At 42.8% G+C, this 68,928-nt stretch overlaps 10 protein-coding genes and 1 non-coding gene across 12 annotated transcripts in view; 4 read left to right on the top strand and 7 right to left on the bottom strand.

The window, feature by feature from the left end:
- Window positions 1–6,243, top strand: part of LOC8064334 (1-phosphatidylinositol-3-phosphate 5-kinase FAB1A) — a 7,377-nt gene extending 1,134 nt beyond the window's left edge. The window contains exons 3-12 of the mRNA XM_021465887.1: window positions 270–989; window positions 1,095–1,239; window positions 1,347–1,694; window positions 1,849–2,772; window positions 2,893–3,227; window positions 3,336–3,462; window positions 3,551–3,721; window positions 3,805–5,190; window positions 5,271–5,531; window positions 5,619–6,243. Coding sequence (XP_021321562.1) covers window positions 270–989; window positions 1,095–1,239; window positions 1,347–1,694; window positions 1,849–2,772; window positions 2,893–3,227; window positions 3,336–3,462; window positions 3,551–3,721; window positions 3,805–5,190; window positions 5,271–5,531; window positions 5,619–5,972 — 4,771 coding nt within the window. The 3' untranslated portion in view covers window positions 5,973–6,243. The remainder of the gene's footprint in view (window positions 1–269; window positions 990–1,094; window positions 1,240–1,346; window positions 1,695–1,848; window positions 2,773–2,892; window positions 3,228–3,335; window positions 3,463–3,550; window positions 3,722–3,804; window positions 5,191–5,270; window positions 5,532–5,618) is intronic.
- Window positions 8,245–9,322, bottom strand: LOC8064333. The gene has a single exon (XM_021465888.1). It carries the CDS (start codon window positions 9,317–9,319, stop codon window positions 8,324–8,326), a length of 996 nt encoding a protein of 331 aa, XP_021321563.1. The 5' UTR covers window positions 9,320–9,322; the 3' UTR covers window positions 8,245–8,323.
- Window positions 19,273–19,345, top strand: TRNAR-UCU. Its single transcript has one exon. It is a non-coding gene; the product is annotated as a tRNA-Arg (tRNA).
- On the bottom strand, window positions 19,731–23,250 carry LOC8064332 (UDP-galactose transporter 1). Its single transcript, XM_002443656.2, has 4 exons — window positions 22,704–23,250; window positions 21,012–21,261; window positions 20,689–20,896; window positions 19,731–20,568 (listed from the first exon to the last, which is right to left on the bottom strand). The coding sequence occupies exons 1-4, from the start codon at window positions 22,812–22,814 to the stop codon at window positions 20,106–20,108; spliced, it is 1,032 nt and encodes a 343-aa protein (XP_002443701.1). The 5' UTR covers window positions 22,815–23,250; the 3' UTR covers window positions 19,731–20,105.
- On the bottom strand, window positions 24,153–28,156 carry LOC8068510 (PHD finger protein EHD3). Its single transcript, XM_021465278.1, has 6 exons — window positions 27,787–28,156; window positions 27,253–27,447; window positions 26,822–27,133; window positions 25,738–25,827; window positions 25,561–25,605; window positions 24,153–25,468 (listed from the first exon to the last, which is right to left on the bottom strand). Exons 1-6 carry the CDS (start codon window positions 27,940–27,942, stop codon window positions 24,611–24,613), a joined length of 1,656 nt encoding a protein of 551 aa, XP_021320953.1. The 5' UTR covers window positions 27,943–28,156; the 3' UTR covers window positions 24,153–24,610.
- Window positions 31,511–34,647, bottom strand: LOC110436782 (F-box protein At5g39450-like). Its single transcript, XM_021464273.1, has 2 exons — window positions 32,843–34,647; window positions 31,511–31,929 (listed from the first exon to the last, which is right to left on the bottom strand). The coding sequence occupies exons 1-2, from the start codon at window positions 34,525–34,527 to the stop codon at window positions 31,926–31,928; spliced, it is 1,689 nt and encodes a 562-aa protein (XP_021319948.1). The 5' UTR covers window positions 34,528–34,647; the 3' UTR covers window positions 31,511–31,925.
- Window positions 36,245–39,419, top strand: LOC8064331 (SWR1 complex subunit 2). 2 transcript variants are annotated; one of them, XM_002444821.2, is made up of 11 exons: window positions 36,245–36,389; window positions 36,473–36,542; window positions 36,756–36,827; window positions 36,997–37,040; window positions 37,137–37,395; window positions 37,569–37,644; window positions 37,756–37,875; window positions 37,980–38,048; window positions 38,199–38,241; window positions 38,681–38,746; window positions 38,899–39,419. In XM_002444821.2, exons 1-11 carry the CDS (start codon window positions 36,322–36,324, stop codon window positions 39,092–39,094), a joined length of 1,083 nt encoding a protein of 360 aa, XP_002444866.1. In that variant the 5' UTR covers window positions 36,245–36,321; the 3' UTR covers window positions 39,095–39,419. The 2 variants fall into 2 exon arrangements, with proteins under 2 accessions (XP_002444866.1, XP_021321550.1); XM_021465875.1 differs by having other exon boundaries at window positions 38,681–38,790; window positions 38,899–39,041.
- LOC8064330 (indole-2-monooxygenase) lies at window positions 40,921–42,983 on the bottom strand. The gene is made up of 3 exons (XM_002443654.2): window positions 42,347–42,983; window positions 41,809–42,240; window positions 40,921–41,703 (listed from the first exon to the last, which is right to left on the bottom strand). Exons 1-3 carry the CDS (start codon window positions 42,902–42,904, stop codon window positions 41,077–41,079), a joined length of 1,617 nt encoding a protein of 538 aa, XP_002443699.1. The 5' UTR covers window positions 42,905–42,983; the 3' UTR covers window positions 40,921–41,076.
- LOC8064329 (probable acetyltransferase NATA1-like) lies at window positions 46,464–47,606 on the bottom strand. Its single transcript, XM_002443653.2, has one exon. It carries the CDS (start codon window positions 47,478–47,480, stop codon window positions 46,776–46,778), a length of 705 nt encoding a protein of 234 aa, XP_002443698.1. The 5' UTR covers window positions 47,481–47,606; the 3' UTR covers window positions 46,464–46,775.
- Window positions 51,993–54,120, bottom strand: LOC8064328 (indole-2-monooxygenase). Its single transcript, XM_002443652.2, has 3 exons — window positions 53,530–54,120; window positions 52,822–53,250; window positions 51,993–52,722 (listed from the first exon to the last, which is right to left on the bottom strand). The coding sequence occupies exons 1-3, from the start codon at window positions 54,058–54,060 to the stop codon at window positions 52,096–52,098; spliced, it is 1,587 nt and encodes a 528-aa protein (XP_002443697.1). The 5' UTR covers window positions 54,061–54,120; the 3' UTR covers window positions 51,993–52,095.
- Window positions 62,277–62,924, top strand: LOC110436858. The gene is made up of 2 exons (XM_021464466.1): window positions 62,277–62,616; window positions 62,732–62,924. Exons 1-2 carry the CDS (start codon window positions 62,294–62,296, stop codon window positions 62,754–62,756), a joined length of 348 nt encoding a protein of 115 aa, XP_021320141.1. The 5' UTR covers window positions 62,277–62,293; the 3' UTR covers window positions 62,757–62,924.

Here is a 68,928-nt window from a genome sequence, read left to right as displayed (position 1 = left end):
TTATATATATACGTCATCTGTTTCTCTTAAGCAAAAGCCCCTTTTCCTGGAAACTAAACCCGTGTTGCATAGCTTGAATCTAAGTCAATTATTCGCCGACGGACACTATATGTGTTGATAACACTGAATAGGGTTCATTTGTTTCTTTGCCTGCCAACAGCTAGCTAAACCTGTACAGCTTTAGTTTCTGATTGACAATCCAGTGTGAAGCGCATAGACATGTATGGAGCCCCCATCCTCATCCTTTTCCTTTTGCCTGACACGAACAGGGAGGATGCACCAGAGGCTAATGGTTACCATCGCAGTCATTGTTTCAAAAAAGACCATCACAGTCCCCATGGTGCGGAGCAGAGTCAGGCTGCGGATGCCGATAATAAGCATATAAATCATCTCTCCACAGACGACAATGCTCCCTCCAGCGCTTCAGGCCACAGACATGGTCGCATTAGCCGCCATGCATCCACGTCTTCTGTTGATGACCGTTCTATCAAGTCCGGTGACGATTCTGATGGGGCTGAGAGTACCAATGGCAGAAGCAGTAATACAGAGATCTCATTTCTAGAAAATGATACCATCTGGATACCACCTCAAGCGGCAGATAAGGAGGATGAGGCCCAGAGTTTTGCTACAAGCATCGCTTATGATGACGACGACGACGATTATAGTGACGGGATAAAGTGGGGCCAGTCAAGTTTCCCATCCCCTGGTAAGCAGCATGACACCGGCACTAGCAATCATAGGGAGGAACGAGAAAAGGCGATGCTAGAAGCTATGAATGGCCAGCTGAAGATACTTGTCAGTCGGTTTCTCGCATCTGCTGGCATTCCTTCTTCGAACGAAGAGGGTAGCGATAGCTGGCTTGAAATTGTCACCTCCCTGTCATGGGAAGCCGCACTACTTATCAAACCAGATGGTAGCATGGGAAAGGAAATGGACCCTGGCTCTTACATCAAAGTCAAATGTGTAGCATCTGGTACTCGCCGGCAAAGGTGCAGCAATAATTTACCTTCAACTGTTTCTCCTTAATAGATAGTATTTCTATTTCTGCTTTAAACTACATCCGTTAATATGTGGTAATGTTGGTTTGGTTGCAGTGAGGTGATCAAGGGGTTAGTCTTCAAGAAGAACACTGCTCATAAGCACATGCCAACAAATTGCCACAATCCTAGGCTTCTACTTCTCAAAGGAGTCCTTGGGCATTCTGATGTCGGTTTGTCATCATTTAGTTCAATGGATCAGGTTAGATGCTACATATTTATATATGTACGCAAATAATAAACCTCGACTTCTTTTTTTTTTCCACAGAAGTATTAATACCGTCTATTTTGTATGCCTCTAACAATCAGGAAAAGGACCTGTTGGAGAGAGCTATTGGTAAAATGATGGAGATATGCAGTCCCAATGTTGTTCTGGTCGAGAAAACTGTTTCACGAAACATTCAAGAACTTCTTCTGAAAGAAGGTGTCACTCTAATTCTTGATATGAAACTCAACCGGCTAGAGAGAATTGCACGCTGTACAGGCTCTCCCATAATATCGTTTTCCGAAGTTTTGGATAAACCGAAGCTGAAGCAATGTGACTACTTTCATATCGAAAAATTTATCGAGGAGCACAACAACGCCAGTGAGGGTGGAAAGAGGCCATCTAAAACATTAATGTTCTTGGAAGGCTTTCCACGTCCACTTGGTTGCACGGTATGTATAGTTCATGCTCATTGTATGCTGGATATAGTCTATTTCATGCGCACTAATACCATTTCATTGAATAAGTAGCAAGTCCCAAAACTGATTGGTATTCCATACCTTTTGGATTAATATTTACAGTTAGAGTGGTTTTTTTCTTTTTCAGATACTGCTAAAAGGAGCAAACAGTGAAGAATTGAAGAAAGTCAAACAAGTAATGCATTTTACGGTCTTTGCAGCATATCACTTGATCCTTGAAACATCTTTCTTTGAAGATCAAAGGGTTTTTCTAAATGATAAAAGTACCCCGAAAGAAACTTCTGTTACTGCTACAGAAGGGACATCACCAACTGCTTATGATGTTGCTGCTCTTAGTGGTGCTATCCCTAGCTTTCCTTCACATGATGACTCTCCAGCACTTAGACTGTTCCATGCCACTTCTAATAGCTATGCTGATGTGAACAAACCTACATCTCCAAGAAATATGGATTCATTCAGTTCAGTATCCAGCAGCTCTGCAAATGACCTTGAACAAGGTGCAAGTATCAGGCTCAATAATACTGAGAGGTTAACATTACCAGTCCAAGGGCCACTAAGGAAATTGTTTGCTGACATGTTAAGTCACCAGAATATTTACTTACCTGTTACATCATTGCAAGAGGCAAATGATAATAGGAAGGAAGTCAGGGCTGAATCCGGTCAAGAGACTGTTAGTAATGGTTTCCATAGGCCAAAGATAGAAGAGCCTGTGGTTTCCATTGAAAATGGGGAGTCCATAAATGATGCCCAGAAACAAGAAATTACTAGAGCAATAATGCCGGGAAGTTCTTCTGTAAGTGATAAAAGTGGAGAATCACCTGTTATGGAAGACAATGAGGCACATACAACAAGTATCGTTATCAAAGAGAAATATGTCGACGACGATCAAGCTGATGATGCACTTGATTCTCACAGCATACTGATTTTGATGTCTAGCCAGTGCACGGAAAAGCAGGTTATCTGTGAACAAAGCCATTTAACCCGTATAAAATACTATGGGAGTTTTGATGTGTCCTTGGGGCGATATTTGCAAGACATTCTGCAGAATCAGGTGACACTATTTCATAACCTTTTAGTGTTTTGTTGTCATGTGAAATATCCGTGTTTTGTGTTTGTATAATACAATTTGACTCGGTTGCTGAAGGCTCAGCTTTTAATGTTTCCCTTGCAGAAACTGAGTTGCTCCTCATGTGGAGAGCCTCCAGAGTCCCACATGTACTCCTACACGCACCGAAATGGAAATTTGACCGTTTTAGTGAAACGTCTGGTGCCCCAACACCATTTGCCTGGTGAATCTGAAGGAAAAATATGGATGTGGACTAGGTGCTCAAGATGTGATCACGAACATGGGTTATCCAAACCAACTCCAAGAGTACTAATATCAGCTGAAGCACGCAACCTCTCATTTGGGAAATTCCTGGAACTCAGTTTTTCTAGCCACTCTGCAGCAAGAAGGTTATCCATATGTGGACATTTGGTCAACAGGGATTGCTTGCGCTTTTTTGGGTAAACTTCCTTCTGCATTAGGCTTTCATAGTTTCATATAACAATTCCATGGAAACTACCTTTTTTGCAGTTTGGTGATGAATATTTCCTCTTTGTTACTAATTTCAGCTTGGGCTCTAAAGTTGCTATGTTCCGGTACTCTTCGGTTGAAATTTACACCACCTGCAAACCACAACCTACTCTCCAGTTCGTCAACCCCATCAGACAGGATTGGTTTGAAGGACAAAGGAGAAATGTATGGTTCATCTCTTGACTGTTTTGTGTTCATTACTTATTTTCATTATTGTACAATGGTGCCTGACGCTTATGCTCCATCTTTCAAGGTTCATGCTAAAGGTATGGTGCTTTTCTCTGGGGTTGCAAGATTTCTACAAAACTTGAAGAATGAACATCCTGATGCAATAAAATTAGCAATCAATTGTGGCCTCGCACTCCCTGTTAAGGACTTCACTGAACTAGAAGAGTTGCTGATAAAAGAAAAGGCCCAGTTTGAGGTGGGTACATGCATTCTATTGTCCTCGGTATTTGTTCTGTTTTTTATTGTTGATTGAATTTTTATATCTGTGTTGTCCTGCAGAGTTCTGTGGGCAAGGCCACTGATCAAAATGGGACACCGTCTTCGTCTGTGCATGAACTATTGAATATAAATTGGTACTATCAGGACCTTCTACTTGAGCTTTACATTTGGGATCGCCGTCTACATCAATTATTCTACTGTAAATCTGTCCAATTAGAAAGTGTTGCTAATTACAAGAATCCTGCTGATACTGTTGATGGGATCTGCGGCGAGAACTCTGGTACTGATAAGAAAATCAGTGATAAAACTACGATAGCTTTGGGGGTAGCCAGTACCACGGAGTCTGCAAGTAATAATCTTGATCATCAATCAGGTGATGCTGCAGCACCCTTGCTTGATGAAAGCCAAGAAGCTGGGCACTCGGAACTTCCTTGCAATGGAGGTAGTAAAGCTGAAGATTCTTCCATTGCTCATGGTCAAATAAAGGTTGATGGCACAATAGAAACTGCAAATGATCCTTGTTTCGAAATATCCAATGATAAGGAGGTCCAGGTCAATGATACAGTAGCAGATCCAATACCCATGAAACAGGAGCCTTGTAGCACTCCCCAACAGTTTAAATATCCGTATTGGGATGAAAGGGAAAGGTGGATTTGGAATTCAATTTCTGAGTCTCAATTGGCTTACAGGAATGACATTCAAATTGGATATTTGGAAAAATTTGAACTCATTAACAATTATTTGCCACATTATCTTCCTCCCTTGTTTGAACAACATGATGAGGCATACTCTCCGCAGTTTGCAGTAGGTCCAGGTAGTAATATTTTGTGCATAATGGAAGATGAGATATCCAGCATAATAGCTCGTGCTCTTGCCATATCTGATGAACGCCACCATTTGATAGATTTAAAATTTGAGAATGGAATGGATTATTCCAAGGGAGAGCATGTTAAAGCAATGGAGAAATCTTATAGTTTTCTGTCTGAAAGTTCTTTCAGCTCATCCCCATGGTCATCTACAGATTCTGAAGCAAGCTTGTCATCTCTGTCTTCATTTTCATCTGATGACTTTTCTGGTTATGATAGCTCATCTTTATTGTCCCCGATGCATCCAGAAATGACTGTGAACGGGAAAGTGACTCTCAAAGGCAAATATTCAGTAACTGTTGTATATGACAATCAATTCTTTGCGCTTCGGAAAAAGTGTTGCCCATCCGAGCTTGAGTATATTACTTCCTTAAGCCGTTGCAAGAAGTGGAATGCTCAAGGTGGAAAGAGCAAGGCCTATTTTGCAAAGACGATGGATGACAGGTTCATCATAAAGCAAATCAAGAAAACAGAGTTCGAGTCATTTATTAAATTTGCCCCTGATTACTTTAAGCATGTTTACCATTCTCTGGACACTGGAAGCCAAACTTGCCTTGCCAAGATATTAGGAATCTATCAGGTAGTTATATCAAGAGGTCAAGCTTAATTTCGATTCATTTTCCTGCTTTTTTTTCATGTGGACTCACTTGGCTGTTTCAGGTTAAGCAAATTAGGCATGGCAAAGAGGTAAAGATTGACTTGATGGTGATGGAAAATCTTCTCTTTGGCCACAATATTTCACGAATTTATGACCTCAAAGGTGCTACTTTTTCGCGGCGTGTCACTGACTCAAATGATCATGATACTGTTTACCTGGACCAAAATTATGTTGAGGACATGGGTTTTTCCCCAATCTATATTGGTGGAAGAACAAAACATCTTTTGCAGCGTGCAATCTGGAATGACACAGCTTTCCTCACTGTAAGTATAAAGCACATCTTTTCCACAACTACTGGCAGTTATGTTTTTCAATGATAACATTTATGAACATAATGATTGTACTTGCAGTCTGCGAATGTCATGGACTATTCTCTACTTGTGGGAGTGGACAAAGAGAAGCATGAACTTGTGTTTGGCATCATTGACTATCTGAGGCAATATACTTGGGACAAACAACTGGAGACATGGGTGAAGACTTCTCTGGTAGTACCCAAGAATGTTTCACCAACTGTAATTTCCCCCAAGGAATACAAAAAAAGGTTTAGGAAGTTCATGGCGAAGTACTTCCTGTCTGTTCCAGACACATGGAGTCCTGATAATTCATCTAAGCCATGCAAATCCCTTGGTCAGAGCAATCACAAGTCAGTGGAACTCCAGAATGGCAATAACCTGCTTCAGCACCCAACAGAAGGGTGTGCCTAATCATGTGCAGGACTTCCTGGCAGTTTTGTTGAAGCCTATCCCATTGTTGTTTGGCTACTTTTCACTTTGTAAAATGGTGTACATATGAGGACCTCACTGTTGATCTATCCAAAAGTTTGCGGTTTTTAGGCAAATTGTTGGGCAAGTGAGGTCCACAGGACGTGTACCTATACAAATGTTCATTGTTAATTTCACAATTATTATAGTGAAATTAAGAATTCATATGATCATTTTTTGGACATACCACTTGTGTGACTGAATTCTTCACTTATGACTTACTGTCCAAGATAGACATTTCCTACCTGTATAGAAATTAGGTCAATTTGAGTATTATGTTGTTTGTGTATCCCCAGTGGACCTGCTGGTGTCTGAAAGCGGTGGGCGCGGTTTAAATGCCTGCCGCCTGATCTTATTCCACACAGCACAATGCAGATTTTGTGTTTGATGGATACTGTCCAGTTTCGGTATGCCCCCTTTCACTTCTTTTTGGTTCTGCACAGTGTACAGACTTCTCAGATCTCCTGGTACATATTGCAGGCTATTTTCTTTGATAAACAGAGTTCAATTGTTACTTAGATTGGGTGAGATCAAGTTACTCAGTTTTTTTTTCTGTATGAATTCTTTTCTGGAATATAATTGCAATACGCATCTGTGCCCCGAAACCATTCTTATATGCATTTATGACTTTTTTTATTTTTCAGATATCTTCCTTGTAGATGAGGTTATGCATCATGATGATGTCCCTACTGTTTGCAGTTGTTCTATGTGTTAATTTATTGCTATACAGTGCTTGGTATGCCTGGACCATTGATAAGGTAAAATTTTGACAACTGAGTACAGACTTCATTGATCGCTCCGGTACTTAATTATATGCTACTTTCCCTTTTTTGAGCCAAAAGACACATTAGTATTGAGGATAATGATCTAGTTAGAGTTTGTATTATAATTTTCACCTGACCAGATAATTGGTAGCAAGAACTTTTCTTCTGTTGGCTCATTAGGTTGACTTAATGTAACCTGACCTTTTCTAATCAATCCGTATTGGATTTTCAGTTCAATGTGAATTCATGATGAGCAGCTTATAATTTGGTCAAGCAATTCTGATTGCTGCTTTAAGAGGTGATCATTGTGTCTGTTTGAGGAAGAGATTGGATTTGGTGGGCTGATGAAGCTCAGCTTTTCCCACCAGAGGCAGAGCCCTAACCCAAAGTATGGAATATGGATTGCCCTGCTGCTTACCATGATATCGCTTGCTTTTGGCCCTGCAAGGCAGCTCAATCAATTTGGCATTGCAACCTTTGCTGGCAGTGGTTCTCTTCATCTGATTGAGGTCCAGAGGATGATTCTGGCTCAAAAGACGTTCACAAAGTGATCATTCTGTTCCAATTCCAGAAGGCTGTTCCTCGTCATTATAAAGACCAAATGGTGACTGGGGTCAGATATCAAAGAGAAGCATCACAAGAAAAGAATCTTACAAAAGCGGTCATAAAGGTACCGTCCCTCCCTTAGATCGTTTGTTCATCTTCTCTGTTCTATTAAAATGACAACCATCCCTCCCTTAGGTCGTTTGTTCATCTTCTCTGTTTTATTAAAAATAACTGGTCTTTTCTGTACCATTCACCATATTCTTGAGCTGGTGGGAAGCGACGATATGGTTCAATGACAACGAAAGCATAAGCCTACCACCAAAAACAAAACGGACAAGCAAAAAAGAATAAGAACAGAAAAGTCCATCTTGTTCCTTTTTGTCTCCTATATATGTCCAACAAGTTGGCCACACCACCACAGTGCTTTTCCAGTTATAGAAAAGAGCAAAGAGTTGGTTTTCCTTTTTCCGAGGTCTGATTGGTGGCACTTGCGGATTCTCCTTTTCGGCATCAGCTCTTATATTATTATCTTATATAAGGCCGTCTAAATCCAAAGCATATATTATGTTAAAAAGAATGCTAGAGATATGTTCTGGTTCTGATTCTGACAATAGGCAGACACAATAGGAAGTGGCCATACCGCCGTTGATTTGGAAGCATACAAAGAGGATGATGATTCTGCTGCTACATGCATGACTTAAGTATGGACACCCTACTAGCTAGAGAGTAAACAGCACTGCACTGCACTTAACCAGAGAAGGAGAGGAGAGGAAAACAAATTAAACAGACAAACAAAAAGCACCTTTTTCTTGGGTTGCCTAGATTTGTTAGCCTCTTGTTGGAGTATCTACTAGGGTGGTGGCATAGAATAGAAGAAGTGGAACTGCCTGCTGAAACCGTTTCTCTGATGAACAACTCATCTTGTGATTGATTGTGAAGTTTAATTTTGTTTCAGCTGATGAGCTAGGGACGGGAGGAGCTAAGCTAGCGATGGCTGCAGAGGTCGGAGAGCATCTTCCTGCCCTCGACGATCTCATCGAAGAAGTCATCGAGCTCAGCGATGACAGCCTCAGCGCCTGATCGCAGCATCCCAACCCAGCCATTGATGATCTCCGCTCTCTGACCAAGGCTGTCTCCGATGTCGTCACAGTAGCCACCGCCCATGGCGACGACCCTGTCGAAGTCCTGCTTGAGGCCGTCAATGGCAGCCCTGGCCTGGCGGAACTCGTACATCATGATCCCACCGCCGCCGCCGCCGCCGCCGATGATGCATCCTTCCATCTCCTGTGCAACGCGCTGTCGCAGGCGTGCGACAGAGGCGACGTAGCCACCCCCCGAGGCGCGGAGCTGCTGGTGGTGGTGGGCGACAGCAGAGCAGCCGGCGGTGAGGTCGGGGAGGCAGGTGACGGTGCCGGAGATGAGGAGGACGAGGAGGAAAGAGGTGGCGTTGCGCAGCGCGTAGAGGACGCCACGGAAGCCGTTGAAGGCATTGAGCTTGAACTCGAGCGGGGAGCGGTCGTCAAGCAAAAGCGAGGCCGGGTCAAGCCTGGCGTCAGCGAGCGCACGGTTGTCCTGGTGGAGCGCGACGGCGTGGCGCCTGGGCGCTGTGATGGCGCGCTGGAGGTGTCGCACGGCGGCGGTGGCATGGGAGTGTGAGCCGCCGGAGCCAGAGCCGCCATAGAGCCAGTCGCGGAGTGCGGGGGCGACGCGTGCGGCGGCGGCGCAGTAGGCGTCGAGCCCCGCGGCGCCCGCGCGCGCGAGCTGGCAGGCTTCCCACAGGCGGGAGGTCTCGTCCATGTACTCGTCGAGCCAGCTCTCGCCGGGAGGCAGGTGGAGGCGCTGCACCAGGTGGAGGAGCTGCGAGTGCAGGGAACGCAGCAGCGCCGCGGCTTGCTGGAGGAAGGCTGCGGAGAGGCACGCGTGTGGGCTGCGGTGCAGCGCGTCCAGACCGTGCGCCATGGAAGAGTAGAAGGCGTTCATGCTGTTGCTGTTGCTGGGTGGGTGGGCGTTGGTGTGCTCTGCTCAATGGTGGTGGCGGTGCATGGACAGATGATGGAGTGTGGACAGGAGGACACTGGTGGTGCGTGCTTTGAGCTGGCCTTGTCTGTGCGATGGGTTGGGTTTTATAGGCAGGCACACGAGATGAAGAAGAGGGAGGAGGTAGTATAGCAGTGGCAGAGCTGGGGTGCTGAGAGCAATGCAGGGGAGGGAGGGAGGGACTATGGTAATGATGGGGTGTCTGTTGCACAGGGGGAACGATGATTTGGATGCTGCTGCTGGAGCAGTCTCTCACTCACTCTCACTCTCACAGTCTGGCTTGGCTTTCTATTCTTCAATCCATGGCTTCCATGTCACTATTTGCTTGCTCCCAGTCAAGAACAAGTGATGGCATGCAGGATGAAGGAGCAGAGCAGCCGTCCGGCATCGGAAAACCCACTCAGGTCTAGTCTACTCGGCTCGGGCTGGCTGCAACTACCTGCAAGGCTGCAATATGCTACTAGGAATTGCTGAGACGACCATGCGTATCGTATCAGAGATGAGCAGTAGCAGTAGGACGGCCTGCAATTCACGGCTGCGCCCTGCAACCCTGCATATACGTATGGTCTCTGAGCTGTGCTGCCTCTCCGCTGTCTGCCCGCCCATGTTGGCTTTAGCTGGAGCCTGTACCATGGCCATGGCCTCCGTACGTATATGACAGTGTACATGGGCTCATTGTTAATTACAACTTCGTTGTTATAAATATAAAACTTATTCGTTATAAGAAAAAAAAAGAGTGACGGTCACACCATCGAATATACACTTGTACATGCATGCACACACCACAAAATAGTACTGTTTGCTAACGAAACAAAGAGACTCGCTAAGTATAAGAAGAAAGACCGATGCCAAATACGGAGCCCGCGCGCATATTTGTGCGTTAGACAGGGAGATATACCAAGTTAGAAAAGATGAGGAATTGATATGTCAAACTATTGGAGAGGATTTTTCTTTACTTTGCTAAAAAAAATTATAGATTACAAGTCATTTACAAAACTGTTGGAGATGTTCAGCAAGAATGTCGCACCCGGAGAGAGGGGGAGAAGGATGAGGACAGGGTTTCAAAGGAGGGCAGGGAGTACGAGAGATTTGTCTTTGCGGAGTGAGGCCACATGCCTGGTCTCTAGGGGGAGAGTATATTCAGGGCCGGAATCCAAGTCCCCATGGCAATTCCAAGGATGGATGGATGGCCTGGAAATGGGCATCAGTTTGAGGCAGCAACCGGAATGATGGGTTTCCTTGTACCCGTACAAATCTCTCTGGCCGCTACAACGTAAACCGCCTTTTGAGGCAGCACAGACGACAGCCTCTCCTCTCACCCGGGCTCCCCATCCCCAAGAACCGTCAACCCAACCAACCCAGCAATCATGCCTCCTCCTATACTAATTACCTCATTGTTGTACAAGTTTCTTCTACATGCAGTATGATGGACAGCATATAGTATGTTAATACCCTACTTATTGTCTAGGCGCTCGTGGGGTTTAGGACAACGAGAGGGTGATTATGTTACTAGGATTTGCATTGATTGGGGAAACCGTACCAATGCAATAAAGTAGCATGTTGTACGTGTTGCCTTATGTTATTGTTTGCCTTTGCCTTGTGCTCTTGGTCCTCTCAATCCCAACCCCGTCCTAAACTAAACTAAACTACTCTCACTAATCGCAAATATAGTAGTATCATGCACAGTGTAAGACTATAATATTTGGAATGCCTTTAGTCCTGCGTTTTTTTCCTTACGGAGTTGAACCGATTTCTATAAAAAAAAAAGATTTATACAATTTTTATGAAATTCTTGGATACAACATCACGTTTAATACCAGGAGTTTCCTTAATTAAGACATCAATATGGTCTTTAATGTTACACTTTGACTAACAATATCAAATAAGAAAATAATTCTTTTAATATAAAGTTATACAGTATAAGGGCACTCACAATGCAGACTCTATCATAGAGTCTAAAGTTATTTATTACCTCGAACAATGTGGACTTAGAGTCTAAATAAGACTTGGAGTCTTATTTTTTCTACCTCTTTCTTCAATAAATATGCCGCCACATCAGTAAAATATCATAAATAATATGTAATTGATTGTCTTGGACTCTGTGATAAAGTCTTACATTGTGAGTGCTCTAAGAATACATTCTATATATGAATATAGACCGACACAATCTTCAATACTACACTTTGAGAAATGATTTCTTTAAATATGTGTTGCTTATAAATAGAAAGGGTATATATTATACCTCCATGAAAGTATGTTCCAAAACACTAATATATACATCATCATGTTGTCGATAGCCACGGGAGCCACTAATTGCCAAAACTTAAAAAAACATGTGGACTTATATTTAGGTTTAGAGAAAAATATAATATATATATATATAATGCTACTTATTACTTCCCTTCTTTTGGGTTTACTTGTCACCAATAATTTAATTAACTGCCCTAGCAATGCAACTATGACTATTTTTCTTAAACAATTATATTTTACATACTTCAAAATAATATATCTAGTATTAGCAGTGAATCATATAATTTGAATATTTTAAGTATCTAAATTTTTATGTAGAAAAAGGAAGCACGGCCAAACATGATATGCATTTAAAACATGGTGACAAGTAAATTCAACACAGTTGAAAAAGTACATATTTTCTCTGTTCTAGATTGTAAGTCGTTTTGGCTATTATAGGTACATCATATATAGCATTTTTACATATATGTACTTAATAACACTATACCTAGATATATATATATATATATATATATATATATATATATATATATATATATATATATATATATATATATATATATATATATATATATATATATATATATATATATATAGATATATATATATATACATAGTAAAAACTATGATTTTAGAAAAAGACAAAATGATTTTAAATTTGAAATGGGGGGAGCATTAGCTAACTCATGCCTAGTAGTAGACTAATAAATTAAGCAAAGTTGATCGACGGATGGATAGTCATGTTTGAATATATATATATGTATTATGTATTGTTACCTGCACACTTAGCAGTCTGATTGAATATAATGCCGAGACTGACTGGACTGGAATACAACAAACTAGAGTCCACTATAGGACATGCATGATGCATGCATATGCGTCGTTGGAATAGCTTCACATAGTATACAATAATAATACTCCTGTGTGGCCGTGCAGCGTGGTTGACCGGTAGCCTCCACCACGCTACTACTCATCATGCCCGGCCGGACCCCGGATGATATGCACATGCATCAATTAGCTAGTTCCTTGCCTTGCATTGCATTGTGTGCATGTCCTCTCTCCTATACATGCATGCATCTCGTGGTAAAGTTTATTCCCTGGCTCTCTCACTCATTGAATTCGTTTCAAGAAATATGCAAATACGCATCTCAATACGAAACTACTTTAAGATATATATAGGTGTGTTTGGTTGTCCTCCAAATCTAACTTTTTGCTTGGATGGATCAAGTTTTGGTTGTTTAGTTGTCTGGCCAGCTCCTGGAGTCAGGCTCTATCTGGCCATCCGTACAACCAGAGCCAAGCCCAAATAGAAATACCAGGTTGATATTTCTTCACCAAGTCAACCAACCAAACAACAACTTATCCTAGCCTAGCTCAGCAGTGCATGCAACCAAGCAAACATGTCTTGGCTTGCTAGGGGCAGGCTTGGGATAACATGGTTTAGATTTGCTAGCTAGACCCAAACACACACGTAGGAGTAATGCTCCAATGCAGAAATGTGTGTGTCTCCATATTAGAGTATACTCCATATATCAAAGCATATATATCGTTGCCTAGCTAGGTTACCAAACTACTATTATCAAGAGTCTAGCTCGTTTAGATTGGAGATAAAAATTTTTTGGCTGTCACATCGGATATGTCACAAAGATATCAGGAGGGTTTTTAAAAACTAATAAAAAATAAATTACATAGTTTGTCCGGAAACTAGAAGACAAATCCATTAAGCATAATTAATCTGTTATTAGCATATGTGGGTTACTGTAGCACTTAAGAGTTAAGACTAATCATAGACTAACTAGGCTTAAAAGATTCGTCTCGTGATTTTCAACCAAACTGTGTAATTAGTTTATTTTTTATTTATATTTAATGTTCCATACATGTGTCTAAAGATTCGATGAGATAGATGGAAAATTTTTAGGTGGGGAACTAAACAGGGTCTAACTATACAGTAGTACGTAGATAGAGCTGGTGTTTCTCATCAGTTAATTAGTTAGGCCTTGTTTAGTTCACTCTGAAAACCAAAAAGTTTTCAAGATTCTCTGTCACATCGAATCTTGTGGCACATGCATTAAACATTAAATATAGATAAAAACAAAAACTAATTACACAGTTTAGCTGTAAATCACGAGACGAAACTTTTGATCCTAATTAGTTCATGATTGAATAATATTTGTCACAAACAAACGAAAGTGCTACAGTATCGAAAACTTTTTACTTTTCGGAACTAAACAAGGTCTTACTTGATGATGCATGCATGCATGGATCGATCTCGGACGACTGACTTGTCAGGACGACGCTTGCGTTGTACGACCAGTCCTGTCTCTCCACTCTACTGTCGTCGTATGCATGCTATTCGATCTGGAACAGCTGGGCATTGATTATTCGTGCAGTACTGGATGGAATACTCACTCCGTCCACGAAAGAGTCAATTTCTAGAGTTGTTCTAAGTCAAACTTTTTAAACTTTGACCAAATTTTTAGAAAAAAATACTAAGATTTATAGTATCAAATTAGTATTATTAGATTCATCATATAATATATTTTCATATAATGTGTATTTTATATTATAGATGTTGTTACTCTTTTTTATAAAATTAGTCAAACTTTAAAAAGTTTGACTGGCACGGATCCTAGGAATTGATTCTTTCAGGGACGGAGGGAATATATATGATGCTGTCACACGGCGGTTTGTTCCATTTTCTCCCAACATTATGGCCATTGCATAACTTCCATGTCGATCGGTCTCTCTCTTTCTCTCTGCTGTTTCAAATTAAAGCAGGTGGTGTTGCTACCACACCGAGAAGGAACTTAAAACATGTGTATGCATGTTGAGTCCAAGTTAGTATGGTTGGTGGATGTATCAAAGCACCATGCACATCCACACACACACACACATCTTGTTGAGTTGGCAGCCTAGCTAATCAAGCAAATATATCAGCAGCTAGGAATGAAGAACACACATGGTATAAAAAAACACGATCGAGTGTAATGATACATATTAGCTAGCTAGGCCTGTGTTCTAGCTAGGTGTGTGTAGGTCGGCTCGGCTGGCTCTTGAGCCTTGACTACACTGAAGGAAAGTTTTGGTGTTGAAGGAAAGTTTTGGAACGCAGTTTTTTGGTGCATACATTTTCAACACCTGCTATCTTCACCGTTCAACATTGCATTGAGATGTGTGCAATCCAAATCAGTAATGTGAAGCAACAGTGGAAAAGTATGAAGTAGTAGTGGGAGAGTAAAAATGCACGAATCTTAAAGCAATTTTGGATGGTGTAGATAGTACATGTTGAGCATGTACACGCTACGTCACATTATTGAAAGTTTTGGTGTACAAGGCTGCAGCTAGCAGCAATGCAAGTGAGTGAGATACCACTCATCTTGCATGCAGTGTAGAGTAGTCCAGCTGCAGTGGCATGGATGATGATGGATGCATGCAACAGGAAAGAGTCGCTCTAGCGCTGTAGCTGGCCATGCATAAGGCTGCATGCACTGCCATGTCGTAGGAGTATCATGGAGTGTGGCTGCAGCTGCTATATGCATGGTAGCTAGGCAACGATATCGATCGATTGCATACATGATAGTAGCTCGATCCCACGGTACCATCCAGTAGTATAATACTATATGGTATAGGACGACGAGACGACGGCGGAGCTGAGTCTTGGCTGTCTGAGTCGTATCGTTGATCGTGTCCAGTGCAGTATATATCCCCTTTGGTTTTGCATTGCTAGGTAGTATCTGACCTAGTTTTGCGGAAAACTCATGATGCGTGCCTCTGAGGAGCTGCTAGACGTACTGTTACCTACTTCGCAATCGATCCATCGATATATAGGTCTATACGACTGCATTCATGAATAATGATGATCCTGCAGTGTCCGTGTCATTCGAGATCGGCTGGCCTGCAATTGCAAACCCACAAAAAACTTTTCACCTCATCCTATCCTATCAATATTTAGACACACATGCATGTAGTTATTAGCAAGGTTGCTGCCATTTGGCCATGCAAAGTTGCTGCAGCAAACAGCTAGCACGGTTGCTGGCATTTGGCAATTACAGTACAAAAGGCTGGAAAGAAAAGAAACCATGCATGCTCTGGGTCGTCATGGGAAATGATGTGGTGGCCATATACGCCCGCCATGCACAGTCAGAGAAGAGGCTGGATACTAGCTCGTTTTCGAACAGCAAGCACAACGTCCATGCGTGCCTGACGAGGAAACAAACTAGCTGACACTGAATCGAATTCAATTAAGTTTGAAAAAAATAAGCAAGCTAGCTAGCTAAGGAATTATTGAAGGAAACAAGACAACAAACAGAGGCCAGCATGGACTGTACTGTACGTATCATCACTTTTTTGACGGCCAATGCAAGTTGTAAAGATCCTTTCTCTCACTCCTCTATACTGTATGAAGAAAGATTAAAGATGCATGAGATGGGAGGAGCGGCGGCACTGCAAAGTTAGCGCGCTTTTTGCAGGATCTAGCTCGTGTAGCTAGCTGCCTGCCTCGCTCGCTCATGCATTTCTTTTGCAAATTGCTTCGATCGATTGCCCAGCTGCGCCAGGAAAGCATAAGCATAGTTGCAATAGGCATATGATATGATACGAGGCAGTCCATCGAATCACTCATCATGCTGTCATATCTGCAGCTAGCCGGCTAGCTCATCGGCAGGCATGGCATCGCCTTTTTCGTGCTGCTTCCATCGATTGCCATGCATGCCATGCTAGCTCATCAGAACGGAAATACTACTGCTAGTACTATCCTATCCTACAACAGAAATCAGAAAATGAGCTGCACCTGCTTTAAGTTGCATGGATAATTGGATTTGTATGGTTTGCCCCTCGGCCCGGCCCGGCCCGAGCGGCCATGCGAGTAAGTCTCGTCTCCTTTCAAACGTCTCCATCCATCCTCTGCTTTCTTTCTTCCAACTCTCGTACTACTCTAGTAATAACTCTATTTTGCTGCATTGCCGCGTCCGGCAGATCATCGATGAGATGCCGCCAAGACTCGACAACCATCATCATCATCATATCGCCACCCCCTGCTTAAATTCAATTCACTCAATAGGGGCGAAACCGCTAGTACGAAATTTGAGTTAGACCTCTACAACTTTTTTTTTCTTTTTAATTAAGGAATATGAAATGTTTCACCCTCCTATGTTCACCTAAGCTACGTGAAAGAAGATATATATATATATATGTTTTCTTTAAAAACCTATAATTTAGGTGGCAGTTCGTGCCCTCACTCCTTGTGTGTAGGTCCGTCCTCGACTGGAGCTTTATTTGACCACGCTTTATTTTAAAACTGTTATTTTTGGCTAATAAGCTAAATCCCTAAAAAAACAAATAGCCGAAAAGTTTAGAGTTTAGGAGTCAGCTTCCATGGAGAACTAGGAGGTGAAGAGAATTCGGCGAAGGCCGCATGACGACCCTCACTGCTGCAAGTTGCTGCCGGCTTGTTCGCTGGTCTGAAAAGTTAAGGTTGAAATTACTATTGGCTGATTTATTGTGAGAGAAAAACACTGCTGGCTGGCAGAAAAAATACGGCTACCTTTGTCCTTAGCCACAGATCAACTTGGCCCCCTCAGCTCGAAGTTGTCGTCGTTGCTTCTTGTTGCAAATGCTTCTTGTGGGTTGTCGCTACCTTGTCCTCCCCCAGTGAGGAAGACAAGGAGGATGTTTAGCCGGTGTTGCGGTGCACGAAGGAGGAGCCCGATAGGCAGAGGATGAACCGGCAGGGCAGATGAGTGGTGTGGAGAGGATGAAAATTGATGGGATGGAGGAATATGGGGGATGAGTTGGTTGTGGCGTGGAGAAGGACCGTGACAAGGAAAAAAGGTAGGAGCAGAGCTTTTTTTATGAGGAGAAGTTCCTTTCATGTTCTATCTAGGAACTAAGTCTGACCATGCAGTTGTAGAAATTGCCTCCGAATTGCAGCATTTCGAGAGGGTGACTTGCTTCTTTTCGTTAGAATCAGCACAAAAGCAGTCCCAAACAGCCCCAAATTGTTCTCCCAATCAATCTCATGCCTATCTTAACAAGGTCCCTTTGGAACACATGCATTTCACATAAATAAATAGTATATCAACTCAAAGGATTATGTCTAATTTTATAGAAAAAAAATACAAAAATCAAGATAAAAGAACCAGCATTCTAAATGGCCCCTCAGTGAATCCAGGCAAGAAAAAAATAAATACAGAACAATGGTGTGGACTTTAGGTACTTTATCAAAGGACTACAACTGAAATGTTATATTCATTCCAATCCAGGCAAGAAAAAAATAAATACAGAACAATGGTGTGGACTTTAGGTACTTTATCAAAGGACTACAACTGAAATGTTATATTCATTCCAGTTTTGTACGATCAAAGTTCTTTAATAAAATGTACTTTCTTCAATCATAGATAAATGGTATTCTCGACATCAATATATAGTTCCCAAAACAAAACAAAACAAAACAAAACAAAACATACAAATTTACTAATATAATTTTTAAATGGATCATATCAACATATAAGAGTGAATTTTGAATGAAAGGTACAAATGGTTAATTGACTACAGGCATCCAAAACCCCCACTTATTAATTATTATGACTAGGGAGAGTACCGTTTTTTTCACCCACAAGTAGGACACTAGATTGACTAAAAAACAATGGAAACGGGCCAGTCCCGAACTCCCAATCAATGGAAAACTAGGCTCGAGTACATTAGGCCGGCTGGTTGGCACATTGGGTTGGGCTTCGTTTGAATTGTTGGAGCACAAGCAGCTCGGCGGTTGCAACGAGTTAAAACTTAAAACTGACAGCACAAAGCCAAGTTGTGTCTTTAGTAGTTTTAGTGGCGGAACAAGTAGTACAGAAGTCGCTGCAGCGTAATCAGCTTTGGCAAAAGTTTGTTTCAATAGGAACATTGTAATCGTAAAGCCATTAGAGTGGTACATGAATTAGCTAGGGTAGCTATTACATTAAAATCTTCTTGTATTTGGGTCGATGAACCCCCTAGCTTTATATTAGAAGGTTTAGTGAATGATGTAACTATTTTTTAAGATCGATAAAGTACGCCGAATGGCTTCCTCAAAAAAAAAAAGAAGAAGTCGCTGCAGCGTTAGTGGTTGTAATTTTTAGTATTGTTTTCTTTTTATTCGTATAATAAAAATCAGCAAAGCTCTTGTCGTCTTTCAAAAAAAAAAGCCAAATTGTGTCACGCAGCATATAAGAGCATCTCTAACTTTTTTTTCTTAAATTTACTCCATAAATCATCACTTAGAAAATTATTTGAATAAAAAAAATACTTTCTATGTCTTTTTACCCTTCAATAACTTCTTTCTATCTTAGTGCTCACTTTAGAGAGGCAACACTGCTCTCCAACTCTGGCCAGTGAGAAATAGGAAAGAGGAAGACAATATCCAAAAACCTATATTTTTATCACCAACAGAGAGATTTTTGGAGTTGCTTTAGCAAAGATCCCATCCAAAAGTTTCTACAACCCTAGCAAGATCTATAGTTAACTTGGCTTTATTGGTTTCTAAGGTAATATGTATTTAGTTAGATTTAAGGGCAAGTCACGTTTTTCATGTACTCTGTCAGAGTCAGATTCAAAATCAACGTAGTAAACCGAATAGTCTTAAAAGTTACACATGTATCCGTATCACACAAGCGCTCGTGGCCTAATGGATAAGGCATTTGACTTCTAATCAAAGGATTGTGGGTTCGAGTCCCACCGAGCGTGCAATTTGTTTTTTGTTTTTTTTGGGTCCTCTGCTTCTAACACCTCACCCTACTCTGTTTCTTCCGAATTCGTTTTTTTTTTGGTACTCTGCTTCTAAGGCCTCACCCTACTCTGTTTCTTGCAAATTCGTACGGCAGCTTAGCTTTTTAAATCCATATATACATAAACAAATTTGTAAGTAACTCATTTTTTCTCTATCTTTTTGTTTTGCCTTCTATCTAATTCTAACGAGAATACGCTGCATATGATTCGACGAAGATATATCATTCCAAATCTTTTATAGACCTGAAATTTCTCTGTAAGCAACACTGACAGGTCACACTCTTATCAGAATCTGGTTGGCAACAAAATCATTTCAGGTTTGTAGTTGTAAAGATGGTAAAGATGAAATCGACAGCTACAGCAGTAGTTGTAGCAACATTGACAATACCAAAATCTGGATGGCCAAATTTATCATCATCATCAATCAATACAAACACAAAAAAGACAAGAGAAAAGATGCTAGTATGTGTATGAGCAAAAAGAATTGGCAACTACACCAACTCAGCTTCCATCCATTTCTCTAAAACTCAACTATTAGGTCATCTCTGATGATCGATGGATTCTGAAACTGAAACTGCCGTTAGATCGATCAGATATTCAGATCAGATGTGTATATCTTGTTGGTTTATTCCTTTCCTTTCTCTATTACTAATGACGATATGATATGACCAAGAACAAGAAGAGCTGTGGCAGCATCTCCACTCAGCAGCAGCTGCTGCTATATCTTGTCGCCTTGCTTCTCGGCGGTGAGCGGCAGCATCTCCAAGCGGCCTCTGGGCGTGCGGGGGCCGCCGCCGCCGGTCGCCACGGTGGCCTGATGCTGCGAGATGAGGTGCCTCACGTAGCCGTAGAAGGTGCAGCCGACGAGCGTGACAGCGCAGCCGACGGCGTTCATGGCCGAGATGGGGTTCCGGAAGATCATCCACGACACCAGCACCGCCACGGCCACCTTGAGGTTGCCGGCCACGTTGAACGTCACGGCCGTCGTCGAGTGGATCACGTAGAAGATGGAGAAGTTGAGGCAGAAGGCCAGCACCCCCGACGTGACGATGATCGCCAGCGCTGGCCCCACGGACTCGTACGTGTAGAGCCAGCTCACCACGCCGCTGCCCTCCAGCACCATGGCTGGCACTGACAGGATCATCGTCGCAAAGGGAGCCATGTAGTACACCGTGTTGATGCTGCACAAAGTCACACATACAAGAACATTTTAACCTTCTGTTCTATCCATGGAAACCCAATCAAGCAGTAAATGTAAATCAAGATCATATCTTTTACTATTATAGTAACTTGTACTATACCTGTCGAATTTGTATCCATGGAGCAGTGACTCTGCCAAAATGGTCTTTGTGGATGTGGCCAGGCAGCCCACCATGGCGGCGCAGAAGCCAAACGTGTTGAAGCTCAGCTCAGTTACCGAAGTCAGAAGAATGCCTCCCACAATAGGGATCAAAGAAGCCCAGATGCGCCATTCGAAGTATTTCCTCCACACCAACCACTGAAGAATCACTGCGTCTCGTCTCAATGGAAGAGATTGCTTTGTCAGAAACTATCATCGTTCTGCACGAATGCAGAACAGGAAAATATAGAATGACAAGATCATCATAGAAGAAAAGAAACTAACCTGTGGTTGCAGGAGTGAAAGATTTTATGGTCTGCATGAAGGAGACCGGAATGTACCGCAAGCTCACATTCCCCAGCACAATGTTTATGCAGAACACGAATGACATTGGGAATATCCTTCTCCATCGGTCCTCCGTGGCAACCTCGATCAGTGGCTTTGTTTTCAGAACTTTGATTGCGATGTAGGCTCCGATAGAAGAGCATATGAAGTGGACGCACGACACCGTCAGAGGGAACTTGAACTCCAGTTTCTGCAAAATTTGACCTCAAGATCGTCAAGTTCATGCCTTTGTGCCAGGCAAGCGGCAATGGAAAGTACTAGTATCATCAACTGTCCCTAGTATCATCAACTGTCCCTTACCAACATCAGAGCAACAAAAGACAACACAAATCAAATAATTAAATGGAAAGGGAGAAACAGAAAGCTTCTTCTTGAAGGGTCTTTCTGACAGAGAGCACATGTTAGTAGAGGATTCCTTGAAGAACAAAACAAGCAGAGTCTACTTTCTAGGTACATATTTATATTTGTGCTAATTCACAATAGAAATCATCACGTAAATGCAGAATCAATTAATCCATCTCATTATTACCAAGCTAGCATGTCAAGTCAAGAAACAAGCAAAATATTTCAACAGAGTTCCTCCTCAAGAAACAATCTCGGGAATTAGAAGCTTAAAGGGAAATGTTTGGATTCTAAATATCAAGATATCATGGAACTGGCAACCAAACATGGCAGGGCATTTGTCACTAAGGCTGCCAAAGTCAAAGATGATCCTAGATGTTGACACTCCATCAAATCCAGAGTCAGCGTGACAGAAAAAGAACCTTGCTGCTCATTCCAACAACTTTAAGTAAACGACAATCTATAGGAACATGCATGGTTGCAAACTGTAGTACTGTACATACCACATGCCTACTTGTAGTCTAAGAAATCACATAGCTGAACAAAGGTGCAATCTGGATGCTATTGTTAACCCTGCATCCATTTTCATTTTGCCTTCTGGTTTTTGTTTATGATGGGAAAAAATGGCAGGATATACATATAGGTCACAAGGTTAAGAAATTCAAATGCACAGATGTTGTTTCTAGGACTACCACAATTACAATTAAATCTGGAGACTGGACGCCAAACTTATTTTCTTGATTGAGGAAAGCTTTTTCAGCTGTACCATATGCTAGAATGGTTGTCAACAAGAAAAAGGCGGCGTTTACATTCTGTCTATCTCACGAGTTAACTCTAAAATTCATCAAGACTGTAAACTCTGAAATTCATCAAGACAGTCCGTTAATTGCCCATTCCCAATCCGGGTGGAAAAAGAAAACCCTACTGTTCTGACTCCATCATAAACATCCCAACCCAATCTACACACCACCAGTGGAAGTAATTCTCAGACAGACAAAAAGATGATTCCTTTTGGTTTCTGCCAAAACAGTAGACAAGACGACAGCATCATGGGCGATTAATCTGCACCCATGGAACGATGTGAGGAAGACGAAAACTAAAAAGAGGCAAAATCTCTGGAACGAAATAAAGTCGCTACCTTCCTCACGGATCCACCCCTAAATTGCCTTGAATATAACACAAGTACACAACTATATACACGATCATCTCTGGGAATTGAATTGAAACAACCAAAAAAAAACTGACGAGGAAAGAAAACCCAAATAGGAAGGGATGGTGGGCGTGACGGACCTGGAAGATCCACTTGTTGATGATGATGACGGTGACGTTGAATCCCCACCACTGGAGGATGGCGAGCACGGCGCGGATGGTGGCGGCGTTCCCCATCTTGGCGTCCTCCATGGGAAGGGAAAAAAAGGAAAACGCCCGAGCCCAGCCGGCCGCCGAGGCAGGCAGGGAGGGATCGGAGGAAGGAGACAACTGAAACCGGCCGGCGTTCCTCTATTCTCTTGGCGTATATAATAACTATATATATATATTTAGTATGTATTAATTAATCGATCAATTCGATATGAGAAACTGCTCCGCCCAGTTATCCAACCACAAATGCTCTCCTCTTTTCTCCTATCTATCTAGGGTCCAATCGAGCAGACAAGATCGATCGAGGTGGATTAGAATAGAAGATGTAGATGGACAGGAGGCGACATGAGGAGGAGGAAGAAGGAGGAGGGCGGACGGAGCAGGAAGACGAGTTGAAAGGGGCCGGGGGGGATATTCTGTTGCTTCCTTCGGTTTGGTTTTAGGTTGGGAATTCAGTTGGCGTGATGATGCGATTATTAATTTTCGATTTTTCAGCACTCCGTCCGTCAACTGATGATGTGATGAGTTGCCTGTTGCCACGCGTTACGTGTGCCTTCTCTGCCCTCCTCTTCTGTCCCCCCTTGGCTACTCCTGCAATCCTGCTCCCTTGCCTTCTCTCTTTTCAGAGGAGGGTTTTTTTTTTTGGACGAAAGTGAAAGCTGCAGCAGCTCATCTCATTTGTCTCCATAACTGTTTTGGAAAATGTTTGACAAGAAGACTCTAATCACAGTTTTGCTAAAATTTATATCAAATTATAAAGAAAAGCAAGAAAAAGTCACGTTCTCATGGCTCCACCCATCGAGTAGGAAAATGGCTCTAGCTCATAAGGCTTCATCCGAAGCCGGAGCCGCTACTAAATCTGTTCTAAATCTTTATAATCATAAGATGTTTAGCTTTTCTAGATACATATGTATATAGACATAGTGTATATCTATCTATATAACACAACATATATGAAAAGCCAAAAACCAAATTAGAATTTTTTGTCCCATTCGATGTAAGGAACTTTGGTTGGCCTTCCACATGCGCACGCGCGCGCATGATGGTACATGCACACCCAAATTCTCTGAATTCAGGCAACCATTCAAGTCTCGGTACCATTTCCTTAAAAAAAATGTCTCAGTACCATCAAAGGTAGTACGACTATGAAGGAAACCACTCCCGCCATATCCGTCTAACTAATTTAGGCACAAGCAGGGTACGCTGCATTGACACCAAAGGTTCTCAGGCCTTCTGCGTCACCATGCTACCAAAGTCATCACGATTCAAACCCACATTCCAAAAAAAAAAAAAAATAGAAGATGCATAATTGTGCAGCTATCACCCAAGTTCTCTGCCTTACGGGTTCAATCAGAGACATATATAATAGCAGTAACAAACTTTCAGACATCGATGACAAGCTATGCAAAAGTATGTAAGAAGAGCACACATTGTTTAACACAAACAAAACACGTGGCAGACATGTACATATCATCGATAAGCGATGTCAACATGGGTGGGTGTCATTGTTACCACTTACCATCAGGTAAAGGGAAGACACAACATAACAGCACAACAACTTACACGGAATAGTCACAAGAATTCCAGGAAGGAAAAAATAGAAACAGGACAGGAAATCAATATCAGCAGTTCATCCGCAGGGACCAACGTGCGCATCCACACGGATGCTATCATCTCATCTTCACCAGCCAACAGGGCGTTTTCCCAATGTATACACAACCCATCCTCCGATTATTCAAGCTGTCAAGAGTAATGTATACCCCTTCAGGGGGGCAAAAGAATCATTTCCTTTCTTTTACCCTAGTAAGCCTGTGAAACCTCATCCACACCGCTGCTACTTATTTTTCTGGAGCAGCTGCCTGCACCTTTGGCCTTTTGGCATCAGGAACACGACTGGTCTTCTGCAGGATTGACTCCTCGTACTTCTGCATCCCACGCGCTGACCTCCGTGCATTACATGACATGCAGTACCAGTTACCTCTCGGGACAGAATCGAGCGGCGGGACAGTGCAGTAAATGTGATAAGCATCATCACAGCCATCACACAATACTATTTCTTCATCATCCTTGTTCTTGAAGCAGCATCTGCACAGGCAAGACGGGCAGTACCAGCATGCTTGCTTCTTCTGCTTCTCACTTGCAATCTGGCTTTCTTTCATGCACAGCACATGATAGAACTTGTAAGAACAATAAGGATGGCCGCATACCAAGAACTTCTTGTTCTCATCTTCACATGTGCCACAATGCTTGCACAAGTTTGCTAGAGCAGTTGTTGAGAGGTCTGGTTCACTATCTTCATCCATGCTTGACACTGAGCTCTCCTGTGTTTTGACGGCCAATTCAGGTTGGCTAACATCCTCAGCCGGTTCTTCAGGTTTCTCGAACACAAGCCACTCGCATACATCGCAGCCTTCATGTGATCTGCCATTGTTGTCATTCTTTGAAGGTCCATCTAATCCAACACAGGTGGGACAGTACCATTTTGCTGGGGCCTCTTCATCAATGGCAAGCTTGAGACATGAAACATGGTATGTGGCTTCACATCTATCACAGATAATTCTTCCTCCGCTGTCTGCCTTTCTGCCACAATCCTTGCAAATTCCATCCGGTCCATTTGGTATCGTAGAATGGCCAGAATCGCAAGGGGGAGTCAACTCCCTTAGGGCTTTGTGGGCAACACCAACCAAACTTGTTTCCTAATAAAGAGTGCAGTTAGTAATGAATGGCATTTAACATATTCTAATGACGAAACAATGGTTAGCAGACATGTTCATAGCACACCACTCACCTCTATCCTGTGTTCAGCCACATCAATTTCTGAAACGCCAGAAGCCTACAAAGAATATTTCTATAAGCAATGGCAAACATAAATGGAATGATTTCAATAATACAACACCCTGAATCAAAATTTATGGCTATCACCATAAATTATGCCAACGAAACACCAACAGAAAACTCATGTTACCTGCTTTTGATGAGAAGCTTGTGAAATCAGTGAGAGACTGCTTGCCAGACCAGCCATTTGTTGGCCAACATGTTCAATCTTCTTCCATATCTAGATAATAAACAAATATACATACATATTAAAAGAAACAAACAGCATTGATGGCATGTTTTCAACTGCATGTTTATGGTAACTTCTGGGGGTGTTTGGTACATGAATAACATCAAACAAAAGGATTTACAGATGAGAGAAAAATGGGAAAACAAATATCAGAGGACCTCTTTGGCCATTGAGATATATAGGAGGTACTAACACACAAATCAAATCAAATCTAACTGCTTATTCCTTGCCCCCAAAAATATTAAGATAACTTTCCTGTTTTTGCCTTCTTTCATTTAAGAACAGAAGTGAACAAGGTAAATAAATGCTTCCTCAAAATACATGGATTAAACATACTTATTGAGTAGTTGTGTACGTCAGCGTGACGCAAGTATGCAACCCATGTCCGATTTATGTGCATTCATGACTACCATCACCTTGTGATTCACTTCAAGAGAAGTCCAAGGAAGTTGGCAAGGTGAGGTCAAGGGCAGCGGATGACATGGGCAGAGAGGAACAGAGCACAGATTCATGAAGACCAAGACTGTTCATCCCTTCCCACAAGAAACAGCTATTAGATGTCCTTTATTAGAAAAGGAGGTAATAATAGATCTCTGATTGGCCTCAAGCCAGTAGAGAAGCATGGCTATGAGGTTAAATATATGCCCTTTTGGTTGAGCAGACCTATTCCAGCTACAGTCACATAGGAAAATGATTCTGATGTTTGGAATTTGGACGGTTATTAGAAGAATTTGCAAGGGCCAACCGATGCGGTGGAAAAAGGGACTAAAACAGGCAGCAAACACGGGAAGAATCATGACTATATGGCCTTTTGAATCAATATGTAGTCAAACAGACAAGAAAAAGGGACAGTTTTCAAATTTTGAGCACTGAAATAACCTACCATAGGCTCTCAAGTAGAACCACAGCTACATCTTTTTCTATATCAGAGAAAACAGCACAGGGAAAAAAAAAGGGGGAACGAGGCAAACAAATGAACAGGTACCTTTTTGATATCATGGTCAAGCAGCGCAGGGTTCTGTGCATAATCCCCATTTCTCATCTTGGCATCAATTATTTGCAAGCCAATCACGTCATCAGGCGTATTGACATGGAATGTTGCAGCTAGCAGATCACAAAGCATGGCAAACTTCTCGGAGATTAGAATGTCAAAAAGAGCTTTATGGCACACTGCCTTGTTGGCTTCCAAAGATGCAGCCGTTCCATCTTCTAACTGAAAGGCAGCATTATTCTCTTCAGAATGTACAGCTCCAACAGGGTCCTCTCCGCCTGCTCCTCGGCCATCAGCTAAGTTCCCCTGGTAGATCCAGAAAACAAAAATAGAATATTTTGTTAGGGTGAAGTGAGAAGGTACCATTACACAAGGTGGGCATGCACAGGTTATGTTCAATCTCAAGGACTGGATGGATTACTAACATGTTCTTTGGGATGGCAACCATTATATCTGAGCGCATCTCGGATGCAGCTCTGAATCCCTCCGGCGCTCTGGTTCCCAGGAGTGGATTGCAGGACGCCCTCCAGCGTGTCCCTCCAGCTTCTCCAGTGCCTGTCTAGCATTTGGCGCCCACCTTGCTGGGAATTGATGGCGTGCACCACCGCGCTCATCTTATTCTGCCCAGGGGAGGAAACAGGGGAATAAATGACAAATCTCGAGAAGCAAATGCCATGACTGACCAATAATTCGGCACCCAAGAAGACGTGTGCACGCCCAAGAAGACGAGTGGCAGCATTACAGGAAAACCTAGGCTCGAGAGCAAACGCTGCGACATAGAAAGGGAATCTCGCAAGACGGAACCGAAATCTGGCGGCATATGAAGGAAATCTACGAGTAACTGAAGGCACCGCGAGGCCGGAGAGACGCTCGCTGTACTAAAACCCACGTCGTCGTCGTAGCAAAGAACGACGAGTTGGGGGGAGGGGGGAGCTAGGGTTTGGAGGGGAAATGCGTACCTTGACAGGGTCGGGGCTCGGCGTGACGGCGATGTGGCCTGCGTTGGCGCCGGTGCCGCGGCGGCGTCTCTTGTAGGTGAGGACGTTGGATGGGTCCAGGCCTTCCCAAACGGGGAGCTTGGGAGGGCGGACTCTGGCGGCGCCGTCGGAGGCCATACGCGGACAGCTAGAGGAGCGTGTCCCGGACCCAAGAAACGGCGGCGAGATGGGGAAGGGGAAGCGCGACCGAGGAGGAGGAGGAGGAGGAGAGGGTTGGGAGGCGGCGGGAGGAGGACAGGGCTAGGGTTGGAAGCCGGGGAAGGGAACGCACGCCGGAGCGGGCGAGGAGCGGGGCGAGGGTGGGGTGGGAGGGGAGGGGAGGGGGGAGAGAAGGGGAGGATGAAGCGAAGCCGAGGAAGCGGTTGTCCAAATTGGAGGAGCGGGGAAACCAGCGAGAGCCAAAAACCTCTTGTCCTTGGCCTCCTTGTCATAGGTCAAGCTGTTGTCATACTTCCTCCTCTTACCTCATGATGAGTCATCCCCGCCATATAAAATAAAACCTCTAATTCACCGGATTAAGGTTTGTTGATAATGAATCAAGCTCTATTGTCATAGGATCGGATTGAGGTTCATTAATGCTCTGCCACCATTGAGTTGAGGTTTGTCTAGACGACGTGTACCACTGCCGATGGTGAATGAACCTCTGCTGCCGCTAGAGAGCTATGGTGCAAGGTGAGCCAAGCACCAGCAAGAGAAATAAACACTCCTTGGAAGATTTTCTTGCACTGCTCGGCGGGACAAGGCGAGAGGTGAAAAAGGATCCAAACATCTCTAGGTTAGAGAATATAGACAAGGAAAGCTCTCGGGTGAAGTGATGGCCAAAGGCACGAGGAAGAAGAAAGAGGGATGGATAATGCCTATAAGTTTGGACGTTACTGCATGGTATGCTTGTTTTATCTTCCTTAAATGTTAGCGAGCATAGCGACAGTTAGAATTTGGGTTCAATGACAACATAACAACAAAAATGACATATTAGGCATTAAGGATCGTATACATAATGAAAAGGGCTTCAAGTCAATAAGGAGGAAACGGATGTGTAAGTTGTATTCATAATGGTTATGGTTAAAAGTGGACCCACAATGAGATACTCTCTTTCTAATTAACGACTATTATATGTTCAACAAGGGAGTATGAGCTTTGGTGGGCCATCCCTTACAACAAGGTGAGATAATTGCCACATCTACCCTCTTTTATTCCAAAGAGTAAGAACTTTACTATATTTTCCATACATATAAACTAATATAACAAGCATCAAGAATCTAAACCAATATAAGATGCAAGGGTGAGTGTAGATTCTTGAATTCAAATACTTGTTTTTAAAAGCTTCGGAATGGAGATTTTGTTTTTTGGACGAGCTAGAGGGCTCACTATTTTTGTCGTTTGAATCATACGAGTGGGGTTTGTTTGGTGGGGGATATGATGCAATGACGTGATAAGAATTAAAAAATGACTCATATATGTGTTGTGTTATTTTTCCTTTTGATGGATGGGCAGTATGGTCATCAACTACCAAAGGGCCAAACCTCACAACAATACAGTAGCATGCGCTTCCAAGTTTTCTAGTCAATGAAAATAAACAAAAAATCTTATCTTTTTAAGCTATATTGTATATCACTAAAGTCTAGCTTTCCTTCTTTAACACCAACATCAAACATATTAAACCCCCAACCCCTCGACTCAAAATTCATTAAATTACATACATCCCTAGTTACAAGTTTTTCGAAGGCAGTTTATCCTTCTCAATTATTAAAAAAAAACTAGTAAACGTCCAATAAGTCTTTTGATTCACGAAAAATGTCTTGAGGCTTCTAAAAGTTTCATGAAAACCTTAGAGATAGATTAATTATAAAAAATCTATTAACTATTAATAAGAATTTTAATCCATGAAAAAAATTACAGATAAATTAGGACCTAAGAAACTGAAATATTATATTTAGGTTTCTTTTTCTTTAATCAATCTTTAGGACTTTTATCAGTTAGGAGTTTAGCGATAGTTTTCGTGGTTTAGAGCAACTACGAGAGCCACTTTATATCCTTTCTAATAGATAGAAATAGAGATTTTGGTGAGAAAATATCCTTCAACAACTTCTTAAACTAGATCTACAAATATAAACATCATTTGTTCTATATTTATCGCTAGCCAAAGATTAAGAGCAAGGGTGGCCCTATAAGGTGCACACAGATGTAGAGAAGTTGTTGGAGGGTGAAAATATATAAATAGCAGTTTTATTCAAATAACTCTCCAAATTATGATTTAGTGAGTGAGTTTAAGAGAGACTCTCAAATATGCTTTTAGCCATTTTAAAGCTTTAATCATACGTTTATCATATTTTTTAAATAAAAAAATAAAACCACCTTAAACACCACTGAAAAAGGCATATAATTTAAATGTTTTGACAAGGAGATAAAATGTCCTAGGCCATGAAAATATTCTGTTAAAAAATAGAAGTGTCTAGTTATCAATTGACAGATTTTATGTGGTCACCCGATAAAAAAGATTTTATGTGGTCAAATCTGTCAATTTTTTGTTTACAAAAACGACCTAATAGATTGTTGTAACACAAATTCTAAAGCACAGTCACACATATAGAAATCTAATAGATTTAGACCTTATTTAGTTTGTGAAAAGAAAAGTTTTTTGGTATTATAACACATTTGTAATTATGACAATTAGTGTTCAATCATGAATTAATTAGACTTAAATTGTGTAATAAGTTATTTGTAATTTATATTTTTAATGCTCTATGTATGTGTCCAAACATTCAGTATGTGTCCAAACATTCGATATAATAGGGTGAAAAGTTTTTGTGAGAACTAAACATGGCCTTAGTAAAAAAATGTCAACAGGTAAGAGCAACTCCAAAAGAAGAGCTATCCATGTTATGTATTCTATATTTGGCTATTTTGGAAGAGAAAAGAGAGTCCAACAGGTATTGTATTTGGTTTGCTAAAATAGTAAGTCATCTGTTCCCGGAGTTCTCGCATAGTAAATATAGCTTACATATTCCACTAGCCATATGATTTGCCGTATTAGAAAGACTGTTGAAGATTTTTGTTTTTTTACACGATTTTCTATTTTAGAGGTTGTCTAAATCTTGAATTTAACCATCTATTTTTATCAACTCTCTTGGAGTTGGGCCTTGTTTAGTTCCTGAAAATTTTTCAGATTCTCCGTCATATCAAATCTTTAGACACATACATGAAATATTAAATATAAACAAAAATAAAAATTAATTGCACAGTTTGGTCGGAATTGACGAGATGAATCTTTTGAGCCTATTAGTTTATGATTGGACAATATTTGTCAAATACAAACGAAAGTGCTACTATTCCTATTTTGCAAAAATATTTGGAACTAAACAAGGTTTTGCTCTAATATATAGCAAAAGTCAAAAAGAATCCGCCCTACTAGATGACAAGAAGAAATGCCACCCTGGATCTGGCGACAATTCCAGATTCATTCGAGAATAGGATACTGGGCCCCAGAAAGCAAGGCCCGCTCGTTAATCTAGTCCGTACATAGGTCCAAAACTGTGACGGAAGACGGATTGACCATACATGGACCTCATCGGCCCTGCTGAACCAATTTTAGGTAAAACAGTGACTCGGTTCCCTCAAAAAAAACAAAAAGTGACTCGCTTTTGCTTTACCTTTGACATAGAAAGGTCATCCACAGCACTGACGATGAATGCATCAAAAGAAACACAATATGTCAACTTGCATCTAAAGAAACACATTATGTCACCTGACCTGTTTCAGTATAGGCTTTATATCAATCACCTGCATTATAGACTACAGTGAAGAAATGTACAGATCTCAAATAAATTTACACTCCAAATGGTTTTCACTTATAGCACAAACATGGAAAATAGCTGTAGTAAGGAACATGAGGTGTGGTTGCTATTTCCTCGGGACAAAGTATCTAAATTCCTAAAGTATTACGGCTGCTGCTATGCTCCTTCAGCCACGAGGTATGGATTATGGAAGCATCGCCAGGTGAGTATCACCTGGCAAAGAAGAGCTAAACTTGATCCTGGAGACCATTTCTCCGTTGTCTGCATCAGGTGATCATTTGATACATCCTCCTCCACTCATGCCTTCTACCTGAACAAAGGTTGTCCATCTCGTCAGATGACGATATATATATATATATATATATATATATATATATATATATATATATATATATATATATATATATATATATATATATATATATATATATACTCTGAGACGCCAAACAACTTGGAAGTTAGAAAAGATAATGCAATGCAAGATGATAGATCAGGCTATTCATACCATATCAATTCAGTCAATACAAGAGCAACATGGTAGATGCAGCACAATGGTATTTGATAAGCATTTATGTAAAGCAAATGTTTCAGAACAAAATCAAATTAGCCAGTCACAGATGCATTTTGTAGACCACTCCTCAACCTTCAGAAACACAATAAATTATGCAGAAGTTTTGCAAAGACTGATTTTTCCAACAGTGAGGCAATGAAAAGCCTATGGGAATACTGAAGGCGCCTTGCTAGCCAAGTTGAACATACAGAGCTTACCAGAAATATGCATATTTGGATGTGTGCTTAGGTGTAGTTTTAGAATAGAAGTAAACTACTAGTACTATGTGTTGTATTTCGAGTGTCCAGCAATAATAGCTCATCAGATATTTACCGCTTCGAGTACTCACACACAAAATATATTCAACAACATACAAGAATTGCAACAGACACAGGGATTAAGCATACTCTACGTACATAGTTCAGTAAGGAATCTAAAATGGTTTGATCCCAAATGGCTTAACAACCACAAGAGTCATCTGTTAGGAATTTGGGGCCAAATTAATTAGGTGTTCCTTCAAACAAATTTGACCAACTTAACTTTAAAAGTCGATATAAGCCTGAACAACAGGACAGACACACCACAACTGTAGACCATGAGCAACCAGGACAGAATGAAATGGGTAACATGTATCTCAATATATTCCATTAGCAATATGGAACTGGAAAGATACCTGGGAGAAGCTGAGCTGCCAGGGAAACCAGTGAAAACATTGGAGTAAGACTTTGTCAGGTAAGCAAAGTTTGGTACTGGCTGCAATGCAGGCACACGCTCCCCTTTCTTCAGCAACTCCTCCAAATCCAGTCTTTGCAAGGTAAGCACGGCCCCGGTCTCTTTCCAAACAAATGCAAGCAACCCATCCTGGAGGACAAACAATGAACCAGGCTTTGAGCCAGGGTATCTGAAGCCATACCCATTTGCAATGCCCTCTCCCGCGAAGCCTCTCTCGACATCAACATTTCGGGACTCCCCATCAGTCTGCCATGGAAAAGGCTCTGTTGATTGCTCACCCATCCTCGCGATAAACATCGAAGACCCATTGGGATGGACAACATAGTGTGTTCCCTCCAACACCTTGGTCGCGATCAGCTGAAGCTTGCCCTCACTGTCCTCCTCATATGAGAGGAGCAGGAAGAAGAGAGCCTTCTTGGGCTTGCATTCATCGCTTGGCCGCCCTGGCGGCCATCCGAATGTGCCTCCCCACAGGCCGGCGTACTCCCTTCCCGGCATGGGCGTCTGCACCGTGAGCTTGTAGAGCGCGAACCGGTTGTCATGCATGCTCGGCCACGCCCGGTAAGTCGACAGCCGCATTCTTGCCCCGCGGAGGCTCAGCCCGACACTCTCACCGTCGTGTAGGAAGTCAGACAATGCCAGATGTTTGGCGTCCACATAGTCGGTCCTGGAATTTGCTGAAGCTGACCGTGTGACCATCTGCCGCAGGCCGTTCCTGAAATACCCGGCCACGGCTGAGAGGCTCCTCCGCAGCGGAATCCTGCGCCCACCGTCGGTCGGCGACGGCGTCGTCGCCGCCTTCTTCTTGGCTTCCAGAAGGAGCCCCTGGACCTCGGGCGTGCGCACCATGCCCCCGGCGGCCTCCCTGTGCAGGCGCAGCATGGCCTCCCGGCGCTTGGCGAGCAGCGGGAGGTCGTCGTCGGAGCACGCGAAGAGCGGGGCGTCGACGAGGTCGGGCGGCAGCGTGATCCGGCAGGCGGCGACGAGGGAGTCGAGCAGGCGGCGGCGGTCGCCGAAGGAGAGGCGGGCGAAGCACTGTGGGCAGGAGGAGGAGGAGGAGGAGGAGGAGGAAGCGAGCGGATCCCGGGCGGTGTGCGCCTCGAGGAAGATGACGTTGGCGTGGGGCTGGAGTGAAGCGAGGAGGCCAGGGAAGAGGTGTGCGTGGTGGTGGCCGTGGAGGAAGAGGAGCGCGGGGCGGCCGTGGTCGTCAGCGAGGAGCTCGAAGACGGGCGCCCAGCGGAGGCGCGGGGAGAGCTCCTGCGGGATGGCGCGTGCGGCGACGACGGAGAGGAATCCGGGGACTGCGGCGACGAGGTTGCCGAGCTCGGGGTTCTGGTGCGCCCAGAGTCCGAGCAGCGGCGCGGCGGAGTGGAGGAAGCGGCAGACGGCGAGGGAGTCGCCCGCGGCGGCGGCGCGCCAGGCCAGGAGGTGCGCCGGGGATGGCAGCAGGCGGCGGCACTGCGCCAGCCACGCCTTGTCGGCGGAGAGCGCGCGGCGGAGGCGGCGCGACGCGGCGGAGAGCGCCAGGAGGTCGCGGGGACGGAGGTGCGCCGAGATGAGCGCCAGCACGTCCTCCGGGAGCGAGAGGATGAGGTCGGCGCCGTCCCTGCCGGCGGCGGCGAGCATCGTGGGGATCGGGGGGAAGGGGGAGGGGGAGGGGAAGCTGCTCTGCTTCTGCTTCTGCTTCTGCTTCTGCTCTGCTCGCTCAGATTTCTTGTTCCTCGCCCACCACGATATTTCCTCGTCGACTCGTCGTCGTCGTCGTCGTCGCCGTGGTGGCGTGGGACCAGTTATTAAAATTAATCAATTAAATAAAAAAAATTATTAATCCGGACGGCATCAGTCTCGTGTCCACTCCAACATCGAATGCGCACACACACCACTGAAGCTGCTTTCAATAACCCCTGCCTTTGGAACGGGACTTGCTTTCTCCTTCACTTTTTTTTTGTACTTATAATAAGCCAGCATTTTTTTAAAAAAAATATTGTTACTAGAGCAAGTCTAGCAGTAAAAACAAGTGCTATAATAATTTTTTTTTTCTATTTCTTCTTAGGTATTTGTTATCTATAGGCAACCACTACGTTGATTTCAGTGTCTAACTTTTTTCGTTGAGACCCGACCTCTCTCTCCTCTCTCTTCTCTCTATATCAGCAATAATACCAACTAATTTGGTTATCAAACCGTTATTAGTCACTTTTGTAGGAATAACAATTTTTAGTTGTGAATATGTTAATTCGAGAACGGAACATTTACTCTAAATTTTTGAAAATTGTTTCACAAAGGCACAAAAGGAGCTCTAGTTTTGAAGTAGCAGGCTCCTCTTAGTATTAGAGCCTGTTTGCTAGCCTAAAAATTCATAACTAAAAATATTGTTCAAAAAAAATACTGCTGACTGACAAAAAAAAACACAGCTGAACAGTATGCAATATCTTTCATTTACTTTATTATACTGGGTCCCTAAACTAATGTGAGTGTGATAGTATCAGGTCCCTAGTTATTTTTGCTTTTGTTGTGTTTCATAGTAAATTGTCTGCTCTAAAATGTCTATAACTAGCCATTATTTGATTTTCTCTAATTTCTTGTGAAGTTACTTGATTATCTTGTTGTTGCATTATAATTGTATAAGACGGCTCCTTGTTAGAGTGAAACTATATTTTTCATATTTAGTGAAATGCATCTTGGATTCTTGAATGAACCATCTCCAAAATTGAAGGTCTTAGTCTCCTAGGCGAGCACTTTGAGAGCTCATAGACCCAGATAAATACAAGAAAAGTTTAGAAATCTGTGATGCATTTCACTCTTTTATGTCTTATAGCCCAAGCTAAAGATGTTGTTCGATCATGAATATGTATTGCCTCGCTCTTACTTGATCCTAATATTAATATTCATGAGATAAGTACTAAAATGAAACCAATGTACACATACATATGGTTTGTTTGCTCCTCTATATGAAAATACAGGTATTCGTATATGTCATGAACACCTATTTTCTATGAACAATTTGTTGGATAATACTTTTGACCAATTATTATGCATTTGTTAATATATATACAAATCTTTAATGCATTCTATAGTAGCACCATAACTTTAATTTGCGGCTTATATGGGAGCCTTTGTTCACAGATTAATGCTGAAGTAAAATTTGTAGTTGTGGAACACGAAGCTATTTTTTTTGTTATATTTATCATCAACTGTACTATTTTGAATATTTTGTTTTTTTAGGAAAATTTTGAATATTTTGTAGATCTCTGAGATCGAGCACTGGTGGTGAATTGAGGCCCAGAAAGAGCCCACGCGACTTTTCCAAGTGGCCAAGTTGATACCCGGGCCGGCCCACCGTCGCCGCTAGTTCCTTCCTTTCTCTCTCCCCTCCCGGCAAGGCCTCTCCTCTCCTCTCCTCGCTTGTCCCCACCAGCCGCCATGGACGCCGGCGACGACGAGCCCCCCGTTCTCCTCGACCGCGCCGCGCGCGCCACCCGAGGCAAGAGGTCAGCATCCCTCCCCGACCCCAATGCCTATTTTCCCCGGCGGCTTGCTCCTCATCGAGATCGAAATTGTTCCTCTTTTTCAGGATAACCAAGCTCCTCGAGGACGAGGTCGAGCAGGACGAGGCTTTCTGGAACCAAGAAGCCCTCAAGGATGTAGGTTGCAGACGGTCCCCACTCGTTCCTTTTTCTTTCCCTTCTCTTCACAGCGCCGGATTGGTGCCGCTACCGCAGCTACTGGGGGATTAGCTTTTAGGGTTCTTCTCATTTCTGACTTGTGCAGTTTTGCGATTTCCTCCTACCATGTACATAGATGCTGTTGTAGCGTGCTGCACTTACCGTTGCTGTTGTGTTGCCATTTTCTCTCAGGAGGAGAACGATGACAACTACGTGGAAGAGCAGGATGCTGGTGACGAATTCGACAGTGATTTTGGTGAAGATGTCAGTTCCCTTCATTCTCACCCTCCTCTCCTGTCGGCCTATTATATTTGTGTTGTGATCCTAGCTGCCAATAGTGTACACAACTTTTTTCCTTGCTTTCTAGTTTAGCATCTCACTGAGTGTTCGAGTGCCTTATGTATGCCCATCTAACATCTCTGTATCTGCATAGGAATCTGAACCTGACGATGAGCCGGAGAGGGAAGAACGTGAGAGGTACACATGTTCCTTGCTAATAACCATGTTGGTAGATTTCATCATGTGAACCTGTTACGAATTCCCCTCCCATGTCCCAACCCCACTGCCATTCAGGTTACCTATCAAGAAACGGCTAATGTTTCCTGGCAAGACGCTGAGGAAGACCAATGTCAAGAAGAAGAAGGTGACCCCAAAACCAGAAGATGACGCAAAAGCTGACAAGTCTGCTGATAAGCCCAGTTCGTCCACACAAGCAGATGTTCCTGATGAACTGGAGGTTGAGAAGACCATCCGGAAATCAACCAGAACATCGGTCATTGTGAGACAAGCTGAAAGAGAAGCGATACGTGCCGAAAAAGAAGCAACGGCCAAGGTATGTACCTGTTTGCAAGTTCTCCACCGCTGGCATCAAATATTGTAATTCCATTGAGCATTTGAGATACTTGTGTGGGACAGGATCTTGTGCTACTCGGATTAGTTTGTATGCTGTGGCATTTTCTGGAATTTCTGTTGGCTTATTTTTTACTCTCTTCTGTACTGTGGCAGCCAATTAAGAGGAAAAAGGAGGGAGAAGAAAAGCGGATGACGCAAGAGGAGATGCTTTTGGAAGCAGCTGAAACAGGTTTAGACTATGTTTCCCTTTTACCTTATCCAGAAATACGCAGATGGAGTTTGCCAACATCGGTTGTGTTGTGCCTTTTACATTTTATTCGTGTATTGTCTATGTTTCTAGAGATCATGAACATGAGAAATCTAGAACGTGTACTGGCAAGAGAGGAGGAAGTGAAGAAAAAAGCTGTTATTCATAAGGACACTTATGAGGGTCCTACAGTTCGGTTTTTCTCAAGAGATGGTAACTTCTTTATCTGATTATCATCACTCATTTGTTTGCATATGAATTCTGAATTTAGAAAATTAAGAGTTCCTTACTTGATTATCAGTACTGTGCTCAATTAGGGGAATCACGTCTGGAATTCATAAATGGGGCAACATTTGGGTCTGAACTTTCTATAACATCATCCCCTTGTAAGTGCCACAGTTTTTGTCTGTACTATATTATTTTTTCTTTGTTGCTAGCAGTTCCTTTAAAATGTATGTGTTCTTAGCAGTTTCAACTTTCGATTCAAGTTTTTTGTGCAAGCCTTGGTCTTTTTGTAATACTTCTGTTTATCACAGATCCGGAGAAACCTGTTTGTGTGGTGACAGGACTTCCAGCCAAGTATGTTTTTGTGACCCCTGTTTATGATATCCTTCTTTGATCCTTGAATTCCACATGAGTCCCCCTGTTTTATTGTCTATATATATAAGTACAAGTAATAAATTAGACAGACATGCATCTTTCAATGTTTAGTAGCTGCATTATCTTTGAGTATAGTTTTATACGTTCTGGATCACTCAGATCCTACCACAACCAGTGCGTGTATGATCTGAAAATCCTGAGACATTATATTAGATATTTTACTGCTAACCATGGAAACAAGTTCAAGTGAGCTACCTGGCTGCTAAATATGTCCTCTTCGTTTATCAATTTGAAATGCTATGGCAGAAGTAAACTTGAGGCAGGACTACTTATGTATACATAACCAATTTAAGTAGTATATAAACAGTGTACACTAGACTCTTGAGCGACCTTTATGCTTATGCGAGGCTTCCTGTAGATACCGTGATCCGAAGACAGGGCTGCCTTATGCAACTATGGAAGCATTCAAAATAATCCGGGAGCGGTACAGTTTCTTTCTTCTCTTAGATTCATACTTTGCTCTGGCAGGTAGTCGTAAACCACTTGCCTGCTATGTTTGTGAAGCAAAATACTGCTTACTACCTGAATGTGCAATCGAAACATTCTAACATCTCTTCAACTGATCTATGCATTCAGTTTCCTGAAAGAGGAGGCTGATAGAAAGAGGCCGAACATGTTGAATATGGGAGAGCTTTTTGAATCAATAACTGGTGAACATTTGATGCCTAAGAAGAGAAGGGTTGAGATAAGGTCTCCGAACATATCAGGAGGCTCGAGGCATGGAGGACGCTTCTGGAGAATACCTGCTCTTGATATGGTGGACGAGGACTAACGAGACAGATCCTGTGACTTCAGATGAGTCTGATAGAAAGAGTTCCAATATGTCTAAATGGGAAAGCTTTCTGAATCAATAACCGGTGGACATTCGATACCTAAGAAGAGGAAGAGAACGAGGATGGAAAGGATGCTGTATTTAGCGTAGATCTGGATATACTGTGCTTGTAGTTATCTTAATGTATTTTTTGTCAGTTGACAAATTTTCAGAACAATGACCTAGTATGACCAAATGCTTCATCGAAGCTGGCACCTTTGCAGCGATAGTCTCTGTAGTGAGATGACCCTATAATCAATCAAGAGAGCTGCGATGCTCAAGTAAATAGCCGTATAGATAAATTAACCTGCCATCCTTAATCCTAACCTGACACTATTTTCTGCGTGTTCCTTTGTCACGTGATTGTGATCTATAATAACTCTTACAAAACAAAATTGTAGTAGCTATTTCTCTTGATATCCAAGGCATCCTCCTCAGCAACCCATTATATATCATTTGCCACTAGCAATCCACCTCAGGAGTCCACTGTCATTTGCAATTAAAGTTCAGTAGCACAAGATTTATGATATTCACGTCAATGAAACACATCATCCACTATGGATACAATACAATCTCCACAATTATACTAATAAATTTATACACATATAATATCATATACGTATTACTAACACCATACAAATATATTCTTCCTTTATATTTGTGGCAACGCGTAGAGAGTTCTCCTAGTTTATTGTATGCGAATCACTCGTAGTACAGTTGTTCCTAGTTTTGCACGCTTTTAGAATAAAAAAAACATTCATACTCGATGCCCCATCGGGATAAGACCCCATGATGGGCTTTTTTAGCTTAGGAAGTTTTTGGTCCAGATTCAGAGTGGCTTTATAAGTAAAGGCCCATTTAACTCTAATTCACTCATGCTAATGAAAAAAATGCTGTGGGTTTACATATTTAATTTTAGGAAAAATTCTATTTCCAGCCCTCAAACTTTTCCCCCCTAGCTGTTTTCTTTTTCTTTCCCTTTTAGCTGTAGCCTCAGGTAAGCTCTGGCTTCTGTCTAGTTAGCATCTAGCTAACTTTGTAACTGTAACTTTGTAACTGTTTTCGGTTCTTTTAATTAAAGCACTGGGAAGCAAAGCTTCACAGTTTTTCTAAAAAAAACTTTTATTGAAGTATGATTAGCCCTCAAAATCCAAAACCTGCTTAGCCCTTTAATCATCTATAAACCGAACAACTTTAGCCGTTGATTAGTTTCAAAGATGGTTTTGACTTTTGAGTACATATATTTTTCTAAAAATAATAAAACAATAGGTATATCTCTAAAATTCATACATAATTTTTTTTAATAAAAATATAAAACACGCGGAGTGAACCACGCCTACCACCATCCCACGTTTGCTTTTGTCCTTGCTTCACATAAAAGGATTAATACAAAAATGGTGGGATAGACTCTAGAAGTCTTATATGTTGGTCTAATCCACCTTTAATAACTAAGATGAAACTAAGCTCCCTATAATATCTCATTAACATGCACATGGACCATTACGGGCCAAATTCCAAACTGGAACAGATATGACAGTACTACATGGCCCAAGTGAGGTTTAGAAGAAAACACACCCAGTTTTGTAGTTTCATTCCTAAGTTAACATGACTAGTGTTAACTATGTGACCTTGGTTATTGCTAATTCATAGACCGGTTGGCCAACTTGGTACATTAGCCTTAATTCTTCTATGTGATGAATGTTGGCACCTATTTCAACATTTTGACTGGAATAGTTCCTTATTAGTTTATTGCTCGTCTCAAATATGATGAAATTTGATCCACGGTGTAAGAATGCAATGCAATGCATGCTTTCTTTATTTAGTATGCATATACTTAACAACAAGTCCAAAACCCACAAGTATGATGCAATTGTGATAGTTACGTAGTGCACGGTCGAGTCCTAGATCTATTGTGTACATAAAGGACTCTATAAACAAATGTGTTAATCTTGTGGAACTATAGGGACAAGGAGGAGTTTCTTTGTACGATGCACTATGACCCCAAACGATTCAGTCATATCGATGCCTGTCCTTGCTAATTCCAAAGGTAGCTCCCAATTGAAGTGGTACACAAGGTTTGCAAGCATGACTTCGATATTGGCAATTGCAAAGTTTCCACCTGGGCACATCCTTCGCCCTGCCCCAAATGGCAAGTATTGGAAATCATTTCCCTTATTGTCTATAGCTGTGGCACTACCTCCTTTCATGAACCGCTCAGGCATGAACTCCTCTGCTTTCTCCCAATAGCTAGGATCCCTCGCAAGGGCCCAACTATTGACAATGGTACGTGTTCCTGATGGTATCGTGTACCCTTCTATGTTGCAATCGGCCATGGAGAAGTGGGGAACAAGGAGCGGCGCCGGCATATGGAGTCGAAGCGTCTCTTTGATAACTGCCTTTAGGTAGGCTAAACTATCGAGCTCGTCTTCTGTAACCATCTCTTTTCCCTTGGCTATAGTGTTTCTCACCTCGTCATGTAGCTTGTTCATAATGCGGGGGTTTCGCATGAGCTGAGTCATTGCATATTCCAGCACCATGAATGATGTATCTGTGCCAGCTTCAAACATGATCTGCATACATGGGAATGCATACATATAAGAATCAACAACATATATATAATTAATAAGCTATACATATATGGTGGTAGCTATGAGTGAGGTCATATCCATATATACCTCCAACTGGGCTTTTATATGGTCTCTCGTGAGTTTGTTCTCTTGTTGAAGAGAGAATAAGACATCAATTAAGTAATTCTCGTCCCCATCATCACATTTCGACGCTGGCATGCTTGCATAGTCATCAATGAGCGAATCGAGCAAGCCGTCCCACATCTTCTTCACCCTATGGGCCTTTGCACACACCATCCTCTTGATGATGTCTAGTCTCACCAGCACCGGGAAGTAGTCCTCCACGTTAAAACCGCTGAGCAGGGACGAGTTCGCCTCGACGAGCTCTTGGAAGAGTTTATTCCGGCCTTTCTCCCTGAAGAAATTGCCAAACACGGCGTGACACAAGACGTCGTTGGCGAAGGAGACGAGCAGCTCGCTTAGGTCGACGGCGGTGCCTGCGGTCGCCGCCTCGCGGATCTTGGCCATGACAAGCCTCACCTGTGTTGTGTGAATTGTTTTCAGTCAATCGATCGTCCATGGAACAATATATATAATTACTGTTCACTGATGGCTCAAGTTGACGCATGCATGGTCAGGTTAGTACCTCGTGCTCACGTGCATGGCTGTAGGACCGGACCTTCTTGGTGGCGAGGAGGTGAGCGGAGACGATCTTCTTGACCTGGCGCCAGTGCTCGCCGTAGGGCGAGAAGACGACGTCGGTGGAGCCGTAGAAGAGGATGTCGGTGACAGGGGAGGTAGCTCGGGATGCGAAGATGTGGTCCTGCGTGCGTAGCACGGCCTGCGCGGCGCTCGGCGAGGAGACGATGAGCGTGGGGACGGCGCCGAGGTGGAGGAGCATGAGGCCGTTGCGGCCATGCTTGGCGGAGAGGTCACGGAGGGAGACGTGCGGGAGGCCGCCGACGAGGTGCAGCAGGTGGCCGATGATGGGGAGCCTGCGGGGAGGCGAAGGCAGCCTGCTCAGCTGCTGTTCTCTGGCTCTTGCGGTGGCCGTCGACGGCGTGGTTACGAAGCAGCGGCGCACCAGGAGGAGGACGAGGAGAGGACACACGAGCAGGACAGAGACCACTAGGGCCACTTGTGGAGGAGGCTTGCCCCGCTGCTGCAGCAGCTCATGGCGGTGGCCATTATTAGCGTGAGCCATCACTCACAGCAGCGTAGTCCAGCGGATGGTTTGCTTTATCAAACGGTTGTTCAGTTTACTGATGAACTGAATGATGATATAGCTCGGCTTCTTTAATTTGCCCAGTGCAGGTGGCCTTTTATATAGCCAGAAACCTGGTGATGACAGCACCAAGGATCAGGCATCTTTTTTGTCCATAGTTTAGATCTGATTATATAATATAAACTTCAAGACCTGTTCAGTCTTCAACATCACACTTTAACTCCCGCTATTAATAATATGACGATGCATATGGAACACCTGCAATTCACTGGCGACGACAACGACGACAGAGCAGCAACTGGACGGATGACATTGGCCGGCCGTAATTCGAGCAGTAGTGAGTTACTCAATCCGTCGCGCATGCGAGCAACATGCATGCATAGACGATCGCACCTAATCACATCGCGTTGGATTGCGTTGCCATGACATAGCAAAGAAAAATATTGCGTTGCGCGCTGGATTGGAGATCGGTGTTAACTGAACTCCTACCTTGCACCGTCCTCTCTCCCTCCGTAGATAAGCGTGGTTAACTTTGACTAAATATATTATAATATATATAATTAATATCATTAGATCAATCATTAAATTTAGTTTTAAATTTATTTAGAGATACAAAAGTTGTTAATATTTTTTATAAGGAAATATATATTTTTTCCCAAAAAATTTGATTGACGTGAATATCCTAATTAAGGACACTCGTTTTTACTAGTATATTCTCCGTGCTAACACTATGATGATATCGAGAAAAATAAATTATAAAACTAATGGTCTTATAGCGGAGAAAGTAAAGATAAATACTTTTAGAGATTGGCAATTAACCTCTAAATTGCATGAATCATCAGTTGATCAACATGTTTAGAGCATAATGGAATGTTTGCACATGGATTAATGAAAAAAGTATCAGAATCCAGCACTCTGGAGTACTCCTCGAAGACTTAGCCTTGCATCACCAATTTCTTTGATGACATCTGGAGGCACGGATCAAACAGATAGAAAAAAAAATCAGCTCGTAGTTTAAGAAAAACAAAATTAAGTTATATTATTCAGTGCGGCAACAACAAAAGCTGTATAAATTCAATCCAATCCCCTATAAAAAAATCAGCTCTCCATATTAGTTTAGTAGAAATAGCACAAAGAATCAAACAAACAATTTTTTTTGCACATAACTTGTCTCACTTATTGTCAATGTCTGTAAGATCAGTAGGAAATGCTCTCTTATTGGGCATTGCCTTCATGGATGAAGGTAGAACAACGAGACATTGCTCTCTTGCTTTCGCTTTGCCTGGCCTAGCCACCGGAACGAAGCTTTTCTTGTATCTACTTTGCTGCGTCTGAAATAAACGTACCCCATTACAGTTAATTGCAAAAGGAAAACAACCCAAACCATACAGGATGAATTCAGTCCTCTCACCTTCATGTTGAGAACGAGCTTGACAAAATTCATCAGCATCGCCCAATTTTTCAACATATGATAACTTTGCAATCACAAAACCCAAATAAATCGATACACCAATAGCTGGTATTTTGTAACAAGACCAACGTTAAACAAATCTAGTTGAAGAACATTATTCCAACCACTTAAATGGAAACGTAAAATATATACTATAATTTCCTAAATCGAGTGGCCTAAGCATGGGTTGGCTCAGAACTTGGCATGGGACATTTATATCTAAAAATAATTTAGTCGCAAAAAGAAATTACCTATTTTAACATAAACTCACACGCTGCCACTCTGTAGAATCATCCTGCTCCATCTCCTGCAGCAATACCCAGCTTGATGCAATTCCACTAAGAAAATGTTATCAACAAAATTTGTAACTTGGAATCTTGAATGTCTGAAGGCCCAGATTGTGTTGATACCTGATAGATTAAGAACCAAGAAAACAACAAGCGCTGCTTTATCTGATAACAAATCGATCTCATTCTTTCCACCTAGACAAACAAAGTAGTGATTCGGCCTTACTCCAGAGCCTAGCCAACCAAATCGATTATACTATAAAAAAAAATTCCACTCCTAGTAACAAGCTCCATCGATTCTTCTTTCTAGCAGACGAGATGGTCACATCCATAACAGCAGTAGCAGGAGATGCAGGAAGATGCATCGACGAACTCTTAGAAGAGAGCTTCATCCTCATCCCATGACTCCATGCTCGGGAAGCCACCGCTGCCACCACAGGTCTCTGCTTGCAACGCCGCATGACTAAAAGCTCAGGAATCCGCCACCGCCACACGCCTCCCCTACAACGCCGCACCCGGGTCCGCCGCTGCCCAGTTGGAGCCGTGGTAGAAGTTTTATTACTCCCCTCTGTCTCTAAAAACTTTAATTCCTAGAATTCGTATCAGTCAAACTTGTTTAACTTTGACCAATTTTATAGAAAAGAGCATCAATATGTATAACATAAAATGAGTATCTTATGAAAATATATTCAATGATAAATCTAATGGTATTAATTTGGTACTATAAATCTTAGTGCTTTTTTCTATAAATTTGGTCAAAGTTTTAAAAAATTGACTTAGGACAACTCTATAAGTTGCAGCTTTTAGGAACGGAGGGAGTAGGTGAATCTCGTATAATTTGAAGTGTAGAGACCGTGGGAAAAGGGCGCGTTGAATTCAGCAGGCCACACCAGCTACGGCTCTTTTTGTTGTCCACCAGTGATTGGGCACCGTGCGTTATCTATGCCCGCGGCCCACGCGTGCTGGCCTGCAGGCCGCATCACATCAGCGTTGGACTCGTACCCAACGATGGGCCAAATCGTTAGAGAAACTCAAAACTCATGCTTTGTCCTTGTTTAGTTCTTAAAAAATTTTGCAAAATTTTTTAGATTTTCTGTCACATCAAATCTTTAGACGTATGCATGGAGTATTAAATATATACGAAAATAAAAACTAATTGCACAATTTGGTCGGAATTGACGAGACGAATCTTTTGAGCCTAGTTAGTCCATGATTGGACAATATTTGTCAAATACAAACAAAAGTGCTACAGTGTCGATTTTCTAAATTTTTTTAGAACTAAACAAGGCCAGTTTGTGGTAAAATTTGGATATTTTATGAGATGTTGGAAGGAGTGTTCACATACTAATTACATAACTCTTCTAAAAACCGTGAGACGAACTTATTAAGCTTAATTAATTTGTCATGATTAGAACATGTCTGTTAGCAATTATGGCTAATCATAGATTAATTAAGCTTAAAAGATTTATCTTGCGGTTTCTATATAAACTGTGCAATTAGTTATGTAGTGGAAATAAAAGAGGTGTCTAGCTCGACTAATTCTTTAATTTTGATGTAGTGGAAATCTAGTTTTATAGTAGAGGATGGTTTCATGTGTTACTTTGCTTTGAACTGGTCTTTGTACTGTTACATTGCTTTTCAAAAAGTAGAGTTTCTCCTACTTTTTGAAAAATAAAAAAAATAGGTGTGTCTGGCAAAAATCATTTTTGCAGCAGTGTCATTGCCATATGAATAGAGTGAGGCCGCTTGAGCATGATTGTTTAAAGTTGTTTTAGCCAAACTGAGATACTCAAAACAGACATGGAATTTCCCTTGGTCAAGCAGTGATTCATTTCAAGCGCGGCCCTAAAGATGCATGTTGAGGCTGAAATGGCTAATCATAAAGACACACTTGCATCAAATCAGAAGATAATTTAGCATAAGAGAATGATCGATGCACCAAGGTTTGTACCACAACAAGTCCCAATTGCCCCGATCGCGCGCCCTGATGAGCTGATCAGATGCACTAATCGTATGTACGTAGACCATGCATGCATGGGCGCGGTAAGCAGCGGAAGCAAAAATCCACCACCTTCATTAATTATTGGCACTGTCAAGAAGCAATATCCGGCTCCTACTCTGCAGCAGCCGCCTCCTCCTCCTCCTCCTCCTCCTTGCTGTGGCTGCTCCTGTACTTGTCGAGCGCTGCGCCGGCGAGCCGGCAGATGCGCCACTGCGGGAGCACATCGGCGCCCATCCCCTCGTAGAAGTCGATGGCGTTCTTGTTCCGGTCCATCACGCACCACTCGACCCGCCCCATCCCGAGCTCGGCCGCCTTGCCGGCGATGGCAGAAAACATGGTCCGGCCGAGCCCGCGGCGGCGCCAGGGGGCGCGCACGAAGATGTCCTCCATATAGAGCCCGGGTTTGGAGAGCATGGCGGAGTAGTTGGGGAAGCAGATGACGAACCCGGCCGTGACGCGCCCGCCGCCGCGCGGGGAGGCGAAGCCGGCGGCGGCCTCCGGGTCCTCGAGCGGGGGGAACGCGGAGAGGTCGAGGCGGCGGGAGGCGATGGTGGTGGAGGAGTCCGGGACGAGCGGGTAGCGGGATACGTCGAGGATGAGGGCCGTGAGGGAGGTGAAGGGCGGCGTCGGCGTCGGCGAGGGGAAGAGCGTGGAGGTGAGGAGCTCTTGGGTGGCGGCGAAGACGTCGGTGAGGAGATGGAACTCGGCCATCTGGTATATGAGGCGGTGGATGTGCGGCACGTCGCGGGCGTCCGTCAGGCGGAGTTCCGCCCACACGTCGCCGGAGAAAGTGCTGGAGTTGGCCGCCGCCATCATCGATCGTCAGGACTCAACAAGTGGTAGGTAGGTATCAGGTATGTAGAGAAACGGGAAGAATGGAACGGCGGTGTGGTGTATCGGGGATCTGTTTATTTTATTTATTTATACTCATCAATCAAACAAGCATAATAACGCGTTGGATGGCGCGGCACCTCTTTGCATTGATTGATATGCATGCAATCTGCAATCTCAGTTCTCAGTTAGATAGATTGGATGGGTCGTGCAATCGATTTCACGGTTTTGTTTACTTCTCAAAAAATTTTGCAAAATTTTTTAATTCTTCGTCACATCGAATCTTCAGACATATACATAAAGTATTAAATATAGACGAAAATAAAAACTAATTACACAGTTTGGTCGAAATTGACGAGACGAATCTTTTGAGTCTAGTTAGGACAATATTTGTTAAATACAAACAAAATTGATACTATTTACATTTTGCAAAATATTTTGTAAGTAAACAAGACCTTGATGGGCAAATTTAAGCTTTCTGCTGCTACACCACCAAACACAGTGCTGCTTAAGCGTCAGCTAAGTACTACCCAACTTAATTGACGTGAAGGAAGAGAAGTACGTGCAGGCAGTCGTTTGTGCATGCTTGCTTTATAACGAAGGAAATTAATTAAGCGACATTGACGCATCATCACACACCTTTCTTGCTTTTGACGCCTAGTACACAGACACACCCAACTTTTCATCACGATGAAATATTCAATACCGCTGCGGTCCCTTTTTCACCGAATTTTCGTCTATTTCAGTGAGACCCGAAATAAAACCGAATCGGTCAAATAATTTCGGCCCAACTCAAGTTTTCAGCCCAGCATAAAGTCTAAAACAGTCCATGAATACCATCCCATATGAGTATTGAGAATCTGAATAGCCCACTTTGGGAATTTAATAAAAGAGAGTAAATAATGGGAATACTAGCAAATTAAAACAAGTTCTTATCAGTAAAGTTCTGGCAGCCAAGGACAGAAGTTTGCCCCTCCACCCAGCAACCCTACTAAGGCCTTGTTTAGATACACCCAAAAACCCAAAACTTTACAAGATTTCCCGTCACATCGAATCTTGTGGCACATACATGAGGTATTAAATATAGATAAAAAGAATAACTAATTGCACAGTTTACATGTAAATCACGAGACGAATCTTTTAAGCCTAGTTACTCTATAATTAGACAATATTTGTCAAATAAAAACGAAAAAGCTACAGTGTCAAAACTCAAAAAAAATTTGCATCTAAACAAGGCCTAAGGAGCTTAACAACTAAAGGTTGTAAGTCTTCTCTAGTCAAATAATCATAATGCAGTTTGGAAGACCTGCCTATGTCACAACTAGAGGAAGCCAAGCTAGCCAATACCGTTTGGAAGCACAAAGCATAGCTTTCTCTGATGAGCTCCTCAAGTCCTTCGATATCAGTGGTGATTGACCAAGCTAGTCGTAAAGGAAAACCGCATAACAGTTTGATCCATATATGTCGATCCACATGGACTCTCCAAGGGCTATTGCAGATTGGTAACTGCACCTACCACCAGCCATATATATGCACCAATCTTTTCTTGGTCTAGTGGAATCAAATCCAACTTGCCAGATAAAGTAAGACTAGTGATGGACAAAGAGACATGCAAATCACAATCGACTAAAAAGTGAAGGTAAGAACAATGACAACCACATTTTCCTCAGTGATAGATTTTGGTACAACAGGTCACTTATGATCAAAGAAAGGTGATGGATTTTGCTCAGACCGTAACTTTTAGGCCTTGTTTAGTTCCCAAAAAGTTTTGCAAAATTTTTCAGATTTCGCGTCACATCAAATCTTTAGACGCATGTATGAAGTATTAAATATAGACGAACATAAAAAACTAATTGCATAGTTTGGTCGGAATTGACGAGACGAATATTTTGAGCCTAGTTAGTCCATGATTGGACAATATTTATCTAATACAAACGAAAATACTACAGTGTCGATTTCCCAAAATTTTTGGAACTAAACAAGGCCATATTAGACATATTATATGGTCCGGAGCGGAGCCTAGATTTGAACATAAGGGAGCCGTGCAAACTGACAACAAATCATACGTGTCAAAATATATACACGACAAAGGTATACATGACAGCCAAATAAAAATTTGTGTTGCGATACAAAAGAAAGCAGAAAAACTAAAAAATAAAGGGAAATTAATTAGTTTCAGGCCTCTAACCTTCACCTAGTCAATCTAATTCTTTGGCCAGAAAAGAAATCATGGTAATAACAAGTAGTTAAATGGGGTCAAAATTAATTAGCACTACATCCTAAATGTTAGATGGCAAACAACATCTGTCACTTGTTGTTTAGCCTCGGACAAAATGGTTACTTAAACGGGTAAAATGGTCGTTCAAATAGATGATTATAGAAAAACATCGTGCCAATGTATAGCATTTAAATATTGAGTACACAAGTGAAATGACCAGTGATAGGAACATGAGATAAGGAAGATAATAGGAAGACTAAAGCCTTGTTTAGTTCCAAAAAGTTTTGCAAAACAGGTACTGTAGCACTTTCGTTTGTTTGTGACAAATATTGTCCAATCATGGACTAACTGGGCTCAAAAGATTCATCTCATCAATTCCGACCAAACTATGCAATTAGTTTTTATTTTCGTCTATATTTAATACTTAATGCATGCGTCTAAAGATTCGATGTGACGGGGAATCTGAAAAATTTTGCAAAATTTTTTGGGAAGTAAACAAGGCCTTGTAGAAGGATTAAACAAAGAAAACACTGATATTCAATTAACTAACTAAGAGCATCTCTAAAAGACTCTTTATATCTTTCCTAATTTACAGGAATATATATTTTGGTGAAAAGATTCTCTCCAATAACCTCTTCAATTAGATATCCAAATATAGATATCCTCTATTCTGGATTTCTCTCTAGCCAAAGATAGAGAATGAGAATGGCTCTCTAGACTGTGCACGAGATATAGAAAAGCCATTAGAAAGGCTTTGGAGATGCTCTAGTAAGAGTGTGTATTGTGGGGACAAACTAATGTTTACAGGCAATAATAAATAAAAGATATGGAGAATATTATGAATACCTAATTTTTATTTATATAAGATATATACTATTAGAGATTAATATGGAGTAAGAACAAAAAACATAGTATAAATAGTATCACTAACTAGCTAATTAGATAATTAAGCACCTAATCAGGGGGTGTATTATGCGAGGTATGAGAAGGTTGGGGGGTTCTAGGCCCCCCTCAGCGCCCCTTCCCTCGGCCACTGTATATGGTGTGTATTGGAAGGCATTGGTGACTCAACATGCATGATGACCTTATGATAATCTCTTTGACTTAAAGATCTTCCCAAATTACTCCTTTTTTAGGGTTTTCATAAATCTGAGGAGTTCTTCATGGTGAAGGATCAATCTTTTTGAGGATATTGTTGTACCATGTATATGTGCCATCAATTGCTGAAGTTTCACCTGATTTGGAGCTCATTTCATTGTATTTTTACTTCTACTCCCAAATATTTCAAGCTGTTTCTCTATGCTGATTTTGAAAGTTTTTGAAAGAAGTCTGGATGTTTTGATTTCTCAAAGATAGAGAAACTTAGTCATAAATGGTTTCAAAGGTTGAGGCCAGAAGTTCCAAGTTTTACATAGGAAAAATGGCTGAACTCGACTTAGAAGTTCGGACATGATATGATTTTTGGTGCTTTTGATTGTCCTCTCTAGGAATGGCAACGGGTACGTACCCAATGGGTACTGGCCACCCGTACCCGCACCCGCTAGGTCAAAATCTATTCCATCGGGTTACCCGCGAAAGCAGACGGGTAAGAAATTCATTCCGTACCCGCACCCGACGGGTAATTTTTACCCGACGGGTATTCCGTACCCGAAAATATACCCGAGTTCAACATAAATATAACAACTTTCAGCAAGTTAAATATCACAAGTTTTAGAAAATTAATCATAACAACTTCCAGCAAATTAATAGCAGCACTAGTAGCACACAAGCCGCTCAACACTTCCCACGTTCAGCCAATCAGTTCATGGGCTATATGGGCTAAATTGCTTAGGTTACTTACTCATTTTGCGGGTATTTCTTACCCACGGGTACGCGGGTATGGGTACTACTATTCCACACCCGTACCCGCTATACCCGATGGGTAAAGGATTTCGCCCAATAACATACCCGCGGGTACAAAATTCATTCCATACCCGTGTCCTTATCGGGTAAAACCCGTCGGGTACTCGGATTTCGGGTACCCATTGCCATTTTGAGTCCTCTCACGTCTTGCTTTCATGCATGGTTTTTCACTTACCTTCATTCATAGGTTAGTTAGGACTACTTGTAACTATGCGACCTTGGTGATTGCTAAAATAGAGACCCCTGGGTCAACTTGGGACATAAGCCTTAATTCTTCCGTGTGAAGAATATTTGGCTCCCATATTCACCCCTCTGTAGAGCTTTGTTAGTTAACTGTTCGTTACAAATATGATAAACAGTTGGATGCATTGCTAAAGGATGCAATGATTGCTTTCTTTATTTAGTATGCGTGCTCGACAGCATGTCGTCCTTGATCTATTGCATACATAAAGACTCTATAGAGTATAGACTAATAATGTATTAATCTTGTGGAGCTATAGGGACAAGGAGGAGTTTCTCCATACGACGCACTGTCACCCCAAACAATTCAGTCATATCAATGCCTTTCTTCGATAATTCCACAGGTAGCTCCCAATTGAAGTGGTAGACAAGGTTTACGAGCATGACTTCGATAGTTGAACTTGCGAAGTTTATACCTGGGCACATCCTTCGCCCTGCCCCAAATGGCAAGTATTGGAAATCATTTCCCTTATTGTCCATAGCTGCGGCGCTACCTCCTTCCATGAACCGCTCCGGCATGAACTCATTTGCGTTCTCCCAATAGCTAGGATCCCTTGCAAGAGCCCAGCTATTAACAATGGCACGTGTTCCCGATGGTATCGTGTATCCTTCTATGTTGCAATCGGCCATGGAGAGGTGGGGCAAAAGGAGTGGTGCTGGCATATGGAGTCGAAGTGTTTCTTTGATGACGGCCTTTAGGTAGGCTAAACTGTTAAGCTCGTCTTCGGTAACTATCTCTTTTCCCTTGGGTATAGTGCTTCTCACCTCGGTTTGTAGCTTGTTCATGAGGCAGGGGGTTTGCATGAGGTGAGCCATCGCATATTCTAGCACTATGAATGATGTATCTGTGCCAGCTTCAAACATTACCTACATACATATGGATACATATATATAAGAATCAACAACAACATATATATAGTTATTAATGTGTATAATAGTTGTGGGTTAGGTCATATCCATATATACCACCAGCTGCGCCTTAATATGATCTCTCGTGAGGTTGTATTCTAGTTGAAGGGAGAGTAAGACATCAATGAAGTCACTCTCTTCCCCATCACGTTCTGACGCTGGCTTGCTAGCATGGTCATCAATGAGCATATCAAGCAAGCTGTCCCACATCTTGTTCACCTTTCGGGCCTTTGCACACACCATGCTCTTGATGATATCTAGCTTTACTAGCATTGGGAAATAGTCCTCTAGGTTGAAACCGCCGATGAGTGATGCGTTCGCCTCGAGGAGCTCTCGGAAAAGTTTATTCCGGCCCTCCTTCCTGAAGAACTTGCCAGACACGGCATGGCACACGATGTCGTTGGCAAAGGAGTTGAGCAGTTCGCTCAGGTCGATAGCTGTGCCTGCAGTGGCTGCCTCGCGGATCTTAGCGACCACCAACCTCACCTGTTGTTAATTATTTTCAGGCAAGATTAATCATCATCGTCCATGAAACGATATATATATATTCTGGGATTCATTTTGGGAAAAAAATGCAGTCCCAACCGAAATGGACGAATTTCGGGAAAATTCGGTCCAATTTCGGACTCAATTTGGTGAAATTTCAAGATTTGAAGCATAAAATTTGTTTCGGTCCTGACTGAAATGGATGAAATTCGCCGAAATTCGGACTGTCTATGTCGAATCCCAGATCCTGTTCAAACAGTACGCATGGTTATTAATTACCTCATGCTCGCGTGCATGGCGGTAGGACCGGACCTTCTTGTTGGTGAGGAGGTGCGTGGTGACGATCTTCTTGACTTGGCGCCAGTGCTGGCCGTAGGGCGAAAAGGCGATGCCCGTGGAGCCATAGAAGAGGATGTCGGTGGCAGGGGAGTAGGCCCTGGACGCGAAGATGTGGTCTTGCGTGCGGAGGACGGCTTGCGCCGCGCTCGGCGAGGAGACGACGAGCGTCGGTACGGCGCCGAGGTGGAGGAGCATGAGGCCGTGGCGGCCATGCCTGGCGGCGAGGTCACGGAGGGAGACGTGCGGGAGGGAGCCGATGAGGTGCAGGTGGCCGATGATGGGGAGCCTCCTGGGAGGCGAAGGCAGCTTGCTCAGCAGCTGTTCTCTGGCTGTCGACAGCGTCGTCGTTGTTCCAAACCGGCGGCGCACGAGAAGAGCACAGACGACGAGCAAGACAGAAACCACTAGGGCTGCCTGTGGAGGATACTTGGCCTGCAGCAGAGGCTCATGGTGGCCATGAACGTGACCCATCACGGCAGCACAGCGTTTCCTACCCCTGGCTGGATAGCCTGCTACTCCGTACTTATTAATAATGGCTGTTCAGTTTACTGAATGATGGTTTCTTTTGCCCAAGTGACTTTTTATAGAGCCGAAACCTGGTGATTGTACCAAGAACGAGGCATCTTTTTAGTCCAGTAGTTTATATATATTAAGAAAAAGCTGCCGACAAACGTAGAGAGCCACGATCATGAAATGGTATTGTACAAATATAAACAGCACGGTGGCCTTCTGTATTTTCTTTAATAAGGGAACAAATTAAAGTTCCAGCCTCTACCATTAGGGAATGGTACACAGATGAGGGTCACGATACAAAGGAGCCATAAGACAAACACACCCAAACAAAAAACAAAACAGAGTTGAACTCAACAACTAGTGAGCTCGTTGCCAAAAGGGAAACTCGATCTAAACGCCAATACAGTTTGTGAAGTTCCAACCAAACTTCACAAAAAACAGACATAATCAACATCTGCCATCTTCTACATCCTTCCTTGAAGAACGGGTGTTCCTCCTCCTTATGCAACATGAACCACTGACAGATCTAGTACGTCGCCCTGAAGATTACTTGCATGAAAGTATTAGCTTTAGCATTATTAAAGACCATATCATATCATTCCTATTCAACCATATCGCCCAACAAAGCGTAGCAGCTCCTAACCATTTTTGGTTCCGAAGCTTTGGATCCAAACCATGAAGCCTGGAACCAAACAACTTAGCAATGCTAGTAGGTGGTCAAATTCCAAAAGTGATATGCACAATGTTCCAAATAAAGCTCGCAAAATGACAACTAAAAAACAAATGTTGGATTGTTTCAATTGAGTTACAAAATTAACATTTGATACTTCCTTGCCGGTTCCTCTTTACTAGATTATCTTTGGTAAGAGTTACACCCATTTTTAGATACCACAAAAAAAAACTTAATTCTCAGCGGTATTTTAAGTTACCAAATAGGGCTCTTGTCAGGATGGATTTCATGTCGAACGAAGCTTGTATACATAGAACCAACTGTAAACAAGCCATTCTTAGTAAGGTTCCAACAAAACATAACATCTTTCCCATATGAGAGGATGGTTTGCATAACTTTTGAGACTAGATTGGACCAGATGATCCGATTTGCATTAATCAAACCTTGTCTAAAAGATACATTAAGTGGTACAGTCTCATGGGTGGCCTCATGTATATACCATGGTTACCTATCTTTTTTTAATAATTATATATAATACTAAGGTTTTTACTTGTTTATTGGTTCTATTGTTATTGTTCTCTTCTCATGCATATCCTTGTCATATCTACTGGCATGAATTCTATATAGCCATGAGGCTATCGTCGTTGAGTGGAGTCTAACATAGGGCTATGCTAAGTCTGATCCTGGGTAAAGGAGGTAATAGTCCGAGCAACCCCTCGACCGATTCTATGGGTTTAGGGGCTATACCTACGGGTATGCTCGTGCATACCTTACGGTAGAAAAGGGATACTTTGACTGCTTGAAAGTGGGCCTCCCATGAGGAGGCCCTCGATGTCAAGTGGGGCAAGCCTGAGAAGGAAAGAGTTGTTTTCTCGCTCGGCACTCGATAACAATGTAGGGATACCTAACCAAACAGGAGCCTTGACCTAGCTTCAGCCTGAATGGCCTTCCCAACCTTGCCTCGGGGCCAACAAGGATCTTGAGCCAAACTAGAAGCCAGCTCTAGAATTTGTCAGGCGCCTAGAGCGTGGCAAGCGCAGAAGCACTACATCGCCATCCTGTTCCATAACCACGAGGCATTGTCGGTTGCTCCCACAGTACGGCCACGCTTGGAGCGTGACACATCAGGACAAAGATCTCCTAAAGTGCGCGGAGCACCAGGCTCATGCCCACTCACAAGCTCCCTAGGGCAGGGGAGAATCCTTGCGTATCAAGGAAGCCTAGAGAAGGCTCCATGACAATAGATAGTACCTGACAGTGAGGCGCTAGACTTACAACTAGGATGTCTTAGGATGATTGCGGCATTTTCTGACCCCTCCTACATGACAAGGAAGGACCCAGATGGCACCAAGGTGAAGGAACCAAAAGTGTTGAACCCTAGAGAAAACTCTCAAATTGTACCCTATGCCCTCCTTAGTATACAAGGGGAGGCAACATGGGCTCCTGTAGATGAGAGACCGAAAACATAGAAAAACAATCAACCAACAATAAAAACCATAGTATAGCACTATGGGATCTCCTGACAAACTCTCTCAATCTCACCCTTGTAAGAACCCTCTATCGCGGCATTTCCAACACGAACAACACTACACTATTTGTAATACCCGATTTTAAGGACAAAACCAGATATACACTATATATGAGTTTTAGAAGTCAAATCTCACATATAGCTACAAATAAGGGGTAATATCAAAAGACAATGCATAAATATATAACATACTTAGTATAAAAGATATAACCTTTGATAACAAACAGCGGATAGACAACTCCAAACTTCGGGTATTAACTTCTCTCTACAGGATCCAACTGACTGGTTGATCACAAGCCTAAACTCCTCCTGAGGTGTGGGGGGAAATAGCAAGAGTGAGTCCATGTCGAACTCCACAAGTATAGCAACTAGATTGTATAGCTCCCACAATCTCATGATCAATGTGACATAAATTATGTAAAGCATTAAACAATAATAATGAGCATATTTAACACACAGGAATCATCACCCTTAATGTAGATGTCCCCAAGGCCGCTCCTGACCGTGAGCTCGGCTAGTATACTAGTTTTTAACCCTCTGCAGAGGTTGCACATCTTTACCCATGAGTCATGATTTACCCTTTCGCCCGAGGTAGCTAGTCTCTTAACCCCCTTCCTAGGGAGGTCGGCAGGGATCACTATGAAGTCTTTCAAAGGTTCGTCTAACAAGTTAGGGCCGCTTGGTTTCATTAGTCAGTCCGTGTGATTCACCCGCAGGAATCCACGGTCTGCTATTCTCCAATTGCGCCACGACGGGTAACCGCTAACGAGCTAGAAAAGTTACTCATACTTAACTAAAGCCAGAACCATTATAGCCCCCATAGTTGCACTGTTGTCCCGGTTATCACTTACAGATAAATCATCAAGTGGCTAAAGAGTCATTTTTATCATTTATTACTTAACATTAATCTAGTCACAGGATCATGGTCACAGAAATAAAATCCAAATGCTATACTTGCCTCAATCCAATTGCTCTTGCTTATCCTTTTGGTCCTGCTGGTCTCACTTGTCCAAGGCTCTGATCTTGATCACCAAAAACTGCTTTCCGACTAAACTCGATCATCGATCATCAACACACAAACAATCGGACACAACATACACGAAGCAAACAAGGCTACAATTAGAACAGTACACCAATCATATAAAAACAGTATGAAAAGTTTATAAAATAATTCTACGCATCACTACGATCTCACAAACGTAAAGATCACGAAAATCGGAGCTAAAACAGAGGAGATGCGATTTTTCTAAGATTTTATATAGAAAAGTAATTAATTAATTAGGATTACGAAAATAAAAAGTTTAAAACTGAGAAAACAATGTTACTAACATATAGAGCTCATTAAAACGAACCTAACGCAATTTGAATGGGTCAAATCAGAGTTAAAATGAATATTTTATGGCCAAAAGAAAGTCAGTGGCAATTCTGTAAATAGTGAAAACGTATTTCGAACCTGAACTGAACTGTTTGCGCTTTCAAAAGGAGAAAACGTATTATCGGAAAGGCGTTTAGGACCGAGGGTTCGATATCTAAAAAGGCCGGGGGCTCTTTAGCAAGATTGTAGGCCGAAAGGGTATCGGCTAAAACTGGCCGTTGGATCTGGGATGGAGGGTCAAGATTAAAAGCTGGGAGAGGAACACAGAACGCCGGCCAGCTACAGAAGCCCCACGGCGGCGCCATGGCCGGAACCAATACCCTCTCGCCGGAGTTCACCGATACGGCGATTTAGGGCACGATTCGATGAACCAAAAGCACGGGAAGGTAGAGGAGGGCACCGCGAACTTACCCAGGGCACCGATCGAAGGCGGAAAGGACTAGGAGGTGGTCGGCCACGCGGGACTGCGGCAGCGGCTCCCTGCACAAGTTCGGCGTCGATGCGTGAATAAAAGAACGCAGTAGAGGGCAAGAGAAGGGGCTCGGAATCTTTGTCACCCAACCCGAAGCTCGGCAAGCTCTTGAATTCGTAAACACGGCAACAGAGGGAGAGTTCCATGGCGGCGGGTCTTGAAGCTCGTCGGCGAGATCCGAAATAGAGCCAAGGCACGGAATTTGGGCATAGAAAGCACGCCAGGGAAATAAACGGAGGCGGAGGAGGGACCTGAGGACTTTATGGGGCACAAGATGTCCAAATTCCGTTGGATTCGGGATTTGTTGCCGATTGAACCGATACCGGCTCTGTTACGTCTCTAGGAGGAAGAAAGGAAAGGAAGATGAGCCACTGGCGAATGGGCCCCTTCTGTCAGTGAAACAAGTTGCGGGTCCCGGTCGTCAGCGAAGGGGAAACAGGGCCAGCGCCCACGTGCATTACTGGGCCGGCTTTTACGCGGGTGGCCAGGGGGCGGAGGGGGGGGGGAAGGGGAGGAAGCTGGGCTAGGGCGCTGCTGCTCTGCTGGTGGGCCGAGGCCGAGAGGGGAAAGGGTTGGGCTACGGGGAGAGGGAGGCCAGGCCCTCTAGGCCTGATTCCAGGAAGGGGTGAGGGGTTTTCTTTTCTCTTTTCTTTTCTTTTTCTTTTAATTCAAAAGCTATTTTCAAAACCATTTTAAAAATCACTTTAAATTGTTTTTGAACTTTAATAAAACCACTCAGCAAAATAAAAATGCATAAGCATGAGTGCACAAAAATGTTGCTACACTCTATGATTAATTTTAATTTGACTAAAAATATTATTTTTCTTATATTTTCATGAGCACAAAATACAAAATTAAATCATTTTTCTCCTATTTCAAAAGTTGTAATTTTTTGGGTGTTACACTATTCGATGCACACTACTGCAGGTAGGATTTTCATAGTCGGCCAAAAAAGGTTTCCTAAGGCATGCATACAATTTGCCTCTATTTTGTTACCTGTATAGATATTTATTTTAAGAGGCGGTCAAATGTGCTCCTCCAAAAATAATTTAAAAAGAAAACAAAAAATCAAGTCTGCCGATGGAGCCCGCTTCTAGTGCCCATCAACTGAGACCGTTCGACCCGCGTGGGCCACCACCGTCGGACCAGCAAGCCGCATGCGCCACCGCGCCTCCTTCTTATAGATCTGCCCTTGCCGTGCCTCCTCATAGATCCGCCATCGTCGTGTCCCCTCCTTGTAGATCTGCTTGATCACCACTGCCTCAGAGCTGCTAGGACGTGAGGAGCTCTGTTGCCGCCAGGCGCGCGTGGGCCACTACCACCAAGAGGTAGACTGCTAGAGATCATAGGGAGAGAGAGAGAGAGACAGCGTCACCACTAGACTTAGAGATAATAGTGGAAGAGATGAGAGATCCACCGGGAGAGACGAGAGAGGCACAGTTGAAAGAGAGAGGATGAGGTGCCCTAAAGCATAACTCTACTATATATAGCTAACACAGAGAAGATGCTTGGACATCTTTGGGCCTCAAGCCATTTTCTAAGACCGGCCTCTTAAGAGGTCTGCTTCCAAATATGGCCTCTTAAGAGGTTTGTCTTTTGGTTAATGGATTTTGTAAGATATACTACTTTTGACTATCTCCATAAATCTATTTTGCGAGACAGTCATTTTCTGACCGCCTCCGTAAATAAACTGTCCATTTTCAAAAATCCTCAAGTATTTTAGGACATAGTTAAGAGCCCAAAGGCTCGAACCTAGATAATATCTCCTCTGTGTCTCTCTGAGTGTTTTGAGTATCTGAGCCACCCGAAAGCCACATGTTGGGGACTCGATACCGCCTTCCCCTGCCTGATTGTTCCAGAGGATTGCCTTCATCACGAACCTCCGTCCTGTGATCCTTCGGATGGCACAGCTCGAAGGTTCCGGATAGAACTAACGGTAACGCATCTTTTCTGGTGTTGGGTGGATGCAGGAACCTAGCCGACGGAGGAGGCCGCGAGGGATGAAGGAGAGGACCTTCGGATGTCCCCCACATCGAAGGACGGGCGAAAGCATGTCTAAGGATGCAGAAACAAAGGATAGGCGAAGGCGTGTCGGAGGGTGCGGCGGAGCCGAGGAACCTTCAACATGCCTGAGCTGAGGGACGTTCGGTGTCTTCACGACGAAGGTTCCGCAGCCGACTGAAGGTGCAAGCGCTGTCTGGCCGGAGTCCCGAGCGAGGAGCGCGCGTGGAACTCGTAGTGTGAAATTACTTAGGTGATTTGTGGTCGGTAGACTATAACATAGAGATATGTCGGGATATACCCCCACCGTCACATGGCATTTTTGTAATAGTATTAGATCGGTTTCCGAGCCCTATATAAAGGGAGTGTAACCACACTTAAAGAGAGAGAACATTTATTATTCCCACCTACTGTCTAGCTCGCTGTTCGCTTTCGATTAGGCCCCTCACCGCAGCGTGTGAAAAGGTTATTCGTATACCGTATTGCTGGGGAGTGTAGAACACATTTTCCAACACCACACACCGACCACCAAAGAACAACACAATGCTCGCCGTGGTTCTGGATCCACGACAGTCGTCTTCATCACCTTTTCACCCTTCCTCGATAAATTTTAGAGCTGTTTAAGTCTCTCATAAATTGTTATGTTTAAGGCTCACAAATCTTACGCCTGATACACCCATGCTACTCTATAACACTGTTATCTGTTGAATATAATGGGCCATTAGCCCATATTTATATTTGATGATTAATTCAAGGGCCCATAATTAATGCTATAATGAAAATGGTTTAGTACCATATTGATGATTGACCATGTGTTAACTCAACTTAAATAGGTGGCCTTTGTTAGCCCCTATGGAGAAGTTGAGGGAGGATGAAGGGGTGCCACACGCGCGCGCCGCCGCCGTGATTGACTCGGTTTATGGCAATTAAATGAGATTAATGGTCATCAATCAGATGTTTCCTCCTGAGGCCTATATATACCATACGCACCCACGCCTTCCATTCCGGCGAGAACACACTCTGTCTTCTCTCTTCCTGTCGAGTTGCACTCTGTCCATTCCCGTCCCGAACCTCTGCGCGCACAGAGATCGGGAGAGCAGGCCTCCGGAACCCGACGCCTTGCATCGAGACACCTGCTCGGGTGTTGCGGGCAATCAGGTTTTTGGGGAGCGTCTTCCGCGACTGCTCATCGGCGAGATCGTCTTCTTCCACTCCGGCGGGTCTTCTTCCTGGTGGACGTTCGCGCGGATCGAGATCGACTACTTCGTCTTCTTCCTGGTGGACGTTCGCGGGACTGCACTGCGAACATCTTCCTGCACCGACTGTGGTCCGCTACTTCGAGCAACGCACTATGTCGACTAGTGCGAATGGAGCCGCCGGTGCCTTCGGCACTGGTCCCTCCTCTGGGTACAATCTTAAACGATTGTTTTTCGTTTTCAGTATGTCTGCTGTTGTTGCAGTAGTATTTGCAATATTTGTCTCTAATCTGAGTAGTGATAAAATTACACACGTACACATATATGCCACCACAATATTATGCGTAATTTTCTGGATTAAATCAAACAGTAAATGTCTATATTTCTAACAATCCAAAAACGTGATATTAGGCATTTTTCTGTTAGTGGTTTTGCTGCTGCGTTAAAACCGGATGCGTTCGATGGTTCAAACTATAAGCGGTGGCGCGCGAGAATGATATTGTGGTTGACTGCTATGAGTTGCTATGACGTCGCGAAGGGGAAGCCTGAACAGTTTACTCCTGAGGAGGAGAAAACGTTCATGGCTGCTGATAACCTCTTCAGAGGCGCCGTTATAAGTGCGCTCGATAAAAAGTATGTCGACAACTATATTATTTGCTCCACTGCTAAAGAATTATGGGATGCGCTTGAAGCCAAGTTCGGGGTTTCTGATGCTGGTAGCGAGCTGTACCTCATGGAATAATTGTTTGATTACAAGATGGTGGATAGCCGTTCTGTGATTGAACAAGCACATGAGATACAGGCACTAGCTAAGGAACTAGAACAATTTCCTTGTGTGTTGCCTGAAAAGTTTGTGGCCGGCGGTATAATCGCTAAGCTGCCACCTTCTTGGGAGGATTTTGCTACTTCTCTAAAACATCAGAGGAAAGAGTTTGGTCTTGCTGAACTCATGGGAACTCTTGATGTTGAGGAGAAGGCGAGAGCAAAAGATACACATGGGAAAGACGTTGAGTCTTCTAGTGCCAATGTGGTGCAGAAGAAAAAGCAATTCGCATTCCGTAATAAGAAAAAGAACAAGCAAGAGAACAAGCAAGGAGCAAACCCGAAGCCAAAACAAACTGCAACTTTTAAGAAGAAAAAGGCAGAAGGAGGCTGCTTTGTTTGCGGTAGCGATGACCACTGGGCGAGTGGTTGTCCAGACCGCAAATTTAAACGAGAAGAGAAAAAGTCAGTAAACATGGTCATTGGCGAGGCTGAAGGAGGAACATCTGGGTATGGTAATTATTTACCTACTGTTCTTTCAGTCTGTCATTCACCTGAGTGGTGGATGGATACTGGGGCTAATGTTCATGTGTGTGCTGACATCTCTTTGTTTTCTTCTTACCAGGCCGGCAACACTGGAGCCTTACTGATGGGGAACGGATCTCATGCGCGTGTTCTTGGTGTTGGTACGGTCATTCTGAAGTTCACTTCGGGAAAGACGGTGCTGATGAAGAACGTGCAGCATGTCCCCTCCATCAAAAAGAATCTAGTTAGCGGCTCACAGCTTTGTAGAGATGGCTACAAAATAGTCTTTGAGGCCAATAAAGTTATACTTTCAAAGTTTGGAACTTTTATTGGTAAATGTTATGATTGCGGAGGCTTGTTCCGCTTATCCATGCATGATGTGTGTAATAAAATCGTGAACCATACTGTGATTTCGAATGAGTCGAATATTTGGCATTCGCGATTTTGTCATGTTAATTATGGTTGTTTAACGCGGCTAGCAAATATGAATTTAATCCCGAAATTTAATTTAGTCAAAGGTTCTAAGTGCTATGTATGCGTGCAATCCAAGCAACCTCGCAAGCCTCACAAGGCTGCGGAGGCGAGGAACTTGGCACCATTAGAATTAATCCATTCCGATCTATGCGAGATGAATGGTGAGTTGACTAAAGGTGGTAAACGATACTTCATCACTTTTATAGATGATTGTACTAGATTTTGTCATGTGTACTTGCTTAAAACAAAGGATGAAGCATTACAATATTTTAAAACCTATAAAGCTGAAGTAGAAAATCAACTTGAGAGAAAAATTAAACGCTTAAGGTCCGATCGTGGTGGAGAATATTTTTCAAGTGATTTTTCTGACTTCTGCGTAGAACATGGAATTATTCATGAGAGGACACCACCATACTCACCACAGTCCAATGGGATTGCCGAAAGAAAGAACCGTACTCTAACTGAGATGGTTAACGCCATGTTAGAGACTTCGGGTCTATCTAAGGAATGGTGGGGTGAGGCGATATTGACAGCGAGTCATGTCCTGAATAGAGTTCCTACTAAGAATAAAGAAATCACACCATTTGAGGAATGGGAAAAGAAAAGAGTAAATGTCTCTTATTTGCGTACTTGGGGTTGTTTGGCTAAAGTGAATGTGCCAATAAACAAGAAACGCAAACTCGGACCTAAGACAGTTGACTGTATTTTCCTTGGTTATGCTACTCACAGCATAGGGTATAGGTTTTTAATCATAAACTCTGGAGTACCAGATATGCATGTTGGTACTATAATGGAATCTAGAGATGCAACATTCTTTTAAAGTGAGTTTCCTATGAAAAGTACACCTAATATTTCTAGTCATGAGTCTATAAACTCCCATGAGCAATTTATTCCGATAGAACAATCTGAGGAACCCCATGTTCACTATCCTGAGGAGGATGATAATGTAGTCACTCGAACGAGCAAAAGACAAAGAAAAGTGAAGTCTTTTGGAGATGACTATATTGTGTACTTCGTGGATGATACCCCAACAACCATTAAAGAAGCATTTTCCTCTTCTGATGCTGACTTGTGGAAGGAAGCAATAAGGAATGAGATGGATTCTATAATGTCTAATGGAACTTGGGAAGTGGTTGAACGACCTTATGGGTGCAAACCTATAGGGTGCAAATGGGTGTTTAAGAAAAAGCTTAGGCCTGATGGTACAATTGAGAGGTACAAGGCTAGGCTTGTGGCTAAGGGTTATACCCAAAGAGAAGGGGAAGATTTCTTTGATACTTATTCACCTGTTGCCCATTTGACCACAATTCGAGTGTTATTGTCTTTGGCTGCCTCTCATGGTCTTCTCATTCATCAGATGGATGTGAAGACAGCTTTCCTAAATGGAGAGTTAGAGGAAGAGATCTATATGGATCAGCCTGATGGATTTGTAACAAGTGGTGAAAAGGGCAAGGTGTGTAAGTTATTAAATTCCCTTTATGGCCTAAAACAAGCTCCAAAACAATGGCATGAGAAGTTTGACAGAACCTTAACTTCTGCCGGCTTTGCTGTTAATGAAGCTGACAGATGTGTGTACTATCGGTTTGGTGGGGGTGAAGGTGTGATCCTTTGTCTGTACGTGGATGACATACTGATCTTTGGGACAAGCCTTGTTGTGATCAAGGAAGTTAAAGACTTTTTGTCTAATAACTTTGAGATGAAAGATTTGGGAGAAGCTGATGTTATTCTAAACATTAAGCTTTCAAGAGAAGGCAATGGTGGGATAACACTTGTGCAGTCCCACTATGTGGAAAAGATTTTAAGTCGCTTTGGGTACAATGACTGTCAATCTGCTCCTACGCCTTATGATCCTAGTGTGCTATTGAGGAAAAATCGAAGAATAGCAAGGGATCAACTAAGATTCTCCCAAATTATAGGCTCATTGATGTACCTTGCTAGTGCCACGAGGCCTGATATCTCGTTTGCAGTGAGCAAACTTAGCCGGTTTGTGTCAAATCCGGGAGATATTCATTGGCAAGCTCTTGAGAGAGTGATGCGCTATTTGAAAGGTACTGTGAGCTATGGCATTCACTATACCGGATACCCGAAGGTATTAGAGGGTTATTGTGATGCAAACTGGATATCTGATGCTGATGTGTTAAAGGCCACAAGTGGATATGTGTTTCTGCTTGGAGGTGGCGCTGTTTCATGGAAGTCTTGCAAGCAGACTATCTTAACGAAGTCAACCATGGAAGCAGAACTCACAGCATTAGACACCGCCGGTGCTGAGGCCGAGTGGCTTCGTGAACTCCTGATGGATCTACCGGTGGTTGAAAAACCTGTGCCGGCTATTTCCATGAACTGTGACAATCAAACAGTGATCACTAAAGTCAACAGTTCTAAGGACAACATGAAGTCTACTAGGCATGTCAAACGGCGTTTGAAGACTGTCAGAAAGTTGAGAAACTCCGGAGTTATAGCATTGGACTATGTTCATACGTCCAAGAATCTGGCAGATCAATTTACAAAGGGACTATCACGTAATGTGATAGATAGTGCATCAAGTGAGATGGGTTTGAGACCCACGTGAGGTCTACCATGGTGGCAACCTGTTCTATGTGATCGGAGATCCCGTGAAGTAGAATGGTGAAACAAGTCAGAAGTAGATTGTGAGGAAAGACCCTTTACTTAACTCATCTCAATTGCACTTCTTTCCGAAGTCTGTAAGGAAGGCTGGTTATATACCTTAATGTATTCCAAAGCGGCTTGTGAAGCGATAGATGTTGTCCTACAGAACATCTTTAAGGAATACACCTATATGAGTTTGACTGCTAGTCACAGTCTATGAGATTTTGGGTGATCTCTAGATACTCATGAATGGGCCAGAAGTATGACTTATATGCTTCAACCAGAGGGGATGTTCATGCAACCCGGTATCAGTTATGAGTATAGATGAAACTTATATCACACAAAACTTGCAATTCAAGGCATAGTCTATTGTTCAAGTTGTGGCTAAGTGTAGTCTGTACTCTAGGTGGAAGTTCAACTTAACAGTCTCCACTGAAACGACTGGTATATGAAACGACATGGAAACTCGAGAGTTTTTCTTATGTGCCCTAGAAATAGGTGGGGATTGTTGAATATAATGGGCCATTAGCCCATATTTATATTTGATGATTAATTCAAGGGCCCATAATTAATGCTATAATAAAAATGGTTTAGTACCATATTGATGATTGACCATGTGTTAACTCAACTTAAATAGGTGGCCTTTGTTAGCCCCTATGGAGAAGTTGAGGGAGGATGAAGGGGTGCCACACGCGCGCGCCGCCGCCGCCGCCGAGCCGAGCCGAGGCGTGTCTTGTCTTGTCTTGTCTTGTCTTGTCGAGGTCTTGTCTTGTCTTGTCTTGTCGAGACGAGCGAGCGAGCATGACGTGGCACACGAGGACCAGACCAGACGTGACGTGGCGCATGCTTGGTGAATAAGGAAAGGGAGGAAAAACGGGATCTGACCGTTGTGTAATTAATGGCAATTAATTGCTAATTGATTGACTCGGTTTATGGCAATTAAATGAGATTAATGGTCATCAATCAGATGTTTCCTCCTGAGGCCTATATATACCATACGCACCCACTCCTTCCATTCCGGCGAGAACACACTCTGTCTTCTCTCTTCCTGTCGAGTTGCACTCTGTCCATTCCCGTCCCGAACCTCTGCGCGCACAGAGATCGGGAGAGCAGGCCTCCGGAACCCGACGCCTTGCATCGAGACACCTGCTCGGGTGTTGCGGGCAATCAGGTTTTTGGGGAGCGTCTTCCGCGACTGCTCATCGGCGAGATCGTCTTCTTCCACTCCGGCGGGTCTTCTTCCTGGTGGACGTTCGCGCGGATCGAGATCGACTACTTCGTCTTCTTCCTGGTGGACGTTCGCGGGACTGCACTGCGAACATCTTCCTGCACCGACTGTGGTCCGCTACTTCGAGCAACGCACTATGTCGACTAGTGCGAATGGAGCCGCCGGTGCCTTCGGCACTGGTCCCTCCTCTGGGTACAATCTTAAACGATTGTTTTTCGTTTTCAGTATGTCTGCTGTTGTTGCAGTAGTATTTGCAATGTTTGTCTCTAATCTGAGTAGTGATAAAATTGCACACGTACACATATATGCCACCACAATATTATGCGTAATTTTCTGGATTAAATCAAACAGTAAAATGTCTATATTTCTAACATTATCGACCATCCATGTTAGTTACCGTTTGTGAAAAAATTCTCTCGATACGAAAAAGGCCGAATTATATGTTAGTTAATTGTGCTGCTCGCAAGCTTTTCAAGCATATATAGTCAACGAGAGGAATCAGTGATCAATTGGATGTAAGATATACCAAAAGGCCATATGCTCATAGACGAAAAAACAAGAGCTAGCTAGGAAAGAAACAAGAGCTAGCTACTACTCGAAAATAACATTGAAAACACACAAACGCTCTAAGATCTATCCTAGATTCAAAATCAAAATCAAAATCAAAATCAAAAGATATATACGAGACCCCAGTCCAATCATATTGCCGCCGTGACTTTCTGGACTCTGGAGGCGCATCATATCATATCATATCATATCGTATCATTTCATGAAGTTAATTAATTAAATTAGTAGCAAGAATTAATTAGGGATGCATATTACGAGGCATATCATATCATTCGTCGTGCTAAAACAATGATAGTGACATTCACAAAACGATGATCAATGTTACTTTCATGTTTACCAAAACGCCAGTGCACATTCTTGACTTTCTAGACTATTGAAATTAAATATAGAATAGATACCATCGGCCCATCGCTTCGCAAATAAAAGAAAAAGTAGGATGATCATATCCACCGATCAATATAATGCATGTACTATATGAGCATCAGCGCACTTGGAACTTGGTCACTTGGGGACGACCGAAGTGACGACGATGACAGAGCAACACTGCAATAATCAGCGCGCCAACCGGACCTAACAAGCTAGTATATATTGTTAATTTTGTAGGTGCGTCTTGTTCACCGCTGCAGTTACACCAGTATGGCCAGCAGGCTATGCATCAAGTTCGCAGCGAATATATTTTGCACAATTAAACAAGTGTAACTGGATCAGAAAACAAATGGTAATAATATAATGTCCAATAATCTCCTCAAGAGCCCGATTGAAAATATGCAACTTGATCGGTTATCTTTATCTATTTCTTCTTCTAATATAAATCGTAGCAAAGTTTTTGCCATCTGAAAAAATCTTTGCCGAATTACCATATAAACATTCAACAACTGAATCCAAGCCAATTGAACTTGTTCATCTAGACAAATTTGAGTGTGAACATTGGGTTTATCCTAGCTCTGTTGAGGAGACAGATCTTATATATTGAGATTTATAGAGTACACGTTTCCTTTTCACGGGACAAATGTGGATTCGCTTCCTGCCAACCATGAGTCGTGCAGGCTAATAATAGTCTTTCGAAATATTTTTTGCCATGTCATTGACTGAGGCAGTGAGGCTTTGGGTGCAACTTTCTATGGACAAGGATGCATGAGCAACTCTCTGGGTGTATGCTGCTGCTCTTCTTTGGTGGATGGTCCAGAAGTGAAGGCATGGTATTTCAGGTTACGTTTTATTCTTCATAGAAATAATAAGTTGTGGATCGAGAAAAAAAGCTATCAAATCTATATCTATATCTCTATTACCTAATTATATATATATCTATACCTAATAATAAAGAGATAAAATTTTAGGCTTTTTTTCGTCCATCTTTTTTTGTCAGTCTTCCTCTAACTGCCGAACGATGAAAAGTTTTTTTTTTATCTGGACTTATATAT

This window comes from Sorghum bicolor, chromosome 7 (assembly GCF_000003195.3).
Source record: "Sorghum bicolor cultivar BTx623 chromosome 7, Sorghum_bicolor_NCBIv3, whole genome shotgun sequence".
Taxonomy (NCBI): domain Eukaryota; kingdom Viridiplantae; phylum Streptophyta; class Magnoliopsida; order Poales; family Poaceae; genus Sorghum; species Sorghum bicolor.
Note: the sequence above shows the minus strand (reverse complement) of the source record. Positions and strands in the feature narration are given on the sequence as shown.

What these genes read in the sequence shown, in the direction of transcription:
- LOC8064333 (XM_021465888.1), bottom strand. Translation starts at nt 9,319, where the DNA reads ATGAACGCCTTCTACTCTTCCATGGCGCACGGTCTGGACGCGCTGCAC.
- LOC8064332 (XM_002443656.2), bottom strand. Translation starts at nt 22,814, where the DNA reads ATGGAGGACGCCAAGATGGGGAACGCCGCCACCATCCGCGCCGTGCTC. An exon ending in TCAACAAGTGGATCTTCCAG is followed by an intron (nt 21,262 to 22,703) that starts GTCCGTCACGCC and finishes CAAATTTTGCAG; the next exon opens with AAACTGGAGTTCAAGTTCCC. An exon ending in TTTCACTCCTGCAACCACAG is followed by an intron (nt 20,897 to 21,011) that starts GTTAGTTTCTTT and finishes GACGAGACGCAG; the next exon opens with TGATTCTTCAGTGGTTGGTG.
- LOC8068510 (XM_021465278.1), bottom strand. Translation starts at nt 27,942, where the DNA reads ATGGCCTCCGACGGCGCCGCCAGAGTCCGCCCTCCCAAGCTCCCCGTT. An exon ending in CGAGCCCCGACCCTGTCAAG is followed by an intron (nt 27,448 to 27,786) that starts GTACGCATTTCC and finishes TCCCCTGGGCAG; the next exon opens with AATAAGATGAGCGCGGTGGT. An exon ending in GTTGCCATCCCAAAGAACAT is followed by an intron (nt 27,134 to 27,252) that starts GTTAGTAATCCA and finishes TGGATCTACCAG; the next exon opens with GGGAACTTAGCTGATGGCCG.
- LOC110436782 (XM_021464273.1), bottom strand. Translation starts at nt 34,527, where the DNA reads ATGCTCGCCGCCGCCGGCAGGGACGGCGCCGACCTCATCCTCTCGCTC.
- LOC8064331 (XM_002444821.2), top strand. Translation starts at nt 36,322, where the DNA reads ATGGACGCCGGCGACGACGAGCCCCCCGTTCTCCTCGACCGCGCCGCG. An exon ending in ACAGTGATTTTGGTGAAGAT is followed by an intron (nt 36,828 to 36,996) that starts GTCAGTTCCCTT and finishes GTATCTGCATAG; the next exon opens with GAATCTGAACCTGACGATGA. An exon ending in GAGAGGGAAGAACGTGAGAG is followed by an intron (nt 37,041 to 37,136) that starts GTACACATGTTC and finishes ACTGCCATTCAG; the next exon opens with GTTACCTATCAAGAAACGGC.
- LOC8064330 (XM_002443654.2), bottom strand. Translation starts at nt 42,904, where the DNA reads ATGGCTCACGCTAATAATGGCCACCGCCATGAGCTGCTGCAGCAGCGG. An exon ending in GCCATGCACGTGAGCACGAG is followed by an intron (nt 42,241 to 42,346) that starts GTACTAACCTGA and finishes CACACAACACAG; the next exon opens with GTGAGGCTTGTCATGGCCAA. An exon ending in ATATAAAAGCCCAGTTGGAG is followed by an intron (nt 41,704 to 41,808) that starts GTATATATGGAT and finishes CCATGTATGCAG; the next exon opens with ATCATGTTTGAAGCTGGCAC.
- LOC8064329 (XM_002443653.2), bottom strand. Translation starts at nt 47,480, where the DNA reads ATGATGGCGGCGGCCAACTCCAGCACTTTCTCCGGCGACGTGTGGGCG.
- LOC8064328 (XM_002443652.2), bottom strand. Translation starts at nt 54,060, where the DNA reads ATGGGTCACGTTCATGGCCACCATGAGCCTCTGCTGCAGGCCAAGTAT. An exon ending in GCCATGCACGCGAGCATGAG is followed by an intron (nt 53,251 to 53,529) that starts GTAATTAATAAC and finishes AATTAACAACAG; the next exon opens with GTGAGGTTGGTGGTCGCTAA. An exon ending in ATATTAAGGCGCAGCTGGTG is followed by an intron (nt 52,723 to 52,821) that starts GTATATATGGAT and finishes ATATGTATGTAG; the next exon opens with GTAATGTTTGAAGCTGGCAC.
- LOC110436858 (XM_021464466.1), top strand. Translation starts at nt 62,294, where the DNA reads ATGGGAACTCTTGATGTTGAGGAGAAGGCGAGAGCAAAAGATACACAT. An exon ending in GCTGAAGGAGGAACATCTGG is followed by an intron (nt 62,617 to 62,731) that starts GTATGGTAATTA and finishes TCTTCTTACCAG; the next exon opens with GCCGGCAACACTGGAGCCTT.